At 41.5% G+C, this 71,209-nt stretch overlaps 1 protein-coding gene across 4 annotated transcripts; it reads left to right on the plus strand.

Annotated features, from left to right (window-relative positions):
• Window positions 1-22,308: 22,308 nt before the first annotated feature.
• On the plus strand, window positions 22,309-41,107 carry CLN8 (CLN8 transmembrane ER and ERGIC protein). Of its 4 annotated transcripts, none has more exons than XM_063115428.1 (4): window positions 22,324-22,356; window positions 25,367-25,622; window positions 29,618-30,287; window positions 39,287-41,107. In XM_063115428.1, exons 3-4 carry the CDS (start codon window positions 29,745-29,747, stop codon window positions 39,611-39,613), a joined length of 870 nt encoding a protein of 289 aa, XP_062971498.1. In that variant the 5' UTR covers window positions 22,324-22,356; window positions 25,367-25,622; window positions 29,618-29,744; the 3' UTR covers window positions 39,614-41,107. The 4 variants fall into 4 exon arrangements, with proteins under 4 accessions (XP_062971506.1, XP_062971498.1, XP_062971514.1 ...); XM_063115418.1 differs by lacking the exon at window positions 22,324-22,356 and adding an exon at window positions 22,442-22,488; XM_063115436.1 differs by lacking the exon at window positions 25,367-25,622 and having other exon boundaries at window positions 22,309-22,356.
• Window positions 41,108-71,209: the final 30,102 nt, after the last annotated feature.

Consider the following 71,209-nt stretch of genomic DNA (forward strand, 5'->3'; position numbering starts at 1 on the left):
GGGAGCCTTGTACGTTTTGAGCTGTCAGAAGTCCTGTGTTCAGGTCCTTGGACGTGTGAGCTGACTGCTCAGCTTCCTCAGCTGAAAACACTACAGATGTCACTGACGGTTTTGGAGGTAACGTCCAAAATACTCTGGGTGAAAAGGAAATGATTGCTAAGACAGAATCCTTTTCTCCAAGAGCTTATAATTTAGTGGAAATAAAATAAAGACGCTAAAAGACCTATGCAGTGAAGTGACAGAGCAATAGAGTTCTCCTGGACCGTGTTTCAAGGTGTTTTGAGGAGGACGGTGTGGGACAGTGGTGTCTGCTGACCCACTCTCAGAAAGACCCACCTGGACATTTGGCAAAGGTGCAGATCCTCACCAGTGTTTACGTGGTAGCCTTGGCCTCTCACAAGCAAATGAAGGTGTGGATGAACACACAACCGATAGTGTTCCTATCAACATTCCTGTGCATGTCCTTTGGTGCAATGTGTTTACATTTCTGCTGGGTATTTAACTAGGAGTGGAATGGCTGGGTCATAGGGCAGGTGTATGTTTAGCATCAGTGGATATTGCCAAAGAGCCCTCCATGTCAATGTAAAAGCATACTTTCCTGCCTGCAGTGTGTGAGAAACCAGTTTCTTCATATCCTCACTGATGCTTGCTCCTCCTTTCTGATTTTGCCATTCTGATGAGTATGTAGTGATATTTCATTGTGGTTTTAATTAGCAATTCCCTGGTGAATAATGAGGTTGAGCATATATTGGCTGAACATTTGGACATCTTCTTTTGTAAAGTGCCTATTCAGGTCTTTTGCCCATTTTTTCTAATTAAATTATCCGTCTTTTTCTTGTTTTCTAGGAATTTAATCTAAAGTAAGGGGTCAGCGAACTTTTCCAGTAATGGGTTGGCAAGCTAACATCTTAGGCTTTTTGAGCTGTGCAGTCTTTGTCACAACTACTCAACTCTGCTGTAGCGTAAAAGCAGCTGGATACGACATGTATACCTGGTGTTGTTCCAGTTAACTTATTTTTATGGACCTGGAAATGTGAACATGTGTATAATTTTCACATGTCAAAAAATATTATTATTATTGTAATTTTTTGAACTGTTAAATAATATAAAACCCATGGTTAGCTTACATAGCATACAACAGTAGATTGTGGACCTCATTGGCCTGCATGCTTTAGTTCACCAACCCTACTCTAGATAAAGATCTTGCACACATTATATGCACTGGAAATATCTTCTCCCACTCTCCTAATGGTGTTTCTTTGAGAAACAAAAGCGATTCCCTCTAACGCAGCCTGAATTCTCATTCTTCCTCATGGTAAGTTTTACAGGGCACAGATCCAGCTGCCTGCCCCCTTTCAAAAAGAAAATCACTCAAAAGTCAAATATTGGTGAAAACGGAAGTCAGCTGTTGTTCAGGAACACTGGTGACCTGAGGACAGATGTTAGGCTGACCCATCTCTCCAGTGAACCTGAAGGAGAATGACCAGCCTAAGGCCGTCTCAATGACCCATATTTACTGAGGGGTTTTTCAAGAGGGTCTTGAGGAGATGGAATGTGGGAAATGAAAGGCAGGAGGGAGGGAGACATGAACTGTGGGGGTTCCGTGCAAGGAGCCAGGCACCAGGTCTCGCCAAGAGTCCATCTGGTTTCTGTTCCCATCTTTGCTGTTATCTCAGGGTCTGCAGAGTACGTGCCTCCTGGCAAGTCTGCAGCTTCAGGCTGGCTGGAAAACAACTTTATATTCATGTAAATAATGTCATCTTGCCCTGTAACCAAGGTTCATAATATCAAATAACCATGGGAAAAGAGGGAACTCAGATAAATGCATGCCAAGGGGGGAAAAAAAACAAAAACCACTGTGTCCTGTTCAAATTTGCCTACAGCCCATGTGGTTTTAGGTCCCAGCATGGCTTCATTCCTGCTCACTCCAACAAAAGGGTGGAGGAAAAGCTTTAACTTAGCCCCTACATAACCATTCAGGGAAGGGAACTTTGAGAAACATTGTTCCAGATTAGCTAAGTCAACACAGTACAAAGCCAGCACAGAGAGACAAATGAGCAATTACAATACAGACTCATAAGTAACATGGTCAAGGCATTTATAGTGACACAAAAGGGCTATGAGAGCCCTTTAAAAGGAGCATCATGCCTAGTGGGATGGATTTGGGGAGTGGGTCTTCATCAAAGATGATGGAAGACGGAAGGCTACGAGCAGGCAGCCCTTTAGCCTGGTTCTTGTGTGATGTGTAGGAATCATCTGGGCTCGAAATGTACAGGGTGGGATGGTGTCCCAAGAAAGACAGTGTGAGCAAAGGCACAGGGGTGGAGGTCAATGGTGATCTCAGAAACAGTGGCCAGAAGGGAGGCTTCTTTGAGAGAAAGTGGACGCAGGAGGTGTGTGGCATGTGGCTCGTCCCATGGGAGAAGGAGGTGCTGAGATATTTTAAGCTCAAAATGCTGTGACAAGTGAGACTTATGATTGTCCTTAGCCTCTGACACAGGGCCCCACACATGATGAGCAAAGTGCAAAAGTGACAGTGAGGATAAAAATCTTCCCGTAGCGTGTCAGGAGAAAAAGAATGCCAAGAAAAGCCAACTAGCTCCACTGGGCACCGAGCCCACCTCATAGCAAGCACTCAGCAGCCACTGGATGAGTGACTTAGTGAGTCACTAAACAGAATTCACCAGCTGTTCTTTTCCACCATGAAAACATACTCTCCCCCACGCGGACATCAGCTCTGAGGTGGGCAGGGGGTGAGGGAAACGGCTCCCTCCCTGATTCTGGCCTGAGACTGCTTACTGCGGAGATGCAGCCACAAAGAGGGTCGGGGCTGAGACATGGCTTGGCGGGTGAGATTGTCCTCCTGAGCGCTCAGTATCAGTGTCTCCTCACTTCCCAGTGCTACATTCTGTGACAGAGCCGAGGTCCTGGCCCAGACGTGTGGGCTGCGGCTGCCCGTTTTTGTTTTGTTATGGCTTGTTCTGATGCACGAAAATGTTTAAATCTTAAGCCTCTGATAGCTCACATTTTGTGACATAAGAACATTACAAAAAACTTCCTCCCGCCTAATGATTTCTGTAACCAAAGCAAAAATAAACAAACAAAAGTGCCTGACTTCCACAGTTCCGAACATCTTGTAAGGGCAACTGTAGTAACAGTTGTGGTGTTAGCTGTCATTCTCAGAGTGCTTGGGTGTCTCACAGCCGGGCTGTGACTCGTTCATTTGCTCTTGCTGTCCTAAGTAGAGTTGCTGAGAGAACGTTCCCATCTGTCCTGCATCGGTCTCCCCAGCCAGAGGCCTGATGTCAACGGGGCACACCTCAACAGGAAGTGAGAATCGTGTCTGCCAGAATGTAAGCCTCTCCACCTCACACAGACACTTCCCTGCAATGTGACTGATGTCACTGGCTCCAGGTGGGAGGTTCCCACATATCCTAAAGGACTGGAAGCACCTCCCTGAGCTCCGTGGTGGAGTGGGGAGTCCTGAGGCGACGCTGTGCTTACTAAATTCTACTCCGCACTTCCTCTTCTCGTTTTTGCTGCCACCCACCCTAACCCTTTTCCTCTTTTCTTCCCCAAATGAAGAGAAATGTCAAGAAAATTAGGCTACCAAAGCAGATGAGGAAAGACAGTGCAAAGATCCCAATAACAGTGTTCTCCAAAGTTATCAGATGTTGAAATAAGACAAGTTATGTATCTTGCTTCCAACGTGACTTGATTACAAAGTGCTTTCTGCTTGAACTTGTAGGAGTTACTAGCTGTCTCCCCCACTCCCAACAGTAAACCCATGTACAGTGAATCCCTAAGACAGCAGGATATTAGGGCCTGGAACCCGGCAGCACAGCACCAGGGTTCCCCAGGCTCCACCCATCCCAGCCATGTAATGTGGTGTGTCACCCAGCCCCAGGGACTCTGCCTCATCCTCTGTAGATGAGTCTGACACTTCCTGCCCTACCGCCCTCCTACAGCTGTTGTTCCTCCAGACATGTCTAAGAAAGCACATGGATAATTCTAATGTGCTGTGTGAGCACCAAGCAGTGCTTTAATTTAGGTCCCGACAGCACATAAACAGCAAATATCAATGCATTTATTCATAAAATATAAGTATTCTCAGGATGTGGTGCAGTTGTCAAAAGTCCTAAAAGTGTAATTATACAGTTGTAGTAATAGTGATGATTCTAAAGTGTGCCAAATCTATATCTGTCAAAGAACAAAATTACAACAAATTTAGTTGAAGATCTCAATTGGCTTTAATGTGATTCTAGATTCAGGCAACACGTCATACCATAAAATAGAAAAAGTACTCCAATGAGAATAAGTGTTCAAGCAGAGGAGGTTGGTTTTATAGACAGAAAAAAGCCAAAGGAAGCAGAAACAACAAAAAGTGATTGGTTATTCAAAGTTACTTTCCTTGTAAGGTAGGGACAGGAAGACAGACCAATAGAAAAATAACATCAGGTTAGTATTAAAAATAACTTCAGGCTCTCTCTTCTGTGTAAGGATTAAAACAGAGGGAACTTCATTTTATATCTACTGAAGATTTAAACTGCCCTGTTTGGGAAATTGGCTGTTATCCTTCTCCTGACTTCTCAGAAGCTCAGGCCACAGCCTAAGTGACATGGAATTTAGCAGGGGTGACTTCATTTTTATTTTTAGTCTGGTCTTTTGGGACCTACTGCGGGTACTTAGTCCAAAACAATGGCCTCCTATATATAATTTTTCTTTGACACAGCTATGAGAAAGCTATTATCCTGGATAAGAAATCTTTGCTCTTAACATCATCTAGTGATGAATCCACTGAAGTAGGCATTGAGACAGGATGTGGATTAAGTGGGTTTTGGTGAAGGACACTGTGATGGGCTGAGTTGTGCTAACCACCCCCCTCAAGAAAAAGATATGTTGGAATCCCAACACCCCTGTACCTCAGAATGTAACTTTATTTGGAAATAGGGTCTTTACAGAGGTGATCGAGTTAAATGAGGTCATTAGGGTGGGTCCTAATTGAATATAGCTGATGTTAATGTAAAAGGGGGAAATTTGGACATAGGCACAGACACATGCAGAGGGAGAACACTGTGAAGGTTGGAGTTCTGCTGTCACAAGCCAAGGAACCATTGGAAGCCAAGAGAGAGACCTGGAACAGATACTCCCTAGAGCCTTCGGATGGAGCATGACCCTGGTTACACCTTGATCTTGTACTTCTGGCCTCCTGAATGGGGACAGAATAAATTTCTGTTGTTCTAAGACCCCCAGTCTGTGTACTTTGTGCTGTGTACTAGAAAACTAACCTAGACCCTAAAGTGAGAGGGGCTGTGTTGTGGGGGGCAAGACTCTGGCTTTAAGCCCAAGTTTGAAATCCAGTTCTGACACTTACTAGCAGTGTAACCACATTGATTTCTCTGAGCTCATTTCCTTATTTAAAAAAAAATAAATATATATACACACACACATTCACATTATATATGTAGGTAAAATTATAGATGTAAAGGTGGATATAGATACAGGTACAGATATACGATTGGTGCGCCTACCTGACAGAACACACATAAAGATGCTTCCTCCTTCTTCTCCTAGACCGGGAGCCCTTTGGAGCAGTCAAGTCATCTCATGGTTTCCTATATTCATCCCAGCGCTGTGGCTGAACCTAGGTGCACGGTGGACATGCAGTGAGTGCTTGTCACATGGACTCACACACAGTCTCAGCCTCACGTGCGTGTCTCTGACCTCCAAGATGAATGGACCTGCCTGCAGCTCATCCCACCAGGCATCATGGTAATGAACAACCAAATGTTGGTGCCTTGTGGGACATTCCCCACCTTGCTGGAATTTCTCTGGTCTTCAAAACTTTCTTTATACACAGAATTTCCAGTTTAATGGCTAACATCTTCAACACTTGCCTTATATGATTGAATTCAAATTGATTAGTCTACAATAGAAGGAGTCCTTGCCATCAAATTTATGTCTTTCTGGCTTGTTTCCAGAAGCCCCTCACTGTCCTTGCCTAAGCACACCATGTCCCCGTGCTGCACAAATTAGTCGTGTAACTCTCTTCTTTACCAGCTGTATCCCAATTCCAGATCAGTCTTTTGTGCTGCATGAATCTTTGATGAGTTTTCTGCATAATGCCCATGATAATTTAATGTCTCTAACCAAAATCATAATAAGAAGCTAAATAAAATGCCTGGATGTGAAATTGATGGTAACAGCTTCTAGGTAGCTCCCATGTCCCAGATTCACTTGATTAGTCTGTAAATCATTTACATACAGGCTTTAATTTAAAACAAGAACTTTTGAAGTAACTTGACTTGAATTTACAAGTAATGTTTCAGCATTAGGCAGAAAGACACGAAACTCTTGCATACCTTATCTCTTCCTCTTTTCAATTATTTTTTAATTATGCACTTCAGTTAAGAACTTAATTACTTCAACATTAACCTTCCACCTACCCTTTTAACATAAAACAAACCAAGATTAGGTACCCAATCTTCTGTAAAAATAGAACTTACTAAAAATAACAAACACAGAGTGCTTATCAGGTTGGCAGGCAGGGTTCTCAGTGCTTCTCATTACATATATTAACTCTAATTCCCACAAGAGGTGAGACCAACAGGGGCAATACTCAGTGTTTAACAGCCAGTTCAGTACAACTTTGATTACTGGATCACAGGGACATCTGGGGGATTGTGGAGAATTAGCTCTTTACCAACTGGTCTGGATGTTTTTAAATGCTTAACAACCAAAGACAGGCATGCTGGGGTGTGCGGCCTCAATTACGGCCTCAGTGGTAGGTGTAATTATTAGCCCCATTTTAAAGAAAAGGAAACTGAATCACAGAGATGAAGAGACATTCCCAGGATCTCACAGACAGAACCTGCGCACAGATAGAATAGTATAGTCTGGCTTCCACAACTGAACTGATAACCTCTACACTATACTGTCTTATTCTGGAACCAGAAATGGACTCTGTAGACAAGTTGGAGTATTGTTTTAATGATCAGATACTTTTTCTCACTTAGTATGAAAGTTTTCAAATGCACACAAAAAGTTTTAAGAAAAGATGAATATTCCATATACCAAACACCAGATTCCACAGTTGTTATTGTTTTGTTGTATTTACTTCATCACACACATAAGTAGCAGCCTGAAGAGATGTGACTCCATTTTGTTAAACCTTTGAATTTAAAGACTTGTTCTCTCCTGTAACCCAAACCACAGAGCCTGCAGCTAATTGCCAGAATACAATGACTCTTGCTCTGACATTGTACACAAATAAGTAGAGAAAAGTTATTAACCCAAATGGCCATTCTTTACTAGCTTACTAACCTGATCCTGTTTGAGAATAACAGGAACTGAGCCATGTAGAATGAAGTATGACGCTGGTCAGCTCCTACCCGGGAAGTTCCTTGACGATTATCTGAAACACTCAAGCACGTCTGTATGTCCCCATTTGGTCACCATGAGTCAACTTTCCACCACAGACCCCTATAAAACCATCTGGTAAACCTGGGAGAGTTGGAGATGGTCTTTGAGACATGAGCCTACCATCTCCCCAGGCTGCTGGCTTCCTGATTAAAGGTTACATTTCCTTACACCAACACTTGTCTCTTAATTATCGGCTATTGAGCGACAAGCAAATGCACCTTTGGGGTCTCAATAACACATACACAGCTTACACACATATGCTCACATACATACATATGCTCATTCATACACATATACTCACGTACACGCACTCAGACACACAGACTCAGACACTCAGACACACACACACACTCTCACACTCACACATATGGCTGGCCACTTTAAAGTAAACCACAGCTGTCATCATTCTTGACTCCAGTATTGCAGCACATTTCCCTTAAACATAAGAGAATTCACCTACATAGTCACGATACCTTTTGACCCATTTAAGAAAATCAATGATAATTTACCTAGTTCCCAACAAAATCTAATACTTGGTTAATGCTAAAATTTTCCCAATTGTCCCCAAAGATTTATTTTGCCACTTTGTTTGAAGCAGCCTCCAGTCAGTGTCCGTGCGGTGCACTTGGTTGTTACGTCTCTTTGGCTATTTCAGTTTAGTCTTGACCCTAACGTACACAGACTCCCTCATCCCACCGGAGCACTCTGACTTGTTGAACAGTCCTGAGCTATCACTCTGTCAACTCTTCCACAGTCTGGATTTGTCTGTTTCTCTATGGCTTCATTTAACTGGTTCCTCTGTGGCCTGCATTTCTTGCCACAAGCAATTTCAGTCTGAAGGCTTGATTGGCTAGAAAACTTCACAGGTGATACTGCTACTCAGAGCATCTCATTGGGAGACAGATTCACCAGGTTGTATGAAATGCACTTTAATGATAGTCAAAGATGTCTAATGAAAACATTCTGGTATGAATAAATATGCTGAGACTGAAGTTTGGATATCCAGTAAATCTGCAGATAGCAGTGATAGTAGGCAGGGAAAACAAGTTTAAATCTTCCAAAAATGTTTGTTCTGGTCACAAAACTTTGTTTATTTTCTAACAGAAGAAATTGCCTTGAGGTATGGACCTGAAACAGAGGCTCTGGGCTTGTAACTTTTTCAGGTAAGTACTTAATGTCAGGAGCCAGTCTACCCTGTCAGATGAAGTTCGTGTTTTTGAGCCTGTTCCTAATCCTGCCACCCTGACCTCTGGCCACTGGTCAATTGAGAAAAAAAACTATATGGCTGAGAAAAGAGGAAGAGGGTGACCAGCAGAGGAAAATAGGTCATCTGGTCTACTGTTTGCTGTGGTTTCAATGTGTCCCCTCAAAAGTTTATGTATTGGAAACAACCCCCATTGTAACAGTGTTAAGAGGGTGGGAAATCCAACTATGTTATTTGAAAAGTAGTGCCTTTAAGAACTGATTGGATCGTGAGAACTGTGCCTTCATGAATGGATTAATGCATTATCGGGGAGCGACTCTGGTGGCTTTATAAGAAGAGAAAATGAGCACATTAACCCTTGCTCTTGCTGTTACCACCATGCAATAACCTGGGTTGCTACAGGACTCTGCAGACAGTTCCTACCAAGAAAAAGGCCCTCACCAGTTGTACCCCCTTGACCTTGAACTTCCCAGCCTCTAAAACTTTAAGAAATAAATTTCACTTTCTTATAAATTACTCAGTTTTGGGTATTCTGTTATCAGTGACAGAAAATGAACTAATAACACTAGTGATCTTTTCAATCTTTTAAAAAATATTTCCTATTATTATTTTTCTTAGTATCATTATGTACTTCCTATTATGAAAATTTGCAAACATATGGACATGTTGAGATGACAATAATTAAGGAAAAGAAACACACTCATTATGTTCAATTTACGTTTTACCATATTTGTTTCATCTAGCTTTCTTTTTTAATTAATTGATTTATTTTAATTGTACCTATTTCTGGGGATAAGTGTGTCATTTCAATACATGTATATATTGTAAAATGATCCACTCAGGGTAGAGAGCATATCCATCACCTACACATTTATCATTTATTTGTGGTGATCAGGTTCAAGATCCTCTTTTCTAGGTATTTGGAAGCATACAGTAAAATATTATTAGCTATCATCACCCTAGATGCTTCATCTAGTTTTCTTTCTTGGTGATGTATTTTAAAGTAAATTGTGGACATCATGACATTTCATGTCTAAAAGCATCTCTATGAGTCTCTAAAAAACAGGACATTTTTCTGTAGAACCACAGTACCTTTATCCATCTCACAAAATTAATTTTCTAATATCATCTAATACCTGCTATATCCATAATTTTCCAATTATTTAAAAATGTATTTTCCAGCTAGATAGTTGAAATCTGGATTTGATCAAAGACTGCACATAGCATTTTGTTTTCTCTCTTAAGTCTCGTTTAATAAGATAGTCCTCTCACTTTTTTTCTTTCAAAACATTGAATTATCAAAAGGACAATGCCCAACATTCTGAATTTGTCTGTTTCCTCATGGTGTCATTTCACCTGTTTCCTGTCCCTTGTATTTCCTGTAAACTGGCAAGTTGATCAAAAAAGTTTGATTGGATTTAGGATAAACACTTTCTCAAGAATCCTGCATAGGTCGTACTGTGTGATTCCCACTGGACAGACTCAAAAGGCTGACAGTTTGTGTTGTCTCACTATTAGTGATGTAAAGATCATTCCCTGAGTTAAATAGTGACAATCACATCCAGTCATTGTAAAGCTACTGTTATGGGTTCCATGTGTCCCCCAAAAGTTCATGTATCGGAAACTTGATCCCCATTGCAACAGTGTTATGAGGGTGGGAAATCCAATTATGTTATTTGGAAGGTGGAGCGTCTGAGGGGATTAGATTATGAGAACCGTGCTCTTGTGAATGGACAGTTCCATTCATGGAGTAAGGGAGTAATTCATTCTGATGGCTTTATAAGGACAGAGGGTGAGAAGTTTAGCTCTCTCTTGCTCTTGTCATTCTTGTCATGTGATCCCCTGGTCACCACAGGAGCCTGAATTGCTGTAGTACAGTCACCACCACGAAAAGGCCTTCACCAGCTGTGTTCCCCGGACTTTGGACTTCCCAGCCTCTGAAACTGTAAGCAATAAATTTCATTCCTTTATAAATTACTCAGTTTCAGGTGTTCTGTTATAGGCAACAGAAACAGACTAACACAGCTACATTCTCCCCTTGTGATGAGCATCTAAGTGGCAAGGGGGAGTGGGTGCTGTCGGACTCTATGTGGTTCCTCGGTGTCCTTTCATCTAATGGTTTTAGGACTCTATTACTGATTCTCATCTATGTCCACTATTTTATTAGGAATTGCCAGATGGTAATTTTCAAATTTCCTCATTCTCTTTCATACCTATTACCTTGCAGTCTTATGTAAAAAAAAGTTTCTCTCCTCAACTGTGTCTCTTTATTCGCTTTGAAATATACCTGATTGTCTTTTGTAGTGAGGACCTTCTGGTGAGCATTACATATGAGAGTACTTCAAAAAGTTTGTGGAAAAATAGAATTAAAAGAAAATACAAATTTTTCCATGAACGTTTTGAAGACCCCTCATAAATATTTTCAGAACTTGGGATCTTTCTGAGAGAAAGGTCACACTTCTTTCCCAACACTCATTAGCATCTAAACCTGTTGTTTGAACACACACTTTTCACCCTCAGAAAATTAGTCACAGGAAGTGCCCAGAAGGAACTTAGTGGAAGGTAGAATTGAAGTGTACACAGGGATTACGGGTAAGCTGTTCTGAAACCACCAATGCCATGCCTGCTCTGACTCTCCACAGATGCCACCTCCACCTGAGGATGGAGTGGAGCTGGGGAAGCCTCTGTGGCGCAAGGGTTTCATGCACCAGAGGATGCCTGGTTCATAATGGGCATCTTGGTTCACCTGACCACCTGGTGTCCCGTCATTAGGTATGTTATCTGCTGTGGATTGGATGTCCCCCCAAAGCTCACTGAGACTTAAACCCCACGGTGACAGAGTTAAGAGGGTGTGAAATCCTATTACGGTAAATGAAAGTTGAGGTCTTGAAGAGGTGATTAGATGGTGAGGACCATGCTCAAATAAATGGATTAATCTATGTTGGTTAGCGGTGGTCATAGACCTGTTTCTGAGGACTTCAAAAGGAGTGAGAAGCTAGCTTTCTCTCTGCTCCTCCATTCTTGCCATGCAACACCCAGCATTTCTGTAAAGCCACTACCAAAGAAGGATTTCACCAGAAGTATTCCCTGGATTTTGGACTTCCCAGCCTCTGTAAGCAATAAATATTGTTTCTTTACAGATTATCCAGTTTCAGGTATTAAGCAACAGAAATGGAATAACACACCATCTTTACAAGAGCCCAGAAGCAAGCCAAACTAATCTCAAAGTAGACCAGTTACTGAAGGGGCAAAAAGCCTTGCTCCAAACTCCCAGTGCACCTTCTATGACTATTTTATCAGGTCTTGCCACAATATCCTACTCCCTTACAGATCCTTCAAGCCTGTTAGATCTGCTGGGCCTGCCAAATCTGTTGGCTCACAAAAGTCCCTCCAGATTCTATTGAGGCTCATTGTAATTCCATGAAATACTTCACTGCTTCACAGAAGGGAGAAGATGGTAGAGCCAATGCCTCCCAATAACCTTATGGTTAGTCTATGTCATGTGTAAAACATTTCTCTACTCTGGATCCAAATCTTGCAAGTCCTCAGTGTAGGTAGAGATTCAGAAGTGGATCCCCTGCCCAACTCCACTGGTTCTCCCCATCCTTATTTTTCTCATTGGCAAGGGGCTTTAGTTCCCAAGCTTCAGGGGCCCCACAGAGATACCCCCCACCCCCACTCCTTGTGGTCTGCAGAGAAGCCTCTTCCCAAAAGACACAAGTCTCTCTCTGTCCTCCCACTTGCCCCTGATGAGGCTTCTTATTCCTTTTATTTTTCTTCTCTCACCCCCCAAGTCCACCTCTTTTGGGGAAGGAGGTCAGTTCTTCAATTCATTCTGGTTCTCTGGCGAAAGGCCCAAGGGCCATCAGAACTAAACAGTGGGGAAGGGGACAAAAAAACACCTCATGGTGGTTCAGCTTCAGAGTCTAGGTCCTGCAGGATTACCAGACTTTTTGCACTGATTATTGATTTGTGGGCCTCTAGAGTTTGTTATTAAGCCAACAGAGTCTAGGTCTCCTTCTGTTGTCCTAGTCTAGTTAGTGCCTCACATTGCTGGGGGAAAAAGAAAGGGGAAGTAGGCCTATCACTTACCATGCTACAGTTATCTATGAGGATACATCGAAAAGTTCACATAAAAATGAAACTAAAAGATACAAATCTTTCCATGAACTTCTTTTTTTTTTTTTTTTTTTTAAAAGATGACCGGTAAGGGGATCTTAACCCTTGACTTGGTGTTGTGAGCACCACGCTCAGCCAGTGAGCGAACCGGCCATCCGTATATGGGATCCGAACCCGGGGCCTTGGTGTTCTCAGCACCGCACTCTCCCGAGTGAGCCACGGGCCAGCCCTCCATGAACTTCTTGAACACCCCTTGTATTTAGGTGTAACTGACAACCCAAAAGTTTAGTGTCTTCAAACAACAGCCATTTATTTGCCCATGATTCTGCAAACTTGGCTGGGCTCAGACCTGAGTCTCTTGCGCAGCTGTAGTACACTAGGATGGCTTCACTCATGTGTCTGGTGCCTCCTATGGGGTGACAGGAGCAGCTAGGGGCTGGAGGACCTCTCTCTTTCTCCATGGTATCTCATCTTCCATGGCCTCTCCACCAGCCTCTCTCTCCAGTGGGATAGCCTGGACTTTCTTATTGTGTGGCTGCTGGGATCTCTGAGGAAGCAGCCCCAGTGTGCAAGCTCTTACCCAGCCTCTGCTTGTGTCATTCTTGTCCATGTCCCATTTGCCAAAGCTAGTCATCTACCTAAGGCCAGAGTACATGTGGGAGGGGGCTACACAGGGCGTGCATACCTATATAGGTGGTTCATTGGGGACACCAGTATATAGTCACCCCACACAGTTAGACTTGAAATGCTTCTTGTATATTAAGTGCTACTGGTCCATGCTATAAGCTGAATGTTTGTGCTGCCCTCAAAATTCATATATTGAAATCCTTGCCCCCCAAGGTATTAGGAGGTGCAGTCTTTGGGAGATGGTTAGGTCATGAAGGCTGATTCCTCATGAATGGGATTAGGGTTTATACAAAAGGGACCCCAGAGAGTTCCCTTGCCCCTTCCACCATGTGAGGACACAATGAGAAGAGGCCTTCTATGAACCAGGAAGCCAGTCCGCACTAGACACCAAATCTACACAGCTTGATCTTGGATTTCCCAGAGCCTCCAGCACTGTGAGAAATAGATTTCTGTTGTTTATAAGCCACCTAGCCTGTGTTATTTTTGTTATAGCAATCTGAACAGAATAAGACTATCCAGTTAATTAATCTAGTCCAACGTAAATTTGCAATTTAAATTGCAATTTAAGCTGATTCAAAGCTCTTTTCTTCCACTCACTAGTACCAGAGCAGACTTGTGGCTACAGAGAGACTTAGAGGAAAGGGGTAATATGTTCCTGCCATCTGGTTGTGGTGGGAGGTTCTCCTGGCCTTACTCTGACCAGATCTGTTCTCTCAATGTGCTTGTCTTCTCTAGTGGTGCCCACAGTTTTCCTGAGGGTGGAGTGAAGCTTCCTCCAACCCTCTGCAATGTCAGAAACACTAAGAAAGGGGCACATAGGCCTCCCTTCAGTCTTAGCAACTGCCCATATTCCAGCTGCTTTTCCTTGTCTCACAATTTGGACTGGAAATTCCTAGAATGCTGCATAGCTCCTGCCCTATTTTCAACCTCCATGTTTCTCCACATGGAGTCCCAGTCTCTCCAAGGGCTCCTGTCCCACCCACTGAGCACTATGCAGAAGTGTGCCTGGGTAGAGCTGCCACCATTTTTTCAGGCAGCCTGCTTCAGGATCCCTCACACTCTGCCGACACCGGCTGCCTCTGAGGGCTATCTACTTTCAGGAATCTGTAGAACAGAACAGACCTCAGACATTTCAGTGATCCCATGTCCTGGATTCTAAGAATCTCCTCACTGCACAATACTTTGATGGTGACACAGGAGGGGCCTGTGACAGCTGTGGCTCAGGAAGCACCCGATGGGGAACAGGATGCCAACTGCCCTCTCCTGCAGGTGCCCCAGTCTCTATGAGTGATTTTCTTGGGGCTCCTCCACCTCATCTGAGGAGCAAAGAAGTTCTTACGATGGACTTACCAGGTCAGCTCACACGGGTCGATTTTGCCCTTCCTCCTACATAGTAAGGTGATTATGTGACAAAGCAGGTGCTTATTAGGATGGGAGGGTTGACTGTCCTTCTGCTTCTTAGTAAACCCTTTGAGGGAAATGTCGAATCTCAATTTTTATTTTCCACATTAGAATATGAGGCCTGTAAAAGATCATGTCTTTAGTAGTTTTTGTTTTGTTTTTGGTTGCTGGCCAATATAGGGATCCGAACCCTTGACGTTGGTGTTATCAATACTGAGCTCTAACCAACTGAGCTAACCAGCCAGCCCCATGTCTTCAGTTTTGAGTCTGGGACACGGTTTTGAAATAACAAGAAATCTCATTCTTAACATCTTCTTATAGACATAAAATTTTAACACAAACACCTTGTAAATGCAAAGTTTTGTTGTTATTGATAGTGGTGGTGATTTTGTTTGGGGTTTTTTTTGGGGGGGGTTGGTTATCTTCACTTTATTGTTTGTTAGTTTTTAACATGGTTGAGTGAATTATTCATTCTCCTCTCCTGTAAGTGTAGGTGTAAACTTTAGTGGACTGTCTTAAAATATACCCAGGGTTTGTTTTAGGCAGTGATAGCAAGACACACAGACATGGGAATGACTGTCATGAGGAAGAAGTTATATTCACAGATCCCTAGAAACAGGAGGCAGGGCCACCATGCAGGACCATGTGGGGAAGCATTGGGTTGTCGGGAGGCAGAGAGAGGGGACAGCCTAGGGGAAAAGGCTTTATTGTGGTTTTTGCGGAAAGGAAAGGGCAGGCAGGGAAACAGGCCGATCAGGTTTGGGTAGGCACATCTGAATCATTTCAACAGGCTCTGGGGTGCACGGGCCCCACCCCTAGAGAGAGGGGGAGGGTGCGTCTCACAAGGGTAAGAGCCAGACTAAGCAGAGGCATGTGTGGTCTGTGGATTGGTCAAGACTAAGTACAGAAATATAACATAAACATAACAAGAATTATTTTCCCAGTTGAGAATACATCCTATTTAATTTAATTTTATTTTATTTTATTATTTTTTAAAGATGACTGATAAGGGGATCTTAACCCTTGACTTGGTGTTGTCAGCACCACACTCTCCCAAGTGAGCCACGGGCCGGCCCAGAATACATCCTATTTTAGAACATCTCTGTTCCTCTTGGAATGTACCAAGGTTAAGTGAAATGGCCATGTTTACTTGCTTACCTTAATTAATACCCCTTGGTCTGGCTGGTTACTTGGCTGGTTAGGGTGTAGCCTTACAGCACCGTAGTCAAGGGTTTAGTTCCCCATAACAGCCAGCCACCAAATATATATATATATATTTTTTTTCTTGAGCACATGCTCAAATAAAATAATGTTTATGAAACATATTTTATGAACTAGAGCATTATATATAGGTATTAATTGCTTTATATGAAATAGTAACTAAGATTAATGTTTCTTTTCTTGGTATTTTTAAAACACAAGCACAAATCATTTTATTTTCTTTATGTCAATTGTGTATTGATGAAAATTTTGCTCCTATATGCCTAGAAGTCAACTGCAAATGGATGTTCATGGTTAATATTTATTGGCAGAATATAATAAAAGGTGAAAAAACAAAAGATCTTATCACCAGTGTGCTGAAATAATGCAACGCCATGTGCATTTTTGTTCAGGACACATGGCTCTTAATCCACAGATGATGCGTGCATGCTTTTATACTAACACGATCAAGTTTCACCTTGTGAAGACAGCTTGCTCCTGTTAGATCCTCACTGAAAGCTGCACCATAAGCCTTGCTGTATCACCTGGTAGTCTCTTTATCTTGAAAGACTTGTGCAATAACAGGTCTGCCAACCTGGGTTCAGGCTGGACACCTGCAATTTGGCCTGGCCTGGTGTAAGGTGTAATGACAGACGTCATATGCGTGGGAGTCCTGCCTTTTTACGAGACATCATGCTACACCCTCTTTTCATGTTGAGTTACTCAAAACTCATTTGCAATGAACTCCACGCATGCCAAGTCATTATTAGAATTAGAGTTAGCTCTGCCTGGTTCTCTTTTTAGCAGAAGGGAAGATGTGTAATACTATGATTACTGGTGAGAGGAAAGACATTTGGAGTCTAGTCCCTTCACGACGATTTGGAGAAGAAGAAAATGTGAATTAGAATTTTGTTTCCTAATCACTGTTGTTGGTTTCCAGTCAGCTGATTCAAAATTTCACATCCTTGTCTACAAATCTAAACTCAATGCAGTTGCCTGGGAGGAAAATTTGGAAAGAAACTCTCAGGTAAGTTTTGACTGTTTGGCAATTAACAAATATACCAATTCGGTGTGCTACTTTTTGGATTTATCCACTTTATAACATTCTACCTGACATTTTAAAAACACAAAATTTGATTAAATTTTTTATATGCCTATATGTTTTATTTATATCACATTATAGTTTGTGTTAGGGGGAAGGAAAGCTAGTTTTGAGCCTGAAATTTGTTTCTAAAATAGTAACTGGAGTGAAAATTATCAAAGTGTTTGTATCTCTCCATGGATATGAATTAAGCATTTCTGATGCACTAAAATCCTTTAAGGTCACCTCAGTACCACTTGATATCACCCCAATAGATGTAACTTGAAAGAAGACCTGTTTGGAGACAGTGAAAAGTCCACTCAGAGAACAGTGTCCTTCTCTGTACAGTTTTAGCTTTTAATTGGAGGCATTTCTTTTTCTGGATGAGGGTTTCTCAACCTCAGCACTGTTGGCAGTTGGGGCTGGATAATTCTTGGTTGTGTGTGCTGACCTGTGCATTGTAGCACATTTGCCAGCTTCTCCAGCCTCTCCCCTAGAATCCAGGAGCATCTCCCCACCTTTCCTCTTAAGTTGTAAAAACAAAAATTGTCTCCAGACATTGCCAAATGTCCCCACAGGAAGGGGGTGGCCTAGATGATGATGTGCTTTGGTGGCCCCAGAAGAACCGCTGTCTTTATAGCCCTGGAATCAATATGGTCTTATCAGGGGATTTTTTAAAACACTAGTTGTTATGGCCATGACCTTGGCCAACCAGATTTAAGGATTCTTTGTGCGCCAGGATAATTACGGTAATTGGCTTGAGGGTCAGCATTTTCAACAGGGAGAGCCCTACCCACTGTGGTTTATCTAACCGTCAAATAGCACCAGCTTTGGGATCACAGAGATTTAATGCTGGAAGAGACTTAGAGACCAATCTCATCCTTTTCCAGTGTGTCTTAGAGAAGTTGAGCAACCTCTCTAAGGTCACAAAGCCAGTAGAAGCAACACCCTTGCAAGTAAGAGTATCAAAACCCAACTTCACGGCCCTTTACTCTATTCTGAGCCATCTTCCATCCAGGCCATAGGTACTGTGTTTTGTGACTCAAAATATTTCAGGTGTTCAGAAGGACATCCTTTTTAGAAAAAGAAATGGAAGCAATGAGTGCTCATATAAGCAGGAATGATTGTAAGAAAGATACATTTTCCATGACAAATTTATTTCTTTCTAAGAAGCTTTAACTTTGCCACAGTTTTTAAACAAAAAAAAATTATTCATGACACCTGATGAAGAACAGGAGCTGGCCAGTTAGCTCAGTTGGTTAGAGCACAGCCTTGTAACACCAACGTCAAGGGTTCGCATCCTTGTACCAGCCAGAACAGCAAGGCAGAATTTACTCAGGCGGACTAGCAAGATAGGTATAGGGACTACTACATGGGGTTTTGCAGTAGGAGAGAGAGATTGGACTCAACTGAAATACAAGGAAAAGTGGGAATTTATGGCCAAGGAGCAGGGTGGGGGGGTGGATGGGAAATTACTGAGAGGAAACATCAAGGCTAGGGAGACTCCTGCTAGGCTGACTCAACAGGATTCTTGCTGAGGTCAGGTCAGGGTGATAAGATATTGAGGGTGGGAGATGAGGAATTTGATCAGATAGCAAGGGTGGGGGATTTTCACTAAACTTACCCAGCAGAATTCTTGCTAAAACTGTACTAAATGGATCAAATCCCAAGGTCAGGGTCTTGAATGCTTAGAGGATCTTGACTAGGTCAAGGAGAGAGTCTTTGCCACAGTTAGGCTGAGAAGCCGGTTGCCTGAATTACATAAATACAAAGACTCATGTGCTGGTTGCTGATCCACTGTCAGAAGATCATGAACTTGAGTTCCAATGTTTTAAAATGTTGTTTGGAAGCACAGTGGTACATCTCTTCTGCCTACTGAACTAACTATTGCTGTCTGATGAATGAAACTGTGGATTCAAAACCGGGGAAATTCTCTTCTTTCTCCCTCACCCCTTCATACATCCCTCTGACTACTCAGACATTTTGTTTAATTTAGGAGAAAGAAATAGGCAGAAAAGGAGAAATCTTACCATGCTTCTGCTAATGTCTTTTTAAAAATATGTCTTTTCTTAATGAAACAACTAAACATTGCAATGAGCATGTATTGCTTATATGATCAGAAAAAGAAGATAATGTTGGGGCCGACCCTGTGGCTCACTTGGGAGAGTGTGGTGCTGATAGCACCAAGGCCACGGGTTCGGATCCCTATATAGGGATGGCTGGTTAGCTCACTTGGGAGAGCGTGGTGCTGACAACACCAAGTCAAGGGTTAAGATCCCCTTATGGGTCATCTTTTGGAAAAAAAAAAGAAAAAGAAGAGAATGTTAAAACTGTCCCTTGCCACGTCATCTCTGTTGCCTTCTCCGAATACTTTATGGCACAGTATCTCAAAACTCAGCTTTGTCATTTAGCAATTGTGTGGAGTTGTACAATTACTTGACCAGAACCTCACTGAGCATTGGCTGTCTTTCTATGAAATGTGGTTAATGGATCCTGCCTCAGACAACTGAGACTTCTGACTTCGTGTGTGCCTGACACACGATAAGCTTAGGATGAACTGAGATGAACGTTTGTTATTGTCGCTATTTGATTGTAGGAGGGAGGAGGTGAGAGAGCCCTGATCAAAGTGGGAGGGTGGGAAGTGAGCGACTAGGTTGTAAACACTGGTGCCTCAGTCGTTGAGGAGAGTAAGTGCAGAATCATGTTCATTCAGTCCTCCAAATCCCACATGGGTATTTATTCCTGGTTACATCTGTAATTTTTTTTTTTACCTAGTGAGTGTTTTTAACACTGTTTTAAAGATGGCAGAGTTGAAAGACAAGAACTCTGGAATGTTTAAATTCAAGATGAGGAACTTACCACTGACATGACTAAGTTATTGTTCCATCTTTCTGAGCGTTGATTCCTCATGTACAAGACAGGTCTAATGATATTGCCCTCCAAGTGTTGTGAGAATGAATCCGAGCCCTGCAAAGGCTACTGCCCAGAGTCTGGCCTACAGTGAGACCTACTATTCATATTTATGTTAGTTTTTATGCAATCCTAGGACTCAGCATTTCAACAAACCAAATGAGACATCAGAAGAACTGAAGGGATATAATAATATTATGACACTTTTTCAAAGGGCTTTTACAATTTAAACGCCTTATTTAATCCCCAGAACAGTCCTGAGAGGGAGATAAGGCAATTATCTTCGCCACATTACAGAAAAGGAAAGAAAAAAAGCATGTGTGTCAGGAAGGTTCTGTCATATTTTTAGTTCAACTCAATAAACATTTTTGAGCACCTCTAACATTTTTGAGCATATCAGGCCCAGGGCATGAGGGCAGGCAGGGTGGATAACATTCCTTGTTATAGTCCAAATGCTTCTCATCTATTTCATTCCATTTGCTCTTTCTTCAAACATCTATTGATCACCAAGCAAGTAAGTGCCAGGTATACTATTCTGCATGTGTGTACAAAAAAGGGAACAAAATCAAGTCCCTATTGTCATGCAGTTTACATTTTACTAGGAAGAGACAGAAATAACAAATAACTAAGACAAACACATAAAACTACAATATGTCTGATGGTGATAAGTGCAATAAATAAAAAAAGGTTTTAGGGTGGGGTTCTTCAAGAGGGCTCTGCTTTGTGGTCACCTGTCACTGTCCCAAGCCAGGTGGACACCTGCACTCCATGGGTAAGTGCCCAGGAAATCTCAAAGCACCTGACCAGGTGTTGCATGCACATTGCACAACCGAGCACCCATGGCTCACAGGCCAAGCAGGTCCACGCCAACTTCATGCAACTGGCATGTGCGTGGGATCCCAGGTCTGTCTGACCAAAGCCTTATGTTTTATGCTAAGCTAGGTGGCTCCTGGTTCCACAAAGCCAGGCAGTCTATGCTCAAAAACAAAGCCCTCATCCTACACAACCAAACTCCATCTTCTGCGGGCCCAGTGCTTGACCAGGAAGGTTGCACTGTGTAAACTGTGTGGAACAGGCAGGGTCAGCAAAACTTTGTCCCTTCTCTAGAATGCAGTGAGTGACTCTAGAAGCCTGTAGGGCAGCACCATGGGGAGCATTCTCCAGAGGGACAAGCCTCATCTGGAAGGTAGAGATAACAGTTTATAAATTTATCTATAAAGCCAGCAGTTTATAAAGTTCAGTTTATAAAGCTGTTTCACATGCATTATCTCGCAATTACCTTTTTTTTTTTTTTTTAAGTAATGTGTGCCAAATGCTAATCTAACACCAGCTGCTATTCCATGTCAGCACAGAATCTTCCTTTAATTCTGAGCAGTGCTCTGGGGTAAAGTGTCATATTTTCCACGTTACAGACATATTCTGAGGGTGAGGAATGGTGAAGTGGACCCCCAATTAAGGGTAGAGGCCACTGCTCACCCGGGGCAGCCTGATGAATAGCAATAAATGTAAAATAAGATGATCCTGGCAAGTGTTTTGAAAACCATAACCAAATAGAAACATGTTTCATCTTTTTCCCAGGGTCCTGGGAATATTAAAGTGGCTGCTTGAGAGGATGAGTCCCCAGATAGAAATGATAATAGAGACTATCTTTGCACGCGTGTGATTATCCGCTGGTTTCACATGGCTAAGGACCCGTCAAGGACTAACAAAAGCCTCGTGACTGCTGAAAAGGCAAGTTTTGCCTTCTCACTTTGCAGAGAAGAAACAAGGCTGAGAGGAGCTCAGGGTCGCGGAACTTCTAGGAAGTGAAAGTGCGGTTTGAGTGGGCACACTGACACTTCCAGACTTTCTGCCCGGGGCTGGCCTCTTCTTATTTTACCAAGTAGGCCCCCAGGTTCAGAAAGGCTGAGTCATCTCCAGCGCTTGGAGTCGGGGACTCCCCGGCTTTGCGGCCCCGGGAGCGGGTCCCCGTGGGGGTCTTCGGGTGGGAAGGAGCTTCCATGGGGGAGTTTATCCATGGGGGTGGTCTCCGGGGGGGCATGTCTCCGAGCTCCACGCGGCCGTGATCCCGCTGAGAGGAATGGGCACCGACGCCGCCGGCTGGCCTGGGGTGGGGGGGGCGTCCCTGCAGCTGTGGACCACTCGGACCCTCTTCAGGACACAGCCCGAGGGTCTGGCTGCCAAGCCGGGACAGGAAGGCCACGTCCCGCCTCCGCGCCGCAGAAAGCGCAGGAAGTGCGGGGCTGCTGGCCGAGACCGACCGGAGATCCGCAAGAGCGCCCCCGCCCGCGGCCCCGCCCCCCGCGCCAGCCTGGGGAACACCCGGGATGTTTGTGCGCGTGCGCGGGGCGTGTTTGCGGCGGAGAGTCGTGGCGGTGCGGCAGTGCCGTCGGTGAGTACCGGGGCACCCTGCGGGGCGGCGGGAGTGGAGGGCCCGGGGCCGGGGGTAGGGGGAACACAGGTGAGGGGGGCGAAGGTGTGGGCCGGAGGCGGGCCCGGAGCAGAGGGCGCTCTGGAATCCCAGGTAAGAGGCCGAGGACCCCGGGCGAGGGGGGCGGGAGTGTGGGCGGGGTCCAGGGATACCTCCAAGTGGTCGATGTGTCCCGGTTCTCGCCTTGCTGGTGGGCGTACAGACCCCAGGCCGTGCCGCCCACCAGCCATGCCGCGTCCCCAGCGGCCTCTTCCCGAGCCCGTGGGACGCGTTCCAGCCCCCGCAGCCCGGGGTTCTTAGTGCGCGCGTGTGCTCCGTATCGGGAGGGTGTTTGGTGGGCGTGAGAGGCTCCTAACGAGTACACTGAAGCTTGGGATCCCTTGAGCTGGTGGGCATGCAGGAGGAGGGAAGGGACAGCTGAGGTGACGCAGTCACCCTTAACCTCACTCCCCACAAACCTGCCTAGCAGGTGTGATGTGCACACCTGTGTACGGGTGAGGCTTGGAGAGGGCTCCTTCAGAGCCACAAAGTGCCATCGGAGCTCCTGTCATAGCCCAGCCTCATCACGGGAGGTGTCCCACGTGGATGTGACCTCCACTGGTCACGGGTTTAGCTGGGGTGAGGCGGTGCTGCGTCGGCTCATCTATGGCGTGAGAGGAAGCGGGGTACTGGGTCACATCACTGCTGGAGGGTGGGAGGGGGTTGGGGCGCTGGGTCAGGTCAGCAGGGGGCGGGAGGGGCAGGGATCTGGGCCCTTTCACCGGCTGTTCTGGGGTGGGTTGTGGTGTTCGTGGTGGGGAGAGGAGCTCTTGTAGATTCTGCTCTAAGTGGTTTTTCATAGAAAGACTGGGGAGAGGTGGCTGTTTCTAACTCCAGTTTTAATTTACCTTCTATGTGAAATCTGTAACTGTCCACTTTCTGCCAATCTCATTTTTATATCTTGTTTTTCTTTTTACTTAAAAATTTTCAGGAAGATTATGAGAAGGAAAAAGCAATGATGAAGGAAATATCAGTGACTGAGGGAATATGAGACAGCTACTGCTGCCCACTGAACTTTGTTCTGTGCCTTCCTTGAGAAATAACACTAATAGACTGGCCATAGTTATTAGAGAAGTTGCCCCAAGCATCCAGTTTCCCTAAAAAGAGCTAAAATAACAAGTTCACTTGGTGGCTTCAGAGTTGTTCACTACAGATTATTTTATGATAGTGAGAAACTAGGAAAAAAAAAAACATAATAGGGCAATTTACATGTTTACTTACTGTATGCCCTATTACGTAGTAAGTACATCCCTATGATGGAGTCTCCACAGCCACTGGGAATCATGTTGTAAAAGAGAATTAACAAGGAAATGTAGCTATATGTTGCTAAAAGGAAAGAAACAGGCCACAGGGCACCTTATATACTTTTATCCCCTATTACAAACAAAGGAAAAATTAATGTCTAGAAAAATGGTTGACCGAGCAGATACCAAAAAATAGTGATAGTGCTTAGAGCTAGGTAGAAGGATTTTTTTTTTTTTTTTTTTAAAGATGACCGGTAAGGGGATCTTAACCCTTGACTTGGTGTTGTCAGCACCACGCTCAGCCAGTGAGCGAACCGGCCATCCGTATATGGGATCCGAACCCGAGGCCTTGGTGTTCTCAGCACCGCACTCTCCCGAGTGAGCCACAGGCCGGCCCAGGTAGAAGGATTTTTATGCTTATTTTTATTTTCTGAATTTTATTATTATTCAGCATGTATTTCTTTTGATTTTAGGAAAAAAATATTTTCACAGACTGCCAATGTATAAATTCTCAAAATGTTAGAAATATCATTCTCATGCAGACAGCCCATGTCAGGTTACATTTAACTCATTAATGAAGGACCCAGCAGGATGACAATGCCAGTTCACAAGAGAGTACACAAAACTAGGATTTTTGTAGTGAGTGAGTAAGACGAATGCTGAATAAGATTGCTAGGTTAGAGGCAAAATTGGTGAATATCCTACTGTGCAATAAAATCATAGGCTTTGGGATTATCTTTTCTTCTGGGTGTAAAGGAAAATTACTGAAGCTTATCACTGTTCTATAGGTTAACCTCTCACTTTACAGATTGTGAAATATCTGGGTTTCCATGGATGGTAAATAGTAAGTGTAATTATTTCTCCTAGAAAGTCAAATGATCCTCAGCAGGTTTGTAAAGCAGTGATCTAGCATGGTGGAAAAAAAAAGCATGCAACTGTTTCTTCTTTTTGACTTCATTTCCAAGTTTTGGATAAATTATCTTAACCCAACACAAAAATGCTGATATTTGTAGCAATTTAGCCCCCAGTGAACAGGAAGAGTTCACAGATGCATTACAGAGTGAAAGGATCCTAGTGGCCACTGAGTCCCAGTTCCTGGTGACTCAGCTGCCTGGTCACACTGCAGCACTGGAACTAGCACTCTTATTTGTTTGCATTCAGATTTTTTAATAATGCTCAGTCTAGTGCAATAGAACAGCTTAAGCTACCAAATCTTGTAAGAGAAAGGATAAGATGAGGTTTATAGATACATTTTTCCCAAAGAAAATGAAGATCTGCACAGAGTCAGGAGATGGGGTTGTCAGCTGGTGCTGAGATGCCCCTGTCAGGAGTCACTTCTCTCCTGACTCTGGTTCCTCAACAGTGAGATGAAGGGGCTGAAGTGGAAGGGCTTCAAAGCCTTCCAGATTGAAAGAACACAATGAATCTGTGCTGTTCATTCTCCATTTTTACACATAGAAGGAACAGTGACTTCTAGCTGTGCTTTATACTTTATGCTTCAGGCAGTGTGAAGAAGTCCTTAAGTCTGGGCCTTGACATGAGGCTGGCCTGTGGGAGTGAGATGGTGGTGACCCCAACATCCCTTTTTGCCCATCTGAGGTGAGAGGGATGTGGTCGGGTCAAGGAGCAGAAATAGAAGCAAAAGGAGAACTCGAGCTCTTCTCACACCATGTCTTTGCTGCCTATAGGAACAAGACCTATCCATGCTTCTGTGGTACCCACCTGGTGACTCAGGGTGACTGCAGCTGTTCCCAGTGTGACATGGTGACACCATGGAGGGGCATCAGGGCTCTGCAGGACTCGAGGAAAGGCTGACTGGCTGCCCATGCTGGATCGGCTTTCTACCCTCATGGCTCAGAGAGTTGAGGAATTCACCTTGTTCCTTCATTCCCGGCTAGAGGATGCTGATTGGTGCTAACCAAACTCAGAAACCCACAGTAACAGGTTAGACCAGAACAGCACTGGCTTGCCAGCCACAGCTGTATAGGAACATGCCTAATCAGGAGGTTTGGAGCAAGGAATAGGAAGAGGGGGAATTGTTTATAGGATTTGAGAAGGTAGTAAGCATTCCAGTTTTTATAACCTGTTGTTGCTGTGTCTCTAATTGACACTGCTCTGTGACTACCAAGAGGGTTTGCCTGGTCTTAGCCCTGGCTCACCTGTTTCTGTATCAGTGGCTGACCTTAACGTGTCTGCAAGTCTTTCTTTAGATATGATAGTATCTCCAAAAAGGTGCCTAGAAGGTTTGAAGACCTGGAAGCCATTCTCTCTTCTGGTAAAGACTAAATAAACTAGTTTGAATGTGCCTGGTACGCGGTGCTGGTGTCCTGGAGTCCTGCCCATCCTGACCAAACTAAAACCTTCCTGAGGTTACACTTGTACTCATCGCTTCCACTGGGGTGCACATGTGTCACTGCTTTATAGGCAGAGCTTTTCAGAGTCAGGAGGACCCTCCCATCTCAAGGCAAAGGTCCCACAAAAGTTAGCTGTCTTGGTTAAGAGCATGTTGATGTAATTGTGGCAAAATGGGAACCGTGACCTGGATCTCATGACTGACTTGTGGAAAAATACAAGAAGAAATTTTAGGAGGAGGCCATATTTTAGCAGTTTACAGTTTTGTGCAGCGTAACACTTTTAATGGATTACCATTCAGTTCTTGAGAGTGAGGCCTCCTTTCTGCCCAACCTGATTTTCTTTAACCTTAATGACTGCCCGCCCCCCGCCCCACCGCCCCCAGCATTAGACTTCACTTGAAATTGACCTGCACCTGTAAAGCGTATGGGGGTTACAAGGTGACTTGCTGCAGACTGTATACCAGAGCCAAGTGCTCTTGCCAGCCTCTTAATATAATGTTAAACTTGATCCTTGTACAAATTAACTTTAAGTGTAAATAAACTGGAGTTTTGCTGTGACATGACCAGAGAGGCATGGGCCATGCGGTGTTCGTTGTGGACAGAGCAGCCTCTCAGTCATCACCCATGACCTCCATCAGAGAAAACTCCTGTTTGCCCTGAAAACACACATCAGGGGCTGTCAGAATCTAGAGAGAACAGTCTTTTCCCCCCGAATCAGATTTCTGTTCACACAGAGCTAGGCTGTATTAAAGCTGCAGTGTTCATTGAGAAACAGAGAGGAAAACAAACACTTCTGTTTTGCCTTTGATATGTGACCATTATCAAATTCAAAAGTTAAATGGCTGGCCGGTTAGCTCAGTTGGTCAGAGTGCGGTGTTGTAACACCAAGGTCAAGGGTCTGGATCCCCCATACCAGCCAACCCCCCCAAAAAAGAGTTTAGTAGTTATAAATGTTTCCTTTGTTGTTTGCATTAGGTCCCAGAACTTGGACTCAGTGTACACTTCAGTGAGCTGGTGCTTTCTGTGTTGGTGGGGTGTGTGGCTGAATAATGATTTACCATTTTTTGCTGAATTGCCACCATGGATGAACAACTAGTTTAATGCTTGTGGCCTGAGTCCTGCTACCCCCAAATCAGTCAGCTCTGTGTCCCCCCCACCCCCGAGAATGGAGGGTTCCCATGGTATGGGAGGAGCTTGGTTGCTCTCCAGTCCTGCCCTTAACTTACCGTGTGTGGGTGTTAAAAGTCCTCCCCTCTCTGAGGAAGTACCAAGTCGGGGTGAGTCCTGCAAACTGCGGGCAAGGACGGTGCGTGGGTGGGAATTGAAGGCCAGGCTTCTGATGCTGCTTTGTCAGTAACCAATTCCGCGGCCCCCATTCTATGCATTGGGTGTCTGCCGTGTAAAATGAAAGTCTGGAATAGGTAACTTCACAGCTTCCTAACAGTTTTGAGAATTTGAGGCTCTGCTTTTTGTAGTTTGGCAAACAAGACAAATCCAAACCTAGGTAAATTTTACCACTTGAGCGTAATTTAGAATCTGTTCATTTATTCAACATATATTTCTTGAGCACCTACTGTGTGCCAGGCATTGTATCAGGCAGTGGGGTGCAATGATGGACAGGCAGATACAGCCTGTGCCCATAGAACTTGTTGTCTAGTGGAGGTTAGGACTAAATAAGCAATTGCAGTGCGTTTTAGGTGCTATAGTGGTGAAAATACAGGTGCATCAGTAGCTTGTAGCAAACGTACTTAGCCTAGTCCATGGTGCTTCCCCTAGTCTGGGAGGAGCAAATGGCCCTTACGCTAAGGCTGAAAGGTAGGATGGAACTATCTAGGGTGGGGCTTGGGATAGGGGGACCAAGGTAAAGATTTCTAGGTAGAGGGCCCAGCATCAGCAAAGTCCAGAGTGAGGGAGAACGTGATGTTCAAAGAACTGTAGGGTTGTAGCATAGAGTGAGAGGCAGGGCAAGAGTGAACCTGAGAAGGTTGGATGGGTCATATGCTGAAGACTCCCATAGGTCACGGTCATGAGTTCAGACTTACTCTACTGGCATTGGGAAGTCATTCTAGGGTTTAAACCAAGGAAATAATGTGAGGAATAGGAGCACAGATTCTTATGACATTCTTGTAGTGTTAACTTATGGTATAAAACAAACAAGATGACTGTCTTCTAATGGAGAGGCAGGAAAGTTCTTAAGTATGTTGGAAATAAAATGTGAAGCCTATTTATGTGATCATCACGTTTTGATAAACTTCAGTTAGTACAGGAAATGGATTGGTTGTGATAGCAGAAATATAAAAAGTAAATGAAAGACAACTTCTGTTTTTACATTGCTGCAGGGAAAAGTTATTGATTTATTTTAATTGAACTTATTTTTGAATAGGTAAATACATCCATATGGTTTATATTTTCCCTGCATGGAGGCAGCCACTGTCATTAGGAGAAAATGAGTTTTTGAAACAGGGTACATACTGATAAACTATATCCATGGCTCTTAGGTTAAGTTATCATTATGTACTTATCAGTTTAGGGGAATCTTTTCATGGTTAAAATAAGAATTGCCATGTTGAATTTGAGAGTTAGAGTATATTCTGTAGTCCAGGGTAGGGCTTGGGTTTCAGCAGGCAGGTACTTTTCTTGGATTGGTGAGAGCTATCTGGAGTCACATGAAAGATGCTCAGTGGATTTAACAAATTAGAGTCCGTGATCTGTTCATGGGGTCTGTCCTGGTTGTCTGAGGATGGGCCAGCAGTTGTGTGGGAGCATCTTCAGGTCGAATCCAGGGCTCGTTTTAGATGGAATAATGAGAACAGAGTTTAGACCATTTGCAAGTTAACAGACTAGACCTGAGGACTTATTTTTTTCTCTACTGTTTATGAGGATTTCTGAATGGCTATAAGTAGTGATAATCATGATATTAAAATACCCATCTGAATATCTGTGCCAGATATTGCTTTAGTCCCTTGACATTCATCACCTCTGTTGGTGCTCATGAGGAAACTGAGGCACAGAGAAGCCCAAAGGCCATGTTACCAGTAATTGGCAGAGCAGAGATTTCAACCCGGGAGTGCGTGGCCCTGATGGCCCTGATGTTCCATGGATTGTGGTGGAAGCATGGTGATGTTCCCAAATAGCTTTTCCACACATACTGTGGAGCATCCAGCTGTTGTTCTTGTCTCGAGTTCTAGAAGTAAGATCTCTAACAAAATATATTACAGTGTAATCATTTAAATGTGTTTTGTCCTGTGGAAACTGAATTGTTTAACTGGTCAACACACTGCTGTGAGAGCTGACTCTAGTTTGTAGAAGATCAGTAGGAAGACCATAGTACCATATGTTCATGTTAGCAACATTTCTGCCTCCTGTTCGTGGCTGTACCTCTTTATCTTTAATCTTATTTTCTTTTGTTTTCCTGTACTGCAAATAGATGTTATCTTGCTGTGTTTATGTATCTTTGTAAATGAGTAGGATTAAGGTACATTATTAAAACAAATATTTTTTATTTTAACGTTTTTGTATTAGTGGAATAATGATGTGTCCTAGCTTCTGTTTAGACAACATAAAGTGAATTATCTTTTTCTTCAGATTGAAGGTGGATACATGAAGATCCCAAAGACAGCTGCACTGACTTTATTTTCTTGGGCCAGACACAGTGTAGGGCCCAGAAGCCCTGTGTTGCTTCCAGGATACCTTTGGTATACAATTTAGGACAATGAATCCTGTGAGTGATGGGGGCACATCAGAGAGCATTTTTGACCTGGACTATGCATCCTGGAAGATCCGTTCAACCCTGGTGGTCGCTGGCTTCACCTTTTACCTGGGTGTGTTCGTGGTCTGCCACCAGCTGTCGTCTTCCCTGAATGCCACGTACCGCTCTTTGGTGGCCAAAGAGAAGGTCTTTTGGGACCTAGCAGCCACACGTGCTGTTTTTGGTATTCAGAGCACCACCGCTGGCCTGTGGGCTCTGCTGTGGGACCCTGTGCTTCATGCTGACAGGGCGCTTGGTCAGCAGAACTGGTGCTGGTTTCACGTCACAACGGCCACTGGGTTCTTTTTCTTTGAAAATGTAGCAGTTCACCTGTCCAACTTATTCTTCCGGACATTTGACTTGTTTCTGGTTGTCCACCATCTCTTTGCCTTTCTTGGATTTCTGGGCTCAGCGATCAATCTCAGAGCTGGCCACTACTTAGCTATGACCACGTTGCTTCTGGAGATGAGCACCCCCTTTACCTGCATTTCCTGGATGCTCCTAAAGGTAAGTGTGTCCTCCACAGTGTGTGGTTCATATGCAGCTTCTGTACTCGACAGCAGGAGATGAAATGCTAAGCAGAGTACCTTACACATTTGATCACTGGTTAGAACTTCACTGTGGACCATGAATTCATCAGCAGACTAAATTACAGCACATAGATTCAGTAATAAACTCATTTGGGTTGAATGCCATTTACTTAATTTTAAATCAGGTTTCCTACTCCTTAAGAAAACTCAGTAGATCTTTTGACTCGGTAGATGGTTTTTGTAAGCCCTACAAACATGATTTTTTTCCTTTTTTTCAGTACTTTAAAAGAATTGAAGTAATATATATGTGTGCCCACATAGCTTTTTTGCTTTTTTATTTTTTGGATGAGGTTGTTTTACTAGTGATTACAAGTGTTGGAACCTAGCATAGTTTTTTGTCTAACTTTATTTCCTTTTTGGTTTTGAAATGAGAATCAAGATCAAATATAGAGGATATGTCAAAATGTTCTTCATGTTCAATACTTTTTAAAAAATTATTTTTTAGCACAGATTGTTGCCATCGTTCATGACACATTATATTGTTCACAGGATGTTTTATATGAATCTTGAAATACTGCTAAAGTTTAACCATTCACACAAATGGATGTGTTATTGAGCACTTCCTGTACACAGAACACTGTGGCAGGCTTTGAGAGGAAAAATAAGTATAAAATATCATTCCTGCCTTCAAGGTCTAGTTGGGTAGATGGTATAAGGCCATCATAAGTGAATTAACACTATACATGGTACAGACTATTCCTACATAACAAACACTTATGGAAGGCTGGTGATGTGTCAGGCACTATGCTGGGACCTGGGAATTCAAAGAGAAACATTCCTGTTGTCCTCCAAGCTGGCCCCATCTGATGCCAGAACAGGAGGTATGAGTATGGTGACGGGAGTGTGTAGAGAGCGTGGAGGCCCCAGATGGGGCCCTGCGCACCTGGGAGGAGAGAGCGAGGCCCATCTGAGTCATGGCCAGTGAATGAGGGTGAGCCAGGCACAATCATCATCAGAGCAGGACATTGTGGAATGGACACGGAAAAAAATTGTGCCAACCACAGGCTAGTGATGTGCCTGGAGAGATTGTCATGAGCGTGTGATTTGTGTGAGGTGTTTGGGGTCAGGAATGATTTGAGTAGATCTTATCAGGGAGGATGGGTTGGAACCATGGATTGATTGAAAGAGCCACTTAAATGATCCAGCCACTCCTGAGATTTCTTGCTGAGCAAACGAATGAAGATGAAGCTGCTGGTTTAAGTGTGGGGTCACTTAGGTAAGATGCTGTGACTGGGACCCCATCAGCGTCCCATGCACGTCTCTTTTTACTGCCCACATCACATAATGTTTCGGTTTTCTCCTTCTGGGTCCTCCACAAGAGTGGAGGCCTTTTGAGGACAAGGCTAGGGGCTGTGATTTTCTCTGTTCCTCTGGCTTGAGTGCAGTGCCGGCATCGGAGTCGGGGGTGGAGTGAAGGAGTACGTGCTAGAGAGAGTGACACTGTATCTTACGCATTCCTCCCACCCCTGGAACACGAGGCTTCAGGAGTAACTCAGCCGTGGCAGAAGATAATGTTCTTGAAGGGAAAGCAGAGGAACCCGTTCACACTGCTGTGCCAGACAATGTGGTAGACAGTTACCCAAACTAAAACCCACAAGATCGTATGCTTGGGGTAAATTTAGGTGTTTTGAGAAATAGGTTAATAGTTATCTTTGATTTTTATTATTTTTTGTTGCAATTTCTTTTTTTAAAAAAAAGAAAGAAGTCTTTCCTATCTCTCTAGTCCTCAGGAGAAATCAGTGTTGGATAGTCTTATGCATATTTTTCCTGAGTTTTGCCTCTGCTTCTCCTGGAGCCAGGTGTGGGGACAGCACCCCCTGCAGGACTCGCTAAAGCAGAGTCAGGAGTGTCTCCAGCAGTTCTCATTCCTTAGGTGGCGTGGTGAGGTCTGGTCTCCTCAGCATCTTTAGGCAGAGAACAGGCTCCAGTAGTGGGGTGACCACTAGAGAGAGACTTTATTTGTGGATTTTGCACATTCCCTAAAGTTAAGATACTGTTTCAGTGGGATGGAGAAAGGGTTATCTGCGTGTTCACTTCTCACCCTATTTATGTTTACTACACAAAGCCAGCAGACCCCAAAACAGAAAATTATATCCTAAATTACCATAGCTTAGGGTCAGTAAATCTAGATAGTTATAATTTTTGGTTCTAGGTCAAATGCTACTGTTGTAAGTAAATGCTGTGTCTATAATATTGAAATTATTTTAAGCTTTTAATAAAGCTGAAAGATTCTTGATTGGGAGGGCATTAGGATCCAAGACTCCCCCCCCCGCCCCCAATCAAGGTCTGATTAGATCAGAACTAAAAGGTAAAAATCAAGACAAAATGTCACCACTAATTTAAGATGGGTTTATAAGTCAAGCACAATGGCTTGTTCTTAGTGTTTCCTTCTTGGATATGATTCTTAAATGTTGTTTAGAATTACTAATAAATGAATTACATAGGACTCAAACATCTAAACATAATTCATCCACAGACTCAGTAGTCCATAATATAAATGAAGTGGTATAAAAATTGTCAGTTTTTATATATTTGATGTGTATGTGTGTGTGTGCACGCCTGTATATGTAAATATGCACAATAACTGCTAGACTATGAAGCTTTGCTTTGCACATGTTATGTTGCAGATTTTATTACCTGTACCCAACTTTTTTCAAAGTATTTGATGACATTGACTACAAAATTTTAGTTCCTGAGAAGGCCAAAGAACTTTCAGTTCTCAAGCTTTGAGTTTTCTAAACTTATGAGTATACTACTATATAAGTAGCAGTTCATGTTTCTGATGTGAGTATTAATTTAAGAAGACCATTTTTATTAAGTGGGGAAAATAATGGAGAAGAGCCCTTTGTTTTGTGAATTGTGAGGGAAAAGCCAGGTGAAATGACGACTAAGCTTGTGAGAGCCAGTGCCTGCTACAGGAATAAGATGTAGAGGTGATGAGGTATGTCATCCTAGGCACGCTGAGCGCAAGGTGCACCCTACAGTTTGTAAATGCGCAGTGCCTTCTGGCTACTGCAATGGGTCAGTCTTTTCCATGTTAGGCCTTTAAAACATCAACTCTTACATGTTTTTGTCTTAGGAAAAATTTTTTTTTTTTTTTTTTTTTTTTTGCTAATTGTAAACTTTAGTGAATGCTGTGTGTTCTCATGAGTAGTAACTGAGTAATGCATCAGGCTCTATGCCACGCACTGGGGCATAACAAGAACAATTCACAGTCCTCTGGAAGATGGAATCTATGAGGGGCATACATGCATATGGCCATGCTTCAGTACATACATGATGAAAGAAGGTTCTGGAAGGTAGAATCTGTGATGGGCAGATGTGAATGTGGTTATGTTCTGTTGAGTCCATTTTGGACATATCCTGGACCATCTGGTGATAGAGTCCTTTACTGACAGCCTTTGGCAGAAACAAGTATGGGTGTGCTCTGGGCTGAAGGTGCGGACCCCTTCATTAGTCTGTGGTCCATTCCTGGCCCCGCCACCCCCACTGCCTACTGTGTGACCTCGGGCAAGTTACTTAACTCTCCTGGTCTCAGTCTGCTTGTTGGGAACCAAGGTGTTGTGAAGAGTGAGCAAGTCAAGTGCGGATGTCAGTGCACAGACACAAGGGCTCCTGTCCTCCTTCAGAGATGCTGGTGACTGCAAGATGGTATCAGCTGTGATTAAAGACTTCTAAGGAGAAAAAAGTGAAACATTCAGTGTGGAAGAGGTACACATCTTACCTGTGAAATGTGGTGGCAGTAACAAGAATATCACCTTTGGTGTCCTGATTTCCTGGGGGGCTCCTGGCAGGTGTTTGGATCATGATTTCACTGTCCTGACTCCTCAAGGAGAGCCTTCAGCTGCCTACTGAATTTGGAGTTAAATTGTGGGTATAAATTTAAAAGGAATATTAGCGGTTCCTATTTCTATAAAGATTATTTTAGCATTTTTCTTCACAAGAAAAGAATGTTTAAATAAAAACTGCTTTAGCATATTCTTATTGTGAAAAATGTAATTAACACAGAAGTGCAGAAAGGTACAAGGAAAAACTAAAATTCACTGATAATCCACTCAGAGGCAATTACCATTAACTTTTTTTGGTGTGAGCCTTTCAGTCTTTTTTTTTTTTTTTTTGGTCTGGTTATGTAAGCATATGCAACTGTATCACGAGGCCCCATCCTCTCTCTCTGTCTTATTCTACATGCTATTTTATAATGCCATGGACATCTTTCCATAAAAGTGGAGATTTATTTAGCCACGTCATCATTTTGAATGGTTCCATAGAACGGCTTTGCGTGCTACACACTGATTTAATCACGGGTTGTGGAGCATTTCGGTTGTTTCCTGTTTTCTCCTGCTCTTATGAACAGTGGCTCCAGGGACCATGATATGTTGTACATACATTTTATACACTCTTCTGGTTATTTTCTTAGAATAAATTGCTAAAACTACAAGTGCTGCATTTAAGGTTATTCCCAATTTATATTTGTATATAAATTGCCCAGAATATCCCCTAGAAAGGTAATGATTATTTATACTCTCACTAAAAGAATGAAAAGATCCTTTTTTCACAATTTCTGCAACATTAGCTATTATCAATCTTTGTAATTGTTGCAAGTCTAATTAGAAAAAAATGTATCTTTAATTTTTATCTCTGATAGTGTTATTGAACATTTTTTTCATGTTTGACATTCCTTTTTTTTTGTTTTTTGGCGGCTGGCCAGTACAGGAATCTGAACTCTTGACCTTGGTGTTATAAAGCTACACTCTAACCAGCTGAGCTAACCAGCGGGCCCTCATCATGTGTGACATTCTTATTTGTTCTATGAATTGTTTTGCTTATCCTTAACTTTTGCCCATTTTTTTTTTTTTATTGTGGTTGGCTCTTTTTTTGATCTTTGCAAAAACTTTTAAAAGTCTTTGTCAAATGTCAGATATTTTACCTTGCATTCTGTATTAGTCCATTTCTGTTGCTTATAACAAAGTACTTGAAACTGGGTGATTTATAAAGAAAACAATATTTATTGCTTACAGTTTCTGAGGCTGGGAAGTCCAAAGTCCACCTGGTGTGACAGCAGTGACCCAAGGGTCTCACATTGCAAGATGGTGGAAGCAGAGAGAGCAGAGAGAGAGAGCCAAGAGAGTAGAGCATCCTCCTCATTCACTCTCTTTTTAAAGCCCTCAGAACCACGCCCCTGGCCACCATTACTAATCCATTCACTACTGCACGGTCCTACAATCCAATCATTTCTTCAAGGCTCCAAACTTTCAATTACCATAATAGGATTTTCCACCCTCTTAACAGTCACAGTAGGGGCTAAATTTCTAATACATAAAATTTGGGGAGCACAATTCAACTTCAGTGAGTTTTGGGGGGACATAATTCAATCAACTTACACATTCTATTAACTTTTTTTTTATCGTTTAGAAACTGTCAGTTTTTAACTTGTAAGATTCATGATTCTAACATAATGTTCAAAAAGCCCTTTCCCACATAGTGATTACAAAACTGTTTCCTGTGCCACTGTTTAGTACTTTTTGGATTTTCTTTTTCTTTTAAACATTAATATTTAATACATTTGAAAATTATTTCTACGTAAGATGGGAAGTCATATCCAACTTGATCTTTCCCCTAAGGGGCTAGCCAGTTGTCCTAATAAAATTATATTGTTTATTATTTTGCTAGTGATTTGAATTGCCACCCAATATTAATTTTCCATGTGTTTTTATCTCTGCATTTTGTGTTGTCTTTTGCATTGGCAATGCATTTTTCATTTCTGAAGTTGTATATTTCATTATTTAGCAAGGTGTTCAGTCCTCCTGTTCTGTTGCAAACCTTCTGGTTTGTTCTTATACATTTACCCTGCCAGATGAGCTTTAAAATTATATTGTTAAGTTAATAAAAATACCAATGTGTTCCCTTAATCGGACTAAATCTATAGATGAATTCAGGGATGGAAGACATAACTCTTTAATATTTTCCCATCCAAGAACCTAACATGCCTCCTTTTTTATTCAAGGCTTCTTTAACGTTCCTCTAAGTTAATGGTTACACTCACATAAGCACTGGAAATGTATATGGAGAACTAAAGAAGTGAAATACACAGTCATTTCCTTGCTTCCATGCCCTGTAGCATTCTTGTGCCCCCAGCTCATTCTTAGGTGACACTGGGGCATGCAGGCGCTGAGAGCTCCACTGCTGCATCAGGGATGGGAGACACGGCATCTTCATCCCTGTTTGCTCAGCTTGGAAACAAACTGTCACTAAGTCAGAGGAGTCTGCATGTGGGAGCTGAGCCCCGATACAGCCAGCGGTGCAGTTGTCCAGCCTCACCTGTGTGTGGGCTCACTTGGTACTGCTGTTGTGGGTTTGAGAGAGCCATAAGATTGAGAACATGCCTGTGCCAAAACCCAGTATTGTCCTTCACCGCCTTTGGACTTGGTGATTGTGGCCAGTTGGCAGAGTGACCATACAATTTGTCACCCAAACTAGAAGACTTTTGAGAGTTAAAGGGGACGGCAGGGACTGCTTCAGGCAAACCGGGATCTAGTCACCCTGTGAACTGAAAACCGACTACAGTGTGACTTCTACTTTAGACGTAAGAATCTCTGAGAACTTGTAGCCTAACCTTGTAGTTTCACAAATAAAGAAACAAGTTAAAGCATCAAATCCTCACATTTGGTTTTATCTCATATCACTTAACTGTCCAAACTGATGACCACAGATTCTTCTGGTCTGAGTGAGTTTCTCCTCTGTCCCCTTTCATTTGGAGGCACCAGGTTTCTTTGGGATTCATACTTCCTTAGCTCTTATTCCTGTGTGTTCATCATACTTCAACATTATCAGCATCCACGGGAAGTGTGGTCACAACCCACCTTGAGGAGGCACTAGACGCAGGCTTGCAGTATTTCATTTGCGCCTGGGTTGGGAGTGAACTAAGCACTTGGTGAAGAGTGGCCTCAGGGTTTTCTGAAGGTGGCTTGTGCTGAGAGTGAGCAGCTGTGAGCCTCCTGGGAGACCATCAGAGTGTAGTGAGGCTGCACATGGGAGTCCCCTCAGGCCCTTCTGAGACCTCAGAAAGACATGCTTCGTTAGAGTTGTGTGAGGCACACTGGGCTTCTCCGTTCCAGTGGTCTTTCTCTACTAGTTTTCTTCACATTTATTTTTTCAGTCTAGACTTAGTAAAATATAATATACCTGGAATTTTAAATATTGAAAACTTCCAGAAGAAAAAGTTCAAGTTAGAATATTTGGGAGGCAAGTCATTGTCTTTGTTATCAGTGGCTGCCACAGCAAAATACCACAGACTGGGTGTCTTAAAAAAAAAAAACAGACACTTGTTTCTCACAGTTCTAGAGGCTGGAAGTCCAAGATCACAGTGCTGGCAGATTCAGACCTGGTGAGGACCCGCTTTCTGGCTTACCTCGCTGCCTTTTTGCTCTGTCCTCACATGGAGAGGAGAAAGAACTCTGGTTTCTTCCTCTTCTTGTAAGGAAGGACCTAATCCCACCATGAGGACCCCACCCTCATGACCTCATCCAACTGTAATCACCTCCCAAAAGCCCCACCTCTGAATATCATCACACTGGGAGTTAGACCTTCAGCATGGGAATTTTGAGGGGACACAAACATTCAGTGCATAACAGGTATTATGTACAGAAAACTTCATTATCATTGGTATTAGAGAAGAGCTTAGGTATGTCTGATCCAACAGTCATAGATAATTCAAAATTTTTAAAAAGTTATATTAAGGCAAATTCATAGTATTTCAAACAACAAATAAGTTTCTTGTTTTTCTTAGTCTATTTTTCCTACTTTTTTAAATACAATTTTTAAGGCAGTCCCTTAAGTCATTGATTCCATTGTTTCTTTTCTTTTCTTTTTTTTTTTTTTTTTGGTCAGAGCTGTGTGTATACATTTCTATGACATCAGGGGAGTAGAATTTCTGGGTTTTTTTTGGTGTAGTGACTCTTGGAAGTTGGTTTGCTGTGTTCTTTTCAAGTTTTAGCAGATATTGCTATAGTGAAACCAGTCTCCTTTACTGAGGGTCCTAAGGGTCGCTGCCCGACGTGCACCAGCCCACATCTTCCCTTGCCTGATCTCAGGGCGGTCCCTGCATCCCAGTGCCCCTGTCCTTAACTACTGAGTTTCCTTCCACAAATGCATGATAGTGTCCCCATCATGGGAAGGACCTGCTGGGGATGATTCTGCAGCTGGGGTTTGTCTGAGTCAGAGGAGGATGGAGAGGCTGGTGTGGAGGCAGCTCATGGGTCTGCACTGTGCTGGATTGTCCTGGCACTGATGAAGCCCTGCCACAAGGTCCTGCCTTGTGTCTGTGGTCTGATGGATGTAATCTGCAAGTTAATTATTCAGTTTTAGCTACAACTGCTCGAAACTAGTTTTAATGCAAATTTGGCATAATTCTAAGACAAGTCAATTTTGGCATGTATCCAAGGACTTTTGGGGTGAAAGTACTAAACAAACCAACCAGGAAATGTATTTCATCCTACACTTATTTCTTCTAAGAGATTTTTCTCCTGCTGTCTAGATATAGAAGATTGATATACATATGTCTTTTAGTTTTGCTAAATAAGTATTGCTTGTTTACTAAATATGTGCAAACTTAAGATAAAAAATAAGATTGGAGTGAGATTGAATTTTGCTTTAGGGAGCGGAAATCAAGAGCAAGATGAGCAGGTGAACAGTGAGCGAGGATCAAGCCCCCTGTTGGCTCAGGCCCTCTCATGCAGAGACAGTGGTCTTCTTTCAGAATTAAACCCCAATGAGAGCAGAGCCTTGGCAAGAAAATTCTATTGCTTTGAAGTGAATTTGTTATGTTTGGTGAGTAAGGAAGAAAATGCCTTTTTAAAGTGTGAAGAGTGAATTTTGAGGGTTACGTGCTGATACCTGCCTTTGTTTTGTTCCCCGCAGGCTGGCTGGTCCGATTCTCTGTTTTGGAAGCTCAACCAGTTGCTGATGATCCACATGTTTCACTGCCGCATGGTCTTGACCTACCACATGTGGTGGGTGTGTTTCTGGCACTGGAACGACCTGGTCAGCAGCCTGTATCTGCCTCATTTGGCACTCTTCCTTGTTGGGCTGGCCCTCCTTACACTAATCATTAATCCATATTGGACCCATAAGAAGACTCAGCAGCTTCTCAATCCAGTGGATTGGAACTTTGCACAGCCAGAAACCAAGAGCAGTTGGCCAGAAAGGACCAATGGTCAGGTGCTACAGAAGAAGAAGAGGACATAGCTGCTCGGCAGCCACCAGACGATTCCCGCAGTGCCAGCAGATAAGGCACACGGGATACTGCAAAGTTCCGTGAATAATGACTTTTGTGATAAAGGAGGTGGCGAATGTTTTGTGTTAGTTTTAAGTGCAATACTAACTTTCTCTTACATTAGTATTAATTTTGAAGTAGCCTCAACGTACTTTGAGACCCTGATTTGCCTTTAGGAACAGATTTTTGTCATCATAGTTTCTTTGACTGTTCTGGCTTATTCCTGAAAGCTTAACCACATTGGACCATGTTTTCCCAAGGCAGCGCATGCTGGTGAGGAGCGAGGACAGCTTTGTGTGGATACTTGAAGTGACTTCACACTGCCAGTGCCACACAGTGGGGCATGGTCAAGTCAGCATTGATTTTTTTCTGGTCACACACACTCCATGTGTCTTACTCAAAAGTTATATTCTTTTTAGTTGGAAAGAATTGGCCTAAGATAGAAAATAATATGATTTGTTACCCTTGTTAAAATTTCCCAGTGTATGAAATTTTAAAACCAGGGGTATAGCAGTGCCATCTTGTGGCAAATGGTATAAAGACGTTGTCATGGTGTAATGACCCTCCTGTGGGAGCAGAGGTGCCTTGGAGTTTGCCCATCCTGAGGTGGGTGTGGGGTGGTCTTGTGGGAGCAGAGATGGCTTGGAGTATGTCCACCCTGACATGGGTATGGGATGGTCAAGATGAAATCTTGTTAAGTTTTTGGTTTTAAATCAAGGAACCTATTTTAAAATGAGAATCTTTTATTGTGTTTGGTAATCAGATTTGTCTAGGTTTTAGGGCCATTTTTAATTGGCTAAATTGTCCATAGTTTCCCAGATTAGACCCGAATTCATTGGTTGGTGTTTCTCTGTAGATTTCAAGACAAGGTAGTAGTAACTTTATCCTACAAGCTATGGGGTAGACCTGGGCACCTCAGAGATCCTCAGCTGTAGGCCCCGGGCCCACAGCAGGTCTTTGCCATTGCCTGCCTGATGATGGGTTCTAAGGTACATTATTTTTACTGTGTTGGACCCAGATGCAGTTTATACATCAATTTAACAGTTTTATAGACATATGCAAATTTCATTTACCATCAGCGTGCAATTAAAATTCAAAGTTGATTTTTTATCCAAAGCACCTTTCAAGTGTTTGCGGAAAACATGTTTATTGCTCATGAAAATAATGTGTGACGTGTGCTTATTATGTATCATGGAACTCTCAGAATAGTGTATTTTATTACTGGTACTTGAACTTTATCGATTATATTTACGTCAAGATATATAATACCTATTTATCTCATTTTAAGAAATTATTTAAGTTTTAAACGTATCCAGCAAGTTGTATGCTCCTGAGACTGTTAGCTGAAAGCCCTGTAGCTCCTTGAGGCTCACTCTCTATGCAGTCATGTCCTTTCTTGTGGAATCAGCAGTAGCTGGTGTTTTTCGACTGGGCAGAAAGTTAATAAAGTAACTGATGTTTAGAGAGCCCAAATGATGTCATTTTCTGTCTCTCAAGATAAACTCACCTTACTGTTCATGTCATTGTGAATGTTTTATATAGCTTGGAGATATAAAATGTAATGAAAATTTTTCATGTGTCCAAATTCAGTTTGGAGTTTGTAGTGTTTAGTCTAGTTTTTATCTGACCTTCTCTAGGACTTGGACCTTCCCAGGGGATCATGCTTTACATCCTCTCTTAATAGACATGTTGTTTGGATGCAAAGAGACAGAAGTGCCATGGAGTAACACAAGCTTGCCCTCTCTGTCCGGTCTCACCCACACGTTGGTGCTGCATTCTGATCTGGGACTTCTAGTGAGTAGCATGAAGTCAAGGCTGTTTAAGAAAAGGCTTTTGAAATGTTATGATCTAGGACCCTTTTTCCCTTATTGCCCAGGGACTGGTAACACTTTCCAGATTGCACAGTGCTTTATCAGGGTCTTCACTAGCCTCAGTCCCGCCACCAGCCATGTGAGCAGATATGTCTGCAAAGGGGAGCTCATGCAAGTGACACTCGAGAGCCCAGTCGGTGTGAGCCTGGGCTTAGCCCGCTCAGCGGCCACACTGGCCTCTCTCCAGCTACACATGTGCTTCACGTGACTTGCACGTGGTCTGTTAGGAATTACAGCAGATGTTAAACCAGAAAGTTCACATAACAGGAGTTCTGGAGTCTCAAAAAATAGGAAGTTTGGGCAATATAGGCCTTAAACCGCCACCTGATGACAAGTGCTTACTCTTGATAGAGAAATATTTCTCCATACTCATGGTTTTGTTTTTTGTGGTTTTTTTCAAAATTGGAAAACAAACTGGGCCAAGGAGGTGGAGTGGTTCAAGAACCATGAAACCTAATGCATTTTCTTTGTGGAATGGGAGATTGTTTCTGCCCTCTCCACTGGCCCTGGAGGCAGTTGAGTCCCCTTTTTAGTTAGCGCCAAGCCTGTTTCTCTTCTCAGTATCCCAGTCTCCTCAAAGTATTGCTGGCGCTGCTGCAACATAGCTCATGATGGTGGCTGTTCAGTGTTCACTTTTTGCCTGGTACTGTGCTAAATAACATTTCTTATTTTCTTCACACTTGACAACCTGAACAAAGTAGGCACTGTTGATTCCACTTTACAGTTGAGGAGCCCGGAAGCTCAGAGACGTTGTGACTTGCCTGAAGTGACACACACAGCTGACAAATTACCACACCTATATTTGGGCTCAATCCCTGACTTCAGAACTGGGCTCTTAAGCATGTTATTTAGCAAAGAATGTAGTAAAAATGCCTGCCTGATCCTTCCCAGGAGCCTCAGTCCATTTGTGCTGCTATAACAAAATACCTGAGACTGGTAATTTATAAAGTGTAGAAATTTTTTTCTAGCAATCCTGGAGATTGGAAGTCCAAGGTGCCAACAGGTTCTGTGTCTGGTGAGAGCCCATTTCCTGGTTTGTGGATGGTGCCTTCTCTCTGTGGCCTCACATGAAGGAATGGAAGGACAAAAGAGGGCTGAAGCTGTTCCCTCCAGCACTTTTACAAGGCACTAATCTATTCATGCGGGCAGAGGAGGCCACACCTTTCAATACCACTACAATGATGATTATGTTTCAGCAAGAATTTTGGAAGGGACACATTCAAACCATAGCACCAGGTGAGCATGGTTACATCTTGTGTCGGAATTTCATGAGCTCTGTGAGGGCAGGGATTGTGCTTGTTTTGTTCCCTGACTTATTCCAATTTCCTGCTGTGGATATTCCTATCTCATGGAACAGCGCCCAACAACTGGTGAGCTAATGAATGAATGGCTGTAACGTGTCTGCCAACAGGGTCCTGTCAGAAAACAGATGGCAAACCTGAAAGGGTGGATGAAGAATGTTCGTTGAAGGGTGTATTCAAGATTAGGGCAGGGTTAGGAGGCTGGGGAACCACTTCCACCCTCCTGCAGGAGTGCCTGGCAGGACCGGTGGCCGTAAATGATGTTCTCATTAGAGAACCGTACTTGATGACAACTGGCCCAGCCAGAGGTTGCTGGGGAGAAATGTCAGCTTCTCATTGGAGCCTCTGGAAGGCCATGGGCAGGAAGCCTGCGATGGGGTCTGCCAAGATCAGCTGCCTTTTCTTTCACATCAGGAGTGTGGACATTAATGTGCTTCTGACAAATCATTTGATGCTGTACTAAGTAATTCTTCTATTAAAATGCCTTGAATGTTTTACTGAGCGAGAAGTCTTTTATTCTGCTCTGTGAACGTTCTCATACAGACAAGCGAAATGGAGAAGCCGCTGTCAGTAGAATTGCAGAGATTTCACGAATGTCAGACTAGTGGCTCACTCGTAGAGTATGTCAGTTGTGCCTCTTGGATTGCTTTGTGCTCTGTCCTCACTTGGTGGCATGGGCCATGTCTGTAGCCTCCTGCTCAGAGACAGTGGCGCAAGTTACACAAGTACATGTCAGACGCACAAGAACCTCCTCCCCACCATGGCTTTAGCAGTGAGGACAGAAAGCTCTCACGTCACAAGAGGGCAGAGGCGGGGGTGCCAGGCTCGGCCCAGCCCTTGAGTATCAGGGCTGCTTAGCATCATGATCCCAGCCCACCCAACTCTGCAGCGCAGGTAGGCAGGAAGGGCAGAGTCCCAGGCATCATCTGGCCAGGGGGCTTGCAGGAGCTGCCCACTGTGCATCAGGTGCCCCTCCCAGGAAATCATCAGCCAAGGACATAGGGATGACTGAAAGTGAGCTAGACTCTCTGGGGTCAAAATATGATGGAAGCTTGAGGCTGCTAATCCATCTTTGGGTTCCCTGAAAACCAGGATGCCTGCTTCATGCCTTACATATGGCATCTGTCTGTTCAGAATTCAGCACATTTTCCTCCATGTGACAGGCAGTCAGCAGGAGTCTTGGGGTGGAGGTGGGTCTGCCCTGGAGGGAGCAGCCGCAGGGGGAGTCTGGTGCAGAGGCCTGTGAGCCCCACTGAGCACTTTTTTTCTTTTTTTTTTTTTGTGGCTGGCCCATACAGGGATTCAAACCCTTGACCTTGGTGTTATCAGCATCACCCTCTACTGAGTGAGCTAACCATCCAGCCCACAGATGCATTTCTAGCTCTAAAAGTTATGATTTCAGCTCACCTAAAAGTAGATCAACATAAATGCTACCCAGACTTTCATGCAGGCAGAGTGATGATTTCAATTCTCCACTACCTTTACTAAATTTGTTTCTGTTTTGCTCTAATGTGAGAGTTTATTAATTCAATATTTTTCTTTTTGAATGTCTTCCCCCTTTTTCAAAAGTAACTAAAATATATTGTGTATGTTACTATTTTAGTAATAAAAATATACTTGCCTGATCATGTGAACAATTCAGAAATCTCTATTTTCTTTTTTCTGATGACTCAACCCAAAGAGTCTAAAATTGACTCCAGTATATCCTTCCCTTGGCATTGCCTGAGTGCAGGCCGTCCAAGAGGAAAAAGAAACCACACCCTTCCTTCTGGAAAACCCAGCCAGGATCCCCAGAGTGCAGACCTGGCTTCCCAGTTGTACTTCATAGAAACAGATGTAGAACCTCTTTCTACGTTTGGAGCCACACGATGTGAATTCATTGTTTTTCCCACTGCGTATTTTTTCTTTTTACCATTACACTACTTTTTATTTGGCAATTTCAGAGTTACACTCCAATCTATCCAAAGCCTTCATTTCCCATTACTTCAGTGTTTTACACCTGCAACTTCAAATCAGACAAAAGGTTCTAAAAATTAACCCAAAGTTAGAATCCTCAGTTATTACAGAAAGTTATTAAATGTCAAGTCTTTCTTCCTGAAAAGTTCCTGCCAAAATTTTACATAGAAAATGGTTAAAATCCCTTGTAATTTTCACAATATTACTATGTTGTTTTTCAAAAATAGCATGTGAGGCGGATCCTAAGATGGCGGTGGCTGCGGTGGTTGGCACTGAGTAGCTGAGGTGGAAAAGGCGGCCACTGGGCCTTAGGCAGCCGGGAAACTTGTGGACCTTCCTCTTGCCGTCTCTTAAGGGAGGACCGCTGCTGGTGGCCGGTCGTGGGGGCTGACCGCCACTTTGCCCTTGGCAGGAGAGGCTGCCTCGTTTACAGGCAACAGCTTTGAAGTGTGGAGCAGGAAAAGAACTGTTTCTTAGCTGCAGCAGCCAGCTGCCCTATTCAGGATTTGAGGTTTCAGGCCGGCATAAAAGAAGATTCCTGGGAGCGCCAGAGCCGCGCCGCGGGACCGAGTGAGCAGCCCGAGGTGGCGGTGGCCGAGGACAGGGACAGCAACGATGCGGAGGCAGAGAGAGAGCCGCCTGGCCAGGCCCAGCCCTGTGAATGACCCCCAGCCTGGCCCTGCTCGGGGGGCGGACGCCCGCCTGGCTTCCTCCTGCCCCACCGGGCCACTCACCAGCCCCAGGGCTGCCTCCATTTTCTCAGGTGGTGGTGGCTCCGGCCCGGCTCGGCCAGGCCTGTCCTCCTCGCCCAGCTCAGCTCCTCACTGAGCCTTCCCACTTGCTTGCCCTGGCGCGGGGCTTCCCTGGGCCTGCGGGCCGGCCTCCCCTCCCACTCCCTCCGTGGTTCTCTGGCAGGGCTGGTGGCGTGGGGCTTCCCTGGCCAGTGTTGGGAGGGCAAGGAAGTACAGACTGGGCCGACTGTCACTCCACCGCACCCTGGGCTCCGGCCCCCGGTAAACTTCCTGTTACCGGGAGGCAGATACCATCTCTGCGGCCACCAGTAGGGAAAAACGCTTAACCGATTTCTGGTTAGGAATAGTGTGGTCGGAGCGTTCCTGAGTTTGCTTGAACCTGCTGGAGAGCTGACTGCAGGTGGGCACCGGAGTCGGTCTGCACCGGGGGGATTCGAAGGTGAACAGTGTGCTGCGGGCTCCTCCCCCAGGAGCCCACGCTCTGGTGTGGGAGATAAGACAAGTACACAAATAACCGCGATACCAGGAGGAAGGTGATAAGTCCTGGAAAGATCTACACAGTGCTACAGAGGCACCCAGAGTGACCAGTCGTCTGCGCCTAGCAGAAACCTGGTAGACTTCCTGGGCGAGGTGGTGCAGAGCAGAGTCTTGAAGGCCTGGCTGATAGATGAGGGTTGCAGAAGACACGTCCCAGCCCAGCCCAGTGTGCACAGCGCTGGGAGACGTCCGGCTAGGGAGGCAGAGACTCGGCAGAAAACACACATCCTGCGGGGCCGCCACTGCGAGATCCAGCAGCCCAGCCTACTGCACACAGAGTGGGGAGACGTCCGGCTAGTGAGGCGGAGACTCGACAGAAACCACACACCCTGTGGGGCCGCCACTGCGTGATCCAGCAGCCCGGGCGGGCCAGAGTGCATGGAACAGGGAGAAGTCCTGCACGGGAAGTGGAAGCTCAGCAGAGACCACACACCCTGCGGTACTGCCCCGTGATCCAGCAGCCCAGCGGAGTCCAAGCTGACCAGAGAGGTGGCCCCCCGGAGAGGCCCAAGACCCGAGGCAACCACACACACAAGGCACTAGAGGCCACCTGAGCAGTCACGGAGGTAGCCATACGAAATTGGCAACCACAGCAACATCTTAGTTAGTCAATAGTCTCAAACCGGTGGACTGTGAAACCCCCTGCCACAATGAATAAACACCAAAAAAAAGATACCAGAAATACAAAAAATCAAGAAAGTACACCACCAAAAGTTAATAAATCTCAAACTCTAGATCCTATAGAACAAGAAGCCCTTGAAATGACTGACAAGGAATTTCGAGTGATAATTCTAAGGAAACTGAATGAGATACAAGAAAACTCAGCTAGACATCGTGATGAAATGAGGAAAAGTATACAGGACCTGAAAGAGGAAATGTACAAGGAAATCAATGTCCTGAAAAAAAATGTAGCAGAACTTGCCGAACTGAAGAAGTTATTCAGCGAAATAAAAAACACAATGGAGAGTTTAACCAGCAGGCTTGTCGAAGTTGAAGAGAGAACCTCTGAACTTGAAGATGGGCTGTTTGAAATAACACAAGCAGACAAAAAGAAAGAAAAAAGAATCAAAGACATTGAAGAAAATCTGAGAGAGATATCAGACAACCTTAAGCGCTCAAATATCCGAGTCATGGGTATTCCAGAAGGGGAGGAAAATGGAGATTCCATTGAAAACATATTCAAAAAAATAGTGGCAGAAAACTTCCCAGGTATAGGAAAAATCACAGATCTTCAGATCCAGGAAGCTCAACAATCTCCAAACGTATTCAACCCAAAAAGGCCTTCTCCAAGACATGTCATAGTCAAATTGGCAAAACTCAGAGACAAAGAGAGAATCTTAAAAGCTGCAAGAGAGAAGCGTCAAATCACCTATAAGGGAGCCCCAATAAGGCTAACATCAGACTTTTCATCACAAACCCTAAAAGCTAGAAAGGAATGGGATGATATATTCAAAATACTAAAAGACAAAGATTGCCAGCCAAGAATACTCTACCCTGCAAGGCTATCCTTCTGAAATGAAGCGGCAAATAGTATATTTCTCAGACAAACAAAAACTGTGGGAGTTCACTACCACATGACCACCCTTATAAGAAATCCTCAAGGGAGTACTGGGTTTGGTTGCTGAAAAATAACTACCACTGCCATAAAAACTCAAGAAAAATCAACATTCTTGTCTCAGCAGCTGCGTCCTCAAAAAAGGCTTCATTGTTTAAAGTGAATTATTCTGTCCCATGTTCTTTCTGTTTTTAACTTTTCTTTTTATTTTGGACTAATTTCAAACTTACAGGAAAGCTGAGAAAATAGTAAAAGAACCAAAAACCAAAAAACGAAACACCAAACTTCCATATACTTTTCACGCAAAATTACCAGTTTTTAGCATTTTGTCACATTTGTCATGGCGGTCTCCCTCCCTTCTCCATGCTCTCTCTCCCTCTTCTTTTTGTCTCCCTCTCTCTCTTTCTATTTCTCTCTCACTCTCCTTTACTTAATTAACTTCATATCCCCTTAATACTTCAGTGTTTATTTCCTAAGAATAAATGATTTATCTTTAGTTATCAGTTCAAGAAATTTAATATAGAGTCAATACTTTGTATCTGATCTACACACTGTATTTAGGAGTCACAGGTCTTTTGTATTCTTTCATCTGCTGTAGTTCCTCAGCCTGTCTTTGTCTTTCATGACATTGATATTTCTGAAAAGTATCAGCCAGTTATGTTATAGAACATCCCTCAATTTGGATTGGCCTGTTATTTTGTCAGGATTGGATACAAGTTATGCATTTTTGGCTGAAGCCCTGTGTAAATATTGTCCTTCTTGGGATATCAAATCTGGAGGCATTTGTCTGTTTGCACCTGCTGGTCATGTTATCTTTGTTGAACTGATTAACGTATCATCTAGTTCTCCACTGAGTAGTTACTATTTTCCCACTTGTCATTAAGTGATTTGAGCGATGCAGTGAGATTGTGTAAATGTCCTGTATCTCCACAAAACTGCCTCTTGCACTAGATCGGCCTTTATGAAGCTAAGTTATATTTGCATTCACCTGAGTCAACTTTTATTGTGATAGCTGCCAAATGTTAATTTTCTAACTCCATTATTCCTTCTATAGTTATTAGCTGGTATTCTACCTTCTATTGTAAAGAAGAGCTTTACCCTCTTCCCATTTTTTATGTATTATCCACATAGGCTCATGGATTCTTTATTCTGTAACTTCATTCTATTTGTAATGGGTTATAATCCACTATTGTCCTTATATGTGTTGATGCTCAAATTGTCCCAGATTTGCTAAGAGGAGCCTGTTCAAGCTGGTTCCACATCATTTTTTACACCCGTGATTGTTTTGAACACTTCCTTAGTTTCTAGTGCAACAGCATGTTCTTCCTCTGCCTTAGTGCAGGATCCAGCCATTTCTCTGAGGACCCTGGTGAGATGGTATTTAGTGAGGATGGTATTTAAAAATCAAGATATGAGTAGGAGATGTGCTCACTGCTAGTGAGCCATCATAACTTCCAGACCCTTCTACCTCCAATTTCAACCCAACCTCATGGCTCCTCCTTGCCTACCCGCTCCATGTTGTGTCTCCCGTCTTGCCCAGTGATAACCCTGGCTCACAACATCATCAGTATAATTACACATCGCTCAGACATACATATATACAAATCTACTAAGAAGAGTTCGAGATTGGTGTGCAGGTGTTCTTTATTCTGAGGGTATGTCGTTGAAGTGCTATGTTCAAAATCTACTTAAATTCATTCTTCCCCAACTCTCCTTCAGATGATTATGTTATTTGAAAAACAGTTGGGTTCACTTGTTTGTTTTCATTCAGTTGTAGAGTTTTCCCCAATCCTTGTTAATTTTATTTTTTGAGTATGTGAAACAATATCACAATTCCAAAAGTCAAAAGTATTCAGAAAGCTATGCTCAGAGAAATGTTACTCCCTCCTCTAATTCTTCCATCCTGTTCCCTCCAGATGTAATGGATTTCACTTATTTTAACAACTTTCTTGAACTATAAATTCACATACGATACAATCCACCCATTTCAAGTGTACAATTCAGTGGTTTTTAGTATTCATGGAATTGCGAAACCATCACCACAATCAATTTTAGAACATACTCATCAACTCCAAATAAGCATCCTGTACCCACTAGCAGCCTTTCCTCATTTTCCCTCAATCTTCCTGCCTGGCCTTAGGCAAACACTGATATACTTGCTGTCTCTATAGATTTGCCAATTCTAGACTTTTCATATAAGTGGAATCATGCAATATGTGGCCTTTTGTATGTCTTTTTTCACCTACCATAATGTTTTCAAAATTCATCCATGTTGTAGCATGTGTAAGCGCTTCATTCCTTTTTATTGCCAAATAATATCCCATTTATGGATTGATCACATTTTATTGATCCATTCATTAATTGATGAGCATTTGAGTTGTTTCCACTTTTTATCTATTATGAGAATTCTGCTATGAACATTTGTGTACAAATTTTATATGTGGACTTATGTTGTTTTTTCTCTTAGCTATACACCTAGGAGTAGAATTGCTGGGTCAAATGTTAACTCTATATTTAGATATTCAGGAACTGCCAGACTGTTATCCAATGTGCCTGCAGTATTTTATATTCCCATCAGCAGTTTATGTAAAGGTTTGAGTTTCTCCACATCCTCACCAACACTTGTTACTGTCCATCTTTTCCATTACAGCCATACTATTAGGTGTGAAGTGGTATCTAATTGTGGTTTTCATTTCCATTTCCCTGATGGCTAATGTTGTTAGGGCATCTTTTCATTTACTTATTGATCATTTGTATATCTTCTTCAGAGAAATGTCTGTTCAGATCCTTTGTCCATTTTTAAATTGGGTTGTTCTTTTATTGTTGAGTTGTAAGCATTCTTTATATATTATGGGCACATGCCCCTAATCAGATATATAATTTCCAAATATTTCCTCACACTCTTTGGGTTGTCTTTTCACTTTCTTGATGGTGTCCTTTGAAGCACAAAATTTTTTCTTTTTCTTTTATTGTTTGTGCTTTTGGTATCATATCTCAAAAGGATTTACTAACAAAAGGTTGCAAAGATTTACACCTATATTTTCTTCTAAGAGTTTTGTAGTTTTACCTCTTACATTTATGTCTTTGATCCACTTTGAGTTTATTTGTGTGTATAGTGTGAGGAAGGAGTCCAACTTCATTCTTTTGCATGTGGCTATACAGTTGTTCCAGCTCAATTTATTGAAAAGATTGTCCTTTCCCCCTTGAGTGGTCTCGTCACCTATTATGGACTAAATGTTTGTGTTCCCCCAAATCCATATGTTAAAGCCAATGTGATGTTTTTTGGAGGTGGGACTTTTGGGAGGTGACTAGGCTTACATAAGGTCAGATTCCCATGATGGGATTTGTGTTCTCATAAGCGAAATAGATGAGAGCTCTCTTCTCCTCTTGAGGACACAGCAAGAAGGCAGTTGTCTGCAAGCTATGAAGAGAACCTTTGATACTGGACTTCTCAGCCTCCAGATCATGAGAAATAAACACCCAGACTATGGTACTTTGTAATGACAGCCTGGGCAGACTAATACAGCACCCTTGTCAAAAATCAACTGACTTAAATGGGAGGGTTTTTTTTCCCCTAGATGCTCTATTCTATTGATCTATATGTCTATCCTTATGTTAGTATTACACTGTCTTGATTATTGTAGCTTTTTAATAAGTTTTGAAATTGAGGAAGTGTGATTCTTCCAACTTTGTTCTTTTCAAGATTGTTCCTTTCAATATTTTCAAGATTAGCTATTCTGAATCTTTTGAATTTCCATATGAATTTTAAGATAACATTATCAATTTCTGCAAAAAAAAAAAATGCAGCTGGAATGTTATAGCAAGATTGTCAATTTCTTTCTTTTTTTTTTTTTCCTTTTTTTTTTTTTTTTGTCTTTTTCGTGACTGGCACTCAGCCAGTGAGTGCACCGGCCATTCCCATATAGGATCCGAACCCGCGGCAGGAGCGTCGCTGCACTCCCAGCGCCGCACTCTCCAGTGCGCCGCGGCTCGGCCCAAGATTGTCAATTTCTATAAGAAAAAATGCAGGTGGGTATTGTGTTGATTCTATAGGTCAGTTTTGGGAATATTGCCATCTTAAACAATTTATGGCTTTATACAACTAAACATGCACATAGAATGTCTCTATTTATTTAGGTCTTTTGCAAAATTAGCAGATGCATACATGTTTTCTTATTGTCCCTCTTTCTTACCGAAAAGATAGCTTCTTACTCTTTTGCTCTTTGCATCTTGTACTTAACTGTCAGTACTTAGAGATCTTAATGTTTTTTAACAGCTGTATTATACTCCATGCCTTGGATGTATCACTGTTCATTCTACCAATCTCCCATAGCTGCATGAGAGATAGTTTCCAGTAGTTGCATTTAATAAACTTGTGCATGTATATTTTTGTATGTTATTGGTGTGTCTTCAGGGTAAGTATCTAGATGAGGGATTGTTGGAAATGCCTGTGTAGTTTTGTTAGTTATTGCCAAATTCCCCTCTATAGGAGTAGTACTATTTTGCATTCTTAGCAGCAATGTGTGAGAGTCACCAGTGTGTATTGTCAAGCTTTTGAATTTTGAATACTTAATGGGTAAATTATGGTATCTAAAAGAAGTTTTAGTTCTGTTATTATAAATGATGTTTAACATCTTTTTATATGTTTAAGGCCCATTTTTGTGTATATTTTTTGCAAGTCATCTGTTCATGCCTTTTGCCCATTTTTTTTTCTATAGGATTTTTAATGTATTTATTTCTTTCATTTAAAAGTTATGTATATATTAGGGATATTAGCCTTTTATCTCTGATATATGTTGTAAATATTTTCTCTGAGTTGGTCATTTGTCTTTTGACTTTGCTTATGGAGTTTTTTTGTTGTTGTTACTTTTGTTTAACCATGCAAATTTTTAAAAGTCAATTTTATCGTCTTTCATTACATCTGGATTTTGAGTCATAATTAGGAAAACTTTTTCTCCACCAAGGTTTTGGAGGAATTTTATAACCTCATTTTTTACATTTTAATTTCTGGTTCATTCATATTTTATTCATGCATGTTGTGTGAGGAATGGGTCTAATGTTATCTTTTCCCAAAACTATCCAGTTGTCCCAGCACTGCTTATTTAAAACTGTATCTTTGCTCCACGCATTTGAGACACTACCTTTATCTTATGCTGAATTTTCATACGTTCTTTTTTTGGTACTTTATATTCTGTTACATTGGTCTAATTTAATTTTAATTATATTATAATTTAATTAATTAATATATTTAATTTAATTTTGTTTTAATTATAGAGAATTTGTAGCTTGTTTTCAGCTTGTAATTTCTTTTCAGTATTTTCTATTTGTGTGTATTTTTCCATATGAACTTTAGTATCAACTTGTCTAACTGCAAAAAAAACCCCAAAAAACAAAAAACAAAAAAACACTTTATTGATATTTTTATTGTGGCCCCATTAATTTTACACATTAATTAAGGAGATCTCACATCTTGATAGGGAGCTGCCCTATCCAAGAACAACAAATGTCTTTCCATCTATTCGTTTCTACTGTTTCAGTTACCTGTTGTAGCATAACAAATTGCCCCAAACTCAGTGGCATAAAACAACCATTGTCTGTGGGTCAGGCATTCATGAATGACTGTTTGGTGGTGCTCTGTTCTGCATGGGGTCACCTAGGCTCCTCTGGGGGAGCCGAGACAGTTTCACCCATTTGCTGGGAGGCTGGCCTCAGATGGGCCTCTGTTATCCTCCATTTGGCCTAGGGTGTTTCCTCAGTAGCTCCAAAGGTTTGGAGGACAACTCATATGGCTTCTTAGGGCTCAGGAGCAGGTGTCAGAAGAAATAGGATGTAGGCTGCCCACCTCTTAACCTAAATCTTGTACAGTGTCACTGTATTGTGCTATATTCAGTTGTCATGGAGCCTGTCCAGATTCAAGGGGAAGGTAGAGCCCTACCTCTCAGTGGGAGGCATGTCAAAGAACTTGTAACCATCTTTAATATGACACGTCTACTTTTGTGTTTTCAGGAGAGTTTCATAGTTTTCTTAATATAAATTTTGTGCACTTCTTGTTAGATTTATTCCTAAGTTATCTATTGTTTTTCTTGCTGTGAAGGTTAATTCTAGATGTCAGCTTGGTTAGATGAAGGAATGCTGGGAAACCTAGTAAAGCAGGCTTTTCAGGTGGATCCATGAGGGTGTTTCCAGCAGAGATTAGCCTGGGTGTGAAAGACCCACCCTCAGTGTAGGTGGGAAATATCCAATCCACAGGGGGTCTGGAGAGAACAAAAGACAGAGGAAAGAGGTGAAGCTCTCTCTCGATCCGCTGGAGCTGGGACACACTCTTCTTTCCTGTCCGTGGACATCAGAGTTTGAGACTCTTCAGCTTTTGGGTTCCAGAACTTACACCAAGGACACCATCTGCTTTCCTGGTTCTGAAGCCTTTGGACTTGGACTGAGCCACGCTACCGGCAGCCGGTTTATAGACGGCCTATCATTGGACTTTTCTTCATAGCCACTTGAGCTAATTGCCCTAATAAATCCCTCTCATATAATTATAACATATCCTATTGATTCTGTCTCTCTGGAGAACCCTGACTAATACACTTGCTATTGTAAATGGGCTTTTTTCTTCCATTACACTTGATTGTTGTTTTTGTATATGAAGGCTATTGGTTTTTTGCAGGTTAATTTCATATCCTGCTAACTTGCTGAATCATTGGATTTTTTGAGTTAGCTTTGTCATTGATTATCTAGATTTTTCAAGTATAGAACTTCCTGTCATCTGTTATAGATACTTTTATTTCTTCTTTTTTAGTTGTTAGAATTGTAAGTTTTTTTCTTGTCGAATACACTGACTAATACCCAGTACAATGTTAAATAGTAACAGAGATACTAGATAAATGCCTTCTGAATGCTGTAATATTTGCCCTTTTAGTAAAATGCTGGCTTTAATATGAGGTATTACCATGTCAAGGAAGCATCTATTCATTTAGATGATCTAAAGTGCTTTTATCAAGAATGGCTATTGGATTTTGTCAAGTTTTTTCCCCCATCATCTCATCTATGGAAGTAATTAGACAATTTTTCATCTTATGGTGAATTGCATTAATAGATTTCTCAATATCTAACCATCCTTGCATTCCTGTATAATTCTCACTTGATTTTTGACTAGTATTTTCTTAATGTGCTGTTACAATCTATTTGTTAATATGTTATTTTGAAATTTTACATCAGTATTCATAAATGATATTGGTCTAAAATTTTCTGTGTGTGTGAGTGAAATCTATATCAGTTTTAGGTGTGTTATACTTCCCTCATGAAAAAAAAAAGAAATCTATTTTCTGAAATAATTTTTTTAGTTCTGGAGCTTTCTGGTCTGTTAAAATTTGATAGAACTCCCTTGTAAACTCATTTGGGCTTGGTACTTATTTTGTAGAGTGTTCTCTGATAACTTTCCCTTGACCAATTCTTGTAGAACAATTCCCCAGCTTTCTATCACAATGGGATCAATTTTGATAATTTTTTTCTTAGAAAATTATCCATTTCATTTATGTTTTCAAATTTATTTGCATAAAGGTCTCAGAAAGTTTCTTAAGTGACACAAAATAGAGAAAAACTTCCAATTTCAAATTTTAAAAGAGGTCTTTTGAGATAACTGTGCATATAATGCATGTAATAAAGTGGTGATAATTTTCTTTTTATAAGATTTAAAATTTTTTAAAGTTTAATTATACATATTTGTGGGGTACAGTGCATTGTTTCAATACCTGCATATGTTGTACAACAATTCACTTAGGCTAGATGCCATATCCATCCCCTGAACATTTATTTTTTCTTTGTCATGATTATTGTCAAGATGCTCTTTAGTAATATATGATATAATATTATTAGCTCTAGTCAGCCTAGAACCCCAGAACTTGTTCTTCCTGTCTACCTGCAGCTTTGTACCCATTAATCCACCATTTCTCCCTTCCCCCTCCCCCCATTCTTGCCTGGCTCTGGTAACCATTATTCTACTCTCTACTTCAATACATAGTGGTGATAATTTTCTTTCTTGCCTTTCTTAGTTCCAGCCTAGTAAGATGTTCTTATAAATGAGATCATGTTTAAAACTCAAAGTTCAATAAATTAAACTCAATTTGTAGCAAATTAATTTAGTTGTGTTGAGGCAACTACATTCAATATATTGGGTGTTATTGACCATTCTGGAAATAATAAATGTAAAGCTTTTAGCATTCAACCCAAATAGTCATCTGACTGGGTCTCATACATCTATATCAGGCAGAAGATTAAAACAAAAATTGTTTATTGTTGAATCAGTGCAAATGTTATATGCCCACTTAACAAAACCCTGAAACTTATGAATATTAATTTTTGCCCAATTAGTTTTTAGTTTGCATATACAAATTTTATGGACTCAAGGTCAGAGTAGGCTACAAAAATTTTAGTATATGTGTTTTTTAAAAGAATTATGCTATGGCCAAGGTACCTACACAGAGACTACACTACTGTGTCTATCCTGAACCAATACTAAAACACCCCAGTCAGTCATCAATATAAAACAAATCTACAGGATGAAGTCTCCTCAAAGCTCACTACAGAGTAACAGAAGAAGCAACTACTCTACCAGATGACCAGACATCAACATAGAGATACCAGAAATACCAAAAACAAAAAAAAAAAAGAAAGAAAAGAAAAGAAAAGAAAATATGACACCACCAAAGTAATAAAATAATTCTCAATTACCATACTCCATAGAGCAGGAAACCCTTGACATGACTGAAAAGGAATTCCAAGCAACAATCATAAAGAAACCCAGTGAGTGAGAAGAAGACTCAGACGACACAACAAAATGAGAAAAAAGTATCCATAGTATAAAAGAGGAAATTAAAAAGAGATTAATGTCTTAAAAAGGAATGTAGCAAACCTCCTGGAACTGAAGGATTCAGTCAGCAAAATAGAAAACACAACCAAGAGTTTAAGCAGGAGAGCAAGCAAAAGAAAGAATTTCTGATCTTGAAGATGGTCCTGTCGAAATAACTATGGACAAAAAATAAAGAAAAGAAAAAGCAAAAAGAAAAGAAGAAAAGAAATTAAGAAAATGAAGAAAGTCTAAGGGAGTTAGCAGACAACTTTAAGCACACAAACATCTGAATCATGGGTGTTCCGGAAGGGGAGAAGAAAGGAAAATGCATTGAGAACCTATTCAACAAAATGATAGCAGAAAACTTCCCATGTATAGGGAGAGACATGGACCTTCAGATCCAGGAGGCTCAAAGATCCTCAAACAGATTCAATACAAAAAGTTCCTCTCCAAGACACATTATAGTCAAACTGACAAAACTCAAAGACAGAGAATCTTAAAAACAACAAGGGAAAAGCACCAAGTCACCTGGAAGGGAGTCCCCCACAGACTAACAGCAGACTTCTCAACTGAAACCCTGCAGGTCAGAAGAGAATGAGATGATATACTGAAAATACTAATAGAAAAAAACTACTCACCAGGAATACTATACCCAGCAAGGCCATCTTTCAGAAATGAGAGAGAAATAGTATATTTTCCAGACAAACAAAATCTGTGGGGATTCATCAGCAAATGATCAGCCCTATAAGAAATCTTCAAGGGAGTCCTGCATCTGGAATCCAAAATACAATAATCACCATCATGAGTACACAAAAAAGAAGAAAACCCACTCATAGAACAAAAATGCAAATGAGAAAGAGAAAGAAACAGTACTTTACCATCTCAAAAAAACAACAGTAAAGATGAATAATAAAAGGGGAAGAAATGATATTTAAAACATCCAATGAAAATTGATAAAATGCCAGGAGTAAGACAGTACCTTTCAATAAAAAACCTAATTGTAAATGGATTAAATTCCCCACTCAAAAGACACAGACTGACAGACTGGATTAAAAAGCTAGGCCCAACTATATGCTGTCTTCAAGAGACTCACCTCACTTGTAAGGATACAAACAGACTAATAGTGAGGGGATGGAAAACATATACCATGCAAATGAAAACCCAAAACAAGCAGGAGTAGCTATCTTTATATCAGATAAAATAGACCTTAAAACAAAAACCATAAAAAGAGACAAAGAAGGCCACTATATAAAGATAAAGGGATTTATCCAGCAAGAAGACATAACAATCATAAATATATATGCACCCCAAACCAGAGCACCCAGATATATAAAGCAAACTCTATTAGACCTAAAGAAAGAGATAGACCCAAATATGATAATAGTTGGGAACCTGAACAACCCTCTCTCAGCATTTGACAGATCATCTAGGCAACAAATCAACAAACATAAAATTTAAACTACAGTTAAGACCAATAGGACCTGGCCAATATCCACAGAATATTTCATGCAACAACTACAGAATATATACTCTTCTCATCAGCACATGGAACTTTCTCCAGGGTAACTGCATGTTAAGTTACTAATCAAGTCTTAACGAATTTTTTAAAAAATGAAATCATTTCAAGTATCTTTTCAGACCACAATAGATTAAAACTAGAACTCAATAACAAATGAAACTCTGGAAACTATACAAATACAAGAAAATGAAACATGATCCTGAATGACCTATGGGTCCAAAGAAATAATTAAGGTCAGAGCAGAACTTAATGAAATAGAGACCCCAGAAATTACACAAAAGATCAATGAAACAAAAAGTTGTTTTTTGAGAAAATAAAAATAAACTAAAAACAAAATAGAAAAACCATTAGCTAGCCTAGCTTAAAATAGAAGAGAGAAGATCTAAATAATAAGAATCATAAATGAAAAGGGGACATTACAACCAATACCACAGAGATACAAAGAATCATTGGAGACTATTATAAACAGCTATACACTAACAAATAAGAAAACATGGAGGAAATGGATAAATTTCTGTATACATACAAACTACTGAGACTGAACCAGGAAGAAATAGAAAACCTAAACAGACCAATAACAAGCAACAAGACTGAAGCAGTAATCAGCATGTCCCAACAGAGAAGAGCCTAGGACTGGATGGCTTTACTGCTAAATTCTACCAAACATTTAAAGAGGAATTGATACCAATTCTCTTCAAACTCCAAAAAATTGAAACAGAGGCCATTCTCCCAAACTCATTCTATGAGGCCAGCATCACCCTGATACAAAAACCAGACAAAGATACTACAAAAGAACTACAGGCCAATATCTCTGATGAACAAAGATGCAAAAATCCTCAACAAAATATTAGCAATCAGAATACAGCATCTAAAAAATATATACATCACATTCAAGTGAGATTCATCCCAGAGATGCAAGGATGATTCAACATAAGCAAGTCCAAAAATGTGATACACCACATCAATAAAATCAAGAACAAAAACCATAAGATTATCTCAACAGATGCAGAAATAGCATTTGACAAAATTTAACATTCCTTCATGATAAAGGGTATCAGCAAATTAGGTGTAGAAAGAAGGTATCTCAATACAATAAAAGCCATATATGACAAATCCACTGCCAATATCATTGTGAACATTAATATCATGAAGAACAAGAACAAGACAAGGATGCCCACTCTCACTACTCCAATTTAACATAGTATTGGAAGTACTAGTCAGAGTAATCAGGCAAGAGAAAGAAATAAAGGGCATCCAGTTTGGAAAAGATGAAGTCAAACTGTCCCTGTTTGCAGATGACATGATCCTGTATATAGGAAAACCTAAAGACTCTACAAAAAAACTCTTAGAACTAATAAAATGATTTCAGTAAAATTTCAGGATATAAAATCAACATGCAAAAATCAGTTATATTTTTATACTGCAACAACAAACTAGCAGAAAAGGAAAGCAAGAAAACAAGCCCATTTACAATAGTCACTAAAAAAATTAAATATTGAGGAATCAATTTAACCAAGGGGGTGAAAGAACACTACAACAAGAACTACAAATCACTGCTGAAAGTAATTAAAGAGGACACAAAAAAATGGAAAAATATTCCACGCTCCTGGATTGGAAGAATTAACATTGTGAAAATGTCCATAACCTACCCAAAGCAATCTACAGATTCAACACAATCCCCATCAAAATACTAATGACATTCTTCACAGAAATAAAAAGAATAATCCTAACATTTGTGTGGAACAAAAAAGACCCCGAACAGCCAAAGCAATCCTGAACCAAAAAAAATAAAGCTAGAGGCATAACACTACCTGACCTCAAATTATACTACAAAGCTATTGTAATCAAATCAACATGGTACTGAAATAAAAACAGACATTCAAACCCAAGAAACAGAAGAGAGAACCCAGAAATCAACCCACAGACTTACAGCCATCTGATATGTGACAAAGGCAACAAGAACTTACACTGAGGAAAAGACTGCCTTTTCAATAAGTGGTGCTGAGAAAACTGGACATCTATGTAAAAGAATGAAACTAGACCTGTATCTCTCACCATATACCAAAATCAACTCAAAATGAATTAAAGAAGTAAGTATAAGACCTGAGACTATAGAACTCTTAATAGAAAACAGGGGAACCACTTCAGGAAGCAGGACAGGGCAAAGACTATGAATAATCCCCCAAAAGCACAGGCAACAAAAGAAAAACAAACAGGATTATATCAAACTAAAAAGCTTCTGCTCAGCAAAAGAAGCAATTAAACAGTGAAAAGACAACCTACAGAATGGGAGAAAATATTTGCAAACTATGAATCCCACAAGGGATTAATATCCAGAATATACAAAGAACTCAAACAAGATAACAGTAAAAGACCAAGTAACCTGATTTAAAAATGGGCAAAGGAGATGAATGGGCATTTCTCAAGGGAAGATATATAAATGGCCAACAGACACATGAAAAAATGCTCAATATCACTCAACATCAGGAAAATGCAAATAAAAACCACATTGAGATATCATCTCACCCCAGTTAAACTGGCCATTATCAAAAAAACAGAGAATAACAAATGCTGATGAGGATGTATAGAAAGGGGAACCTCCCTACACTGTTGGTGGGACTGTAAATTGGTGTAGCCATTATGGAAACAGTATGGAAGTTCCTCAAACAACCACAGATAGAATTGCCTTATGATCCAGCAATCCCAAAGGAATGGAAATCATCATGTGGAAGGGATGGATACCTGCACTCCCATGTTTCTTGCAGCTATTTTCAATAGCCAAGAGTTGGAACCAACTTAAGTGTCCAACAATTGATGACTGGATAAGGAAAATCTGGTATATATACACAATGAAATACTATGTATTAAAAAAGAATGAAATTCTGCCATTCGCAGCAATATGGATGAACTTACAGAAAATTATGTTAAGTGAAATAAGCCAGGCACAGAAAGAGAAACACCACATGCCCTCACTCATAAGTGGGAGCTAAAATTTTTTTTTAAACTTTAAAAAGAAAGAAAGATACAACAATCATAATAAAACATTGAAAGGAGTGAACAGAACTGAGTTCACCAGAGGTGGGAAAGGGGAAGCAGGAGGGAGAGTTAGTGAGAAATTAGTAAAGGGCGACAAAAAATGATTACATTATGTAGTGTTGAATATACTAATTATCCTCATTTTAGAATCACATATTGCACACAGGTATTGATATTCGATGCTGTACCCCACAGATATATACAATCAATTATGTTTCAAAAAAAAATTATGCACAATTGAAAAGTTAACATTGAAACCAGCATCCTCCTTGGCTACTTCTTGAGAGATCAGTGAAATCACAGGTTCTCTTTCTTTGTTCTTTGACCTCAGATGAGAGGATCTAGTTCATTATACTCTTTAGTACATGGACACTATCATCACTGATGAGCAAAAGGAGTTCACGTCTGCTTTTATGTATCTTTTCCTTTAGGGCCGGCCCATGGCTCACTCGGGAGAGTGTGGTGCTGATAATGTATCTTTTCCTTTTATCCCCATTCCCCACGCTCATTCCCTATGCTCTACCTTTATGTGGTGTTTGATGTGAGCACTTTTGCCCTACATAGGGTTCCCTTCTAAGCAGACATTGAGACAAGGATGGAAGGACAAATAGAACATTTGGACAGTGCAGGCAAATGGGGCAGGAAAGGCACTCAGTAAAGGGAACATTATCAAGCCACCACTAAGATAGGCAAGTGGAGCCAAATCCCACAGGAAAGCATGGGGCAGTATGGACACGTGCCTAGTGTTGCCTCTCCTAGGGACAAGAGAGTGTGACACACCAACTTTCATCAGTCACTGGTTAAAGGCTGCTTCTGGGGATGTTGATCCCCAGCACTTTCACCTTGCCCTGCTCCAGGGCAGAGAAGGTCTGCAGACAAACAGTTGCAAACAATGGTACTTGGGAATTGGCTAGGAGCCTGGAATGATAAGGCCCAAGAAAAGTGGGCAGCATGCCTACAGTGTTGGCAAAACGTTTATTTGAACATGTCCTTATGAAAACACATAGTTATGTCTATTTACATAAATGGTATTGTGTGTAGACATTGTTTATTTTTCCACTCAGTTCTTTTTTTAAAAAAAACCTATCCATATAGCTGTGCATACATTCCTTCTATTTTTTCTGAGTCCTGCATGGAATCACTGTGGGGACACATTGTACTGTCCTTCTCCAGACAGCATCCCACTCCCCACTATCACAGACAGTGCTGTGACCAACACCTGTGCACTCAACCAGTCACACACCCCTGGGGGAATTGATCTGGGATCAGTATCAGGATTAGAACGGCTGCATCGATGGGGAGCATATATTTAATTTTACTGCTTTCTCCCAGATGGCTCATAAGAATGGCTGTGACATTAGCAGTAGCCCACTTCCCAGCCAGCAATTGGCACTATTTAGCTTTCTAAGTTTTGCCAGTCTAATTAGAGGGTGAAAATAGATATATCATTATATCATTTGATCTTTTCCAGTTACGACAGAGCAACTCTTCGTAGGTGCGGTAGCTTTTGGGTTTCCTCTTGTGTGAGTTATTGACAATATCTGTATCAGTTTCCTGTTGCTGCTGCTACAAATCGCCATAAATTTCATGGCTTAAGTTTATAAATGTAAATGTATTCTCTCACAGTTCTATACCTCAGAAGTCTGGTACAGGTCTCACTGGGCTAAAATCAGGTGCTGGTAGGGCTGTGTTTCTTTCTGGAAGTTTTAGGGAAGGGTTCATTTCCTTGCTCATTTGAACTGTTGGCAAAATTTAGTTGCTTACGGTTGTGGGACTTTCCTCACTGACCATCAGCCAGGATCATTCCCAGCTTCTAGAGAATACCACATGCTCTGGCTCCTGGCCCCTCCTCCATCCTCAAAGCCATCTAGGGCAGTCAAGTCTCTGTCATGCTGTGACTCCCCCCTCCTCCTTCTTCTGCTCACCTTCCCACCCCATCTGGAAAGGGTTTTCCACTTTCAAGGATTCATGTGATTATACTGGGCCCACCCAGATACTCTGAATAATCTCCTCTTCTCAAGATTCATCCCTTTAATCTCATCTGCAAAGTCCCTTTCACCATGTCATGGACATTGTCACAGGTTCGGGGGGAAAAGGGCATGGACATCTTTGGGGGGACATTATTCTATATACCATCATATCATTTGCCCATTTTTCAACTGGAATTCCTGTCTTTTTTTTTTTGTTTTTTTCCCCATATTGATTTGCTGAAGTTTCTCACATATCCTAGATATTAACTTTTTAATTATAAATATCTTCTCCTAATCAATCAACTGTTTGTTAACTTCATTCATAGTGTACTTCATGTAACAGACATCCTCAACTGTGATGTAATTATGTTAATTTTTGTCTTATAGGTGTGCTCTTGGTAATTGAGAAGTTTCTTCCCATCCTATGTCACAAAGATAACTTTCCTATAGTACCTTTAATTAACTTTGTGATTTTATCTTCATGTTCATGTAGAATTCACCTTTGTATATGATGTTAATAGGTCTTCTGGTTTTTATTTGTGTTTATCAAAACTTCTCCAAAACTTAGTGGCATGAAACAACCCTTTTGTTATGTTTTGGGGTTCTCTAGCTCAGCAGATGTGACCCATTCCTGCTCACATGTCTGCAGTCTCCCTTCAGAAGACTGGGTGGCAACAACAGCTGGAGGCTAGAATCAAAAGTTTCTCTGCTCATTGTCTGGTGGTTGATGCTGGCCTGTTTTATGTTTTTCCATATGGTGAACATGTTTTCCCAATATCTTCCAAGTAGTCTATTATTTTCTTCCCCATTAATATATAAAATATTCAGATGTGTTTGTGTATGTATGTATGTCTGTGTGTGTGTACATGCAAACATACACATCTTTCTGATTCTGACCTATTTTGCACAACCAAACCATTTCTTTCTAAATAGAGTTTTTCTATTTTGGTTAATTCCAACATGCTTTAGTTTTTGTTGTTATTGTGAGATTTTGCTTTGTTTTACTTTTTGCCAGTTCATATCATGGCTACAAGCAAACCTACTAACTAGGGTCCAATATTTGATTGCAGTTCCTTTTCTAATATAAAATTTATGTAAAGTCACATTACTTAGATGCACCATTCAGGGGGTTTGGAACAAAGCACACACACTCATGTGACCACATACTTCCCTCTCAGGTCTCTCAGGCCCCTTCCCAGCACCTTCCTGCACCCACAGAGCAAGCACTTAAATGATTTGATTTTTGGATTAGTTTTGCCAGTTCTAGGATGTACTGTAAATGGAATCATAAAGCATTTGCATTTTGGTGTCTGGCTTCTTTTTCTCAGCCTCCTGTCTGTGAGATTCATTCACATTATTGTGGGTATCAGAAGTTCATTCTGGGGCTGGCCAGTTGGCTCACTTGGTTAGAGCAAGGTGTTATAACACCAAGGTCAAGGGTTTGGATCCCCATACCGGCCAGCCGCCAAAAAAATAAAAGAAAAAAATTTCATGCGTTCTCATTTCTGAATAGTTTTGTGTTGTATAGATGCACTCTCCAGTGCGGCACTGGTAGTGCCAAGGCCGCAGGTTCGGATCCTATATAGGGATGGCCGGTGCTCTCACTGGCTGAGCGTGGTGCGGACCACACCGTGCCGAGGGTTGTGATCCCCTTACAAGTCAGAAAAAAAAAAAAAAATGCATTCTCCAGCCAATGGACATCTGGGTCACTTCCATTTCCAGCTATTCTGAATACAGCCACCATGAGTATTTTTGTACAGGACTTTTGGTGCTCACATGCTGTTACTTCTCCTGGGGAAACTTCTAAGAGGGGAATTGCAGGCCATAGTGTAGGCATGTGTTTAATTTACAAGGAGATGCCAAACTTTTCCCAAAGCAGCTGTCATTTAGGTCAGGCTGGTTGACGGTGTTGTTCATGTCATCTATGTTCTTACTGACTTTGCCCAGTTGAACTATCAGTGACTGAGATAGGCTGTAGAGTCTCCAGTTCTTATCTTTTCCATCCTTGAGTTCTGACAGTATTGCTTCACATGTTTGGAAGCTCTGTAATATGAATTGAATTGTGTTTCCCAAGTTTTATGTATTGAAGGTTAATATCCATTGTAATTGTCGAGGGTGGGAAATCCTATTACGGTAATTGAAAGGTGGGGCCTTGAAGAGGTGATTAGATTCTGAGGACCGTGCCCTAATGAATGGATTAATATATAGTGGTCATAGGCATGGTTCTGAGGGCTTTAAAGGGACAGTACATGAGAGTCTTTCTCTCTCTGCTCTGCCATTTCTGCCATGTGAGAATCCTGGGTCACTGTCACCACCACCAAGGCCTTTGCCAGCTATGTTCCCTGGACTTTGGATTACCCAGCCTCCAAAATTGTAAGCAATAAATTTTGTTTTCTCACAAATCACCCAGTTTCAGGTATTTTGTTATAAGCAACAGAAATAGACTGATACACTCTGTTATCTACCAGAAGCACACATGTTTATGATTGTTATGTATTCCTGATGCATTGATCTGCTTATTGTTATAAAATGGCCTTCTTTTTTTTTTGGCTAATTCTGCAATCTGTTTTGTATGATATTAATATAGTCACTCAAACTCCCTACAGTTACTATGAGCATGGCTCACAGGAACTGTTTTCATCCTTTTACTTTTAAACTACCTGTGCCTTTACACTTAAGAGTGTCTCTTGTAGAGAGCGTGCAGTTGGGTCTTGCTCTATTTTCCAGTCTAATAATCTGTGTTATTTAATTGGAGTATTTAGTGTGTTTGCATTTAATTTGACTGTTTATGTGGTTGGATTTAGGTCTACCATTTTTCTATTTTTTTCCATTTGTCTTATCTGTTTTTCTTCCTTAGTTACTCCTGCCTAATGTGGAATTAAGTCATTGTTGCTATAATTCCAGTTTAATTCCTCCTCTTCTTTAACTACATACTCATTTATTTACTTATTAGTTTGTTTATTTATTTTAGTGGTAGCTCTAGGAATTACAGTATTCATACTTCCCTCATTACAGTCGATTCTAAATTATTCCATATCACATAAAGTGAGATATTTGACTGTCATTTCTATTTCTATAACTGGTATTGGTTTTCTTAACTTATCTTCTTGTTACAATTTGAGCATTTATTTTTTGAAATGTATGTCTTTCATCTATGCTTTACAATTAATTAATGTATAATTTTTTAAAATACTTTTTTTTGATTTTGGCAAATCTCTTTATGTCTGCAGATTTTTTGTTGTTATAGTTCTATATTTTATTTGTATCTCCTTGTTTGCTTGTTTTTTGGTTTGATTGGTCTTGCTCAAGTTCTGTTTATATTATTAATCTTTCCAAGAAGTAAAGTTTTCCTTTTTCTTAATCTTTTCTTTTCTTTTTTTTTTCAGTAATAGATTTCATTTATTTTTGTCCTTATATTTATTATTTCCTTCCTTCTTGTTGCTCTGGGTTTATTCAATTTCCTTTTTTTGGATTTTTATATTGAATATTATTTTCTTTTGAAGTTTTCTTGCTTCCTGGAAAATACATTTAAAATTATGAAATCTCTCTTCATAGCTGCTTTAACATTGTTTCACCAATTTTGACATTTTTTGTTTTCATTTTCGTTCAGTTCTAAATATTTCTTAACCCTCTTCTGATTTACTTTTAAACCCAAGTGCTATTTAGTAATGTTATTTCTTTTCCAAAAATGTGGTATTTTAAAAAATCTATCCTTTTGTTATTTCAAAATTTATTACACTATGTTAGAGAGGACATAAATACTTTAAAGCTTTAGAATTTGTGTTTTTCTTCATTGCTAAATACATTTTTCATGATACATGATCAAATTGTATAAACATTCCATGCACATTAAAAAAAATTATAGCCTCCATTGGGTATTGAGTTCTATATAAATATAATAGCTTCCAGGCCTTTTCCAGAGCTTCCAGAGGCACCTGCATTCCTGGGCTCATGCCTCCCCTCTCAAAGCCAGCAGCACAGCATCTTCAGATCTTTCTGAATGTGACTTCTGCTCCATCCTAACATCTCTTTCTCTGACCCTCAACTCTTGTGCCTCCACATGTGATTACATTGAACCCATCCAAATAACCTGGGATAATCTATCTCAAGATCTTTAGCCTAACCACATCTGCAAAGTCATAGGTACCTTAATTACATATTGACATGTTTGGGGAATTAGGGAGTGAACACATTTAGGGGTCATTATTTTGCCTACAGCAGCTTCTGATTGATGCTGTCCATTATGGATTGAATTGTGTCCTCCAAGTTTTAAGTCATTGAAGCTTATTCTCAATTGTAACTGTTGAGAATGAGAAATCCTATTATGGTAATTGAAAGGTGGGGTCTTGAAGAGGTGATTAGATTCTGAGGACCATGCCTAGTGAATGGATTAATAATGGTGGTCATGGGTGTGGTTCTGAGGGCTTTAAAAAGAAAGCTCATGAGAGTCTCACTCTCTCTCTGCTCTGCCATTTTCTACCATGTGAGACCCCTGCATTGCTGTAAAGCTACCAGGAAAGAAGACCCTCACCAGATGTGTTCCCTAGACTTTGGACTTCCCAGACTCTGAAACTGTAAGCAATAAATTTTGGTTTTTTACAAAGTACCCAGTTCCAGATATTTTGTTATAAGCAACAGAAATGGACTTATACACTCTCTTTTGATTGATTTCTCTTTTCAAGTGAGAAATTTAGCAGTTAGTTACTTCTTTAATGCTCAAATCCTGGGTGAAGTGAACAACTTGTCATATAATAGTTTACTGATATGGTTATACCAACCTCTGAGTTCTGTTTGGAGGGATGTTCTTTTAATAGATGGTACATGCAAATCAAAACTATACCACTTCATACCACTAGGATGGCTCCTATTTGAAAAAAAAAGAAAAAGAAAAGAAAAGTTGGTGAGGATGTGGAGAAATTGGAATGCTCATGCACTCTTGGTGGGAATATACAGTAGTACATCTGCTGTAGATACAGTATGGAGGTTTTCCAAAAATCGTCTTATTAAAAATAGAATTACCATGTGATCCAGCACCTCTACTTCTGATTACATACCTAAAACAATTGAAAGCAGGGACTTAAACAAGATTATAGCAGCATTATATTTACAATAGCCAAGAGGTGGAAGTAAGCCAAGTGTCCATCAATGGATGAATGAATAAACAAAATGTGTATACACATTCAATGGAACATTTTTCAGCCATAAAAAAGAAGGGATATTCCGACACATGCTACAGCATGAATGAACCTTGACATCATGCTAATTGAAATAAGCTGTCACAAAAAGGCGAATACTGTGTAATTCCATTTACATGATGTTCCCAAAGCAGTCAAATTCATTGAGACAGAAAGTAGAACGGTGGTTTCCGGGGATTGTGGGGAGCAGGGAGTGGGGAATAGCATTTAGTGGGGACAGAGTTTCAGTTTGAGACGATGACCGAGTCCTGGAGACGTATGGTGGTGGTGGTGGCACACGAGTGTGAATGTGCTGAACTGCACTTAACGTCACAGAACTATGCACTTAAAAATGGTTAAATAATAAATTTATGTTATGTACATTTTACCACAATTAAAAATAATAAAAAATATGGTGGATATGCTTGTCCAGACGCGTAGAACGAACAACAACAAGAGTGAATCCTAATGTAAACTCTAGACTCTGAGTGGTCATGTCAGTGTACATTTATCAGTTGTAATAAATGTTCCGCTCTGGTGGGGGATGTTGATAATGGAGGAGGCCGTGCACCTGTGGGGACAGGGGAGCTATGGAGAATCTCTGTATCTTCTGCTCAATTTTGCTGTGTGCCTAAAACCGCTCTAAAAAATAAAGTAAAAAATAAAAATAAAAAATAGATGACAGGACTCGTTTATCATTTGCCTTGATTTTACTATTATTCAAAAATTTAAAAGAACGGGCAATAGAATAACAATTAAATTCCCAGCAATTGATAAAAATACAAACATAATTCCTAAATATGTGAAACTGGTGATCCCTGCAAGATATGTCCTTGACCTCACTCATGAGGGGACCCGCATTCCATAAAGCCCTTTGTCTGGCCATCACCTCATGGACTCTTACAAGCCTATTCAGGGCACCAAGATGCACCACACAGCAGAACCACCCATATCAAAGAAAGCTGTGCAGCAAGTTCTAGACAGAAGTTGTCTACAGGTTGCAAACCCAAGAAGAATCATCCTCAAGTACTTTGTGGGGCTAATCCTCAGACTTCATCTTCATGACCCTAAGAAGAGAGGGCACATCAGCTGTCTCACAGGGGTTCTTCATATTTACGACCTTGCTACATGGCAGGATTCCTTCACCCCAAACCTCAGGACCCTTCCCTAACCAAAAAGTTCTGGAGGACAGGATACACAATTGTTTGTAGAAAGTAAGGACTGATAAGTCACTAAACTTGGCCATTCTAATCATTGTGGGACAGGGTAGTGTGTGTAATGTTAGTGGTCTGTCTTTAGCGCACAGGATAGAAGAAAAATGTAATGTACACTTTAAAGTGTATAAATATACAAGTGTGTGTATGCATGCCCACCCAAGACCACCCATGAGGTCCATTCTGTCTCATGGGTGTGGTCAGGATTAGTAATAACAGTTATAGATTGCATCATCTATTATTTAGTTCAACAGATATTATTGGGTGTTTCAGTATTTACTGTGCACAGCAGGGAATACAAAATTTTGGAAGACAGAACTAGGATGGAGTTTGAGAAGGGCGGGGTTAGGAGCTGGAACAAACCCTAGTACAGGCAGATTTGGATTGACTTTTGATTGTGAAAAGGCTGCAGAGGGCTGTGGGGGGTCTGAGCCTGCAGAGGGATTTCCAACCACGCAGTGAGCACATTAAAGTCTTGACGCTGAGCTGAACAAGATGTCCTATTTCTGATGTAAGATGACCAAATAACGAACGGGGAAATGCTGTAGCAGATGACGTGATTGTTTTTCACATTTGCATTACTTCCTGCTGAGAGCAAATAATAATGGTCACATCTTACAAGTCTTCTCTTGGAAAGAAGTAAAACTGGAAAAACATCAATAACTCTCAGAAGGGCTCAGGCTAACTTGTGCAGATGACCAGGTATAGGTTATTGAAGGAAGCAAAGGAATGTTCCTAAAATACCTGTTATTGCCAGCTAATGACTTTGCTTTTGTAATTTTTTAAAAACATTGAAACTTTTTAAAAAAATTGTAATTGAAGGAATCCAAAGAAAATGTCCACATCTTCTTACCATCAAATCTATCACCGGCATTGAGGTCCACACACCATCTCTCATACTGTGCCCTGTCTCTCAGGGTCTATGCCCTGTCTGAAGCCCCTGCACTCATGCCCTGGATCCAGCGCAGCAGGCCCTTCCTCCTTGATCTCCTGATTGTCCACCCGTCCCACTTGGTGATTGTATTAGTCTGTTTATGTTGCTTATAACAAAATACCTGAAACTGGGTGATTTATAAAGAAAAATGACATTTATTGCTTACAGTTTCTGAGGCTGGGAAGTCCAAAGTCCATCTGGTGATGTTGACAGTGACTCAGGGGTTTCACATTGCAAGATGGTGGAAGCAGAGAGAGAACAGAGACAGCAAGAGAGAGACAGAATCTCTTCTTTTCTTAAAGCCCTCCAAACCATGCCCCTGATCACCATTTTTAAGCCATTTACTATTGCATGATCCTACAATCCAATCACCTCTTCAAGGCTCCACCTTTCAATTACCATAATAGGATTTCCCACCCTTTTAACAGTCACAGTGGGGGCCAAGTTTCTAATACATAAAACTTAGCAGACACAATTCAAGTTTTGAGGGGACATAAATTCAATCCACTACATTCCCCCCTTGGCCCCCCAAAACTCATGTCTTTTCACATGCAAATACATTGCTTTCATCCCCAAAGTCTTAACTTGTTTCAGCTCAAAAGTCCAAAGTTCAAAGTCCCATCTGCGAAATCAGTACAAGTTATCTACTTCCAAGATACAATGGTGGAACAAGCATAGGGTACATATTCCCATTCCAAAAGGGAGACATAAGCCAAAAGAAAGTGCTAACAGGTCCCAAACAAGTCCTAAACCCAGCAGGGCAGGCATTAAATCTCAAAGCTGGTGCCTCAGGTACCTTGATTCCTTGTTCCACATTCTCTACATACTGGAGTGGGGGTTGGGTCCCCAAGTCCACAGGCAGCTCTGCTTCTATGGCTTTCCTGGTCTCAGGTGATGCTTTAGC

Source organism: Cynocephalus volans, chromosome 1 (genome assembly GCF_027409185.1).
Source record: "Cynocephalus volans isolate mCynVol1 chromosome 1, mCynVol1.pri, whole genome shotgun sequence".
Taxonomy (NCBI): Eukaryota; Metazoa; Chordata; class Mammalia; order Dermoptera; family Cynocephalidae; genus Cynocephalus; species Cynocephalus volans.

What these genes read in the sequence shown, in the direction of transcription:
- CLN8 (XM_063115436.1), top strand. Translation starts at nt 29,745, where the DNA reads ATGAATCCTGTGAGTGATGGGGGCACATCAGAGAGCATTTTTGACCTG. An exon ending in TTTCCTGGATGCTCCTAAAG is followed by an intron (nt 30,288 to 39,286) that starts GTAAGTGTGTCC and finishes TGTTCCCCGCAG; the next exon opens with GCTGGCTGGTCCGATTCTCT.